Here is a 72089-nt window from a genome sequence, read left to right as displayed (position 1 = left end):
CTTCTAAATCGAGTAACGTTTCTATGGAAACGACAGGATTTTCCTTTGGGATACGACAATCTCATTTCCGATCCACTAATCCTTCTTTCTTGCATCCCTCACTCCCACACATTGACGAATTCACACGGAAATTCCGTCGCTGTGAAATACGAGTACTATGTGTTCTAAGACATTTCCTTCTAAATCGAGTAACGTTTCTATGGAAACGACAGGATTTTCTTTTGGGATACGACAATCACATTTCCGATCCACTAATCGTTCTCTACTGCATCCTTCACTCCCAAACATTGACGAATTCACACGGAAATTGCGTCGCTATGAAATACGAGTACTATGTGTTCTAAGACATTTCCTTCTAAATCGAGTAACGTTTCTATGGAAACGACAGGATTTTCATTTGGGATACGACAATCACATTTCCGATCCACTAATCCTTCTTTACTGCATCCCTCACTCTTAAACATTGACGAATTCACACGGAAATTCCGTCGCTATGAAATACGAGTGCTATGTGTTCTAAGACCTTTCATTCTAAATCGAGTAACATTTCTATGGAAACGACAGCATTTTCTTTTGGGATACGACAAACTCATTTCCGATCCACTAATCCTTCTTTACTGCATCCCTCACGCCCACACATTGACGAACTCACACGGAAATTGCGTCGCTGTGAAATACGAGTACTATGTGTTCTAAGACATTTCCTTCTAAATCGAGTAACGTTTCTATGGAAACGAAAGGATTTTCTTTTGGGATACGACAATCACATTTCCGATCCACTAATCCTTCTTTACTGCATCCCTCACTCCCAAACATTGACGAATTCACACGGAAATTGCGTCGCTATGAAATACGAGTACTATGTGTTCTAAGACATTTCCTTCTAAATCGAGTAACGTTTCTATGGAAACGACAGGTTGTATTTTGGGATACGACAATCTCATTTCCGATCCACTAATCCTTCTTTACTGCATCCCTCACTCCCACACATTGACGAATTCACACGGAAATTGCGTCCCTATGAAATACGAGTACTATGTGTTCTAAGACATTTCCTTCTAAATCGAGTAACGTTTCTATGGAAACGACAGGATTTTCTTTTGGGATACGACAATCACATTTCCGATCCACTAATCCTTCTTTACTGCATCCCTCACTCTTAAACATTGACGAATTCACACGGAAATTCCGTCGCTATGAAATACGAGTGCTATGTGTTCTAAGACATTTCCTTCTAAATCGAGTAACATTTCTATGGAAACGACAGCATTTTCTTTTGGATACGACAAACTCATTTCCGATCCACTAATCCTTCTTTACTGCATCCCTCACGCCCACACATTGACGAACTCACACGGAAATTGCGTCGCTATGAAATACGAGTACTATGTGTTCTAAGACATTTCCTTCTAAATCGAGTAACGTTTCTATGGAAACGAAAGGATTTTCTTTTGGGGATACGACAATCACATTTCCGATCCACTAATCCTTCTTTACTGCATCCCTCACTCCCAAACATTGACGAATTCACACGGAAATTGCGTCGCTATGAAATACGAGTACTATGTGTTCTAAGACATTTCCTTCTAAATCGAGTAACGTTTCTATGGAAACGACAGGATTGTATTTTGGGATACGACAATCTCATTTCCGATCCACTAATCCTTCTTTACTGCATCCCTCACTCCCACACATTGACGAATTCACACGGAAATTGCGTCCCTATGAAATACGAGTACTATGTGTTCTAAGACATTTCCTTCTAAATCGAGTAACGTTTCTATGGAAACGACAGGATTTTCTTTTGGGATACGACAATCACATTTCCGATCCACTAATCCTTCTTTACTGCATCCCTCACTCCCAAACATTGACGAATTCACACGGAAATTGCGTCGCTATGAAATACGAGTACTATGTGTTCTAAGACATTTCCTTCTTAATCGAGTAACGTTTCTATGGAAACGACAGGATTTTCTTTTGGGATACGACAATCACATTTTCTGATCCACTAATCCTTCTTTACTGCTTCCCTCACTCCCACACATTGACGAATTCACACGGAAATTGCGTCGCTATGAAATACGAGTCCTATGTGTTTTAAGACATTTCCTTCTAAATCGAGTAACGTTTCTATGGAAACGACAGGATTCTCTTTTGGGATACGACAATCTCATTTCCGATCCACTAATCCTTCTTTACTGCATCCCTCACTCCCAAACATTGACGAATTCACACGGAAATTACGTCGCTATGAAATACCAGTACTATGTGTTCTAAGACATTTCCTTCTAAATCGAGTAACGTTTCTAAGGAAACGACAGGATTTTCTTTTGGGATACGACAATCACATTTCCGATCCACTAATCCTTCTTTACTGCATCCCTCACTCCCAAACATTGACGAATTCACACGGAAATTGCGTCGCTATGAAATACGAGTACTATGTGTTCTAAGACATTTCCTTCCAAATCGAGTAACGTTTCTATGGAAACGACAGGATTTTCTTTTGGGATACGACAATCACATTTCCGATCCACTAATCCTTCTTTACTGCATCCCTCACTCCCAAACATTGACGAATTCACACGGAAATTCCGTCGCTATGAAATACGAGTACTATGTGTTCTAAGACATTTCCTTCTAAATCGAGTAACGTTTCTATGGAAACGACAGGATTTTCTTTTGGGATACGACAATCACATTTCCGATCCACTAATCCTTCTTTACTGCATCCCTCACTCCCAAACATTGACGAATTCACACGGAAATTGCGTCGCTATGAAATACGAGTACTATGTGTTCTAAGACATTTCCTTCTTAATCGAGTAACGTTTCTATGGAAACGACAGGATTTTCTTTTGGGATACGACAATCACATTTTCTGATCCACTAATCCTTCTTTACTGCTTCCCTCACTGCCACACATTGACGAATTCACACGGAAATTGCGTCGCTATGAAATACGAGTACTATGTGTTTTAAGACATTTCCTTCTAAATCGAGTAACGTTTCTGTGGAAGCGACAGGATTTTGTTTTGGGATACGACAATCTCATTTCCGATGCACTAATCCTTCTTTACTGCATCCCTCACTCCCACACATTGACGAATTCACACGGAAATTCCGTCGCTGTGAAATACGAGTACTATGTGTTCTAAGACATTTCCTTCTAAATCGAGTAACGTTTCTATGGAAACGACAGGATTTTCTTTTGGGATACGACAATCACATTTCCGATGCACTAATCGTTCTTTACTGCATCCCTCACTCCCAAACATTGACGAATTCACACGGAAATTGCGTCGCTATGAAATACGAGTACTATGTGTTCTAAGACATTTCCTTCTAAATCGAGTAACGTTTCTATGGAAACGACAGGATTTTCTTTTGGGATACGACAATCACATTTCCGATCCACTAATCCTTCTTTACTGCATCCCTCACTCCCAAACATTTTAGAATTCACACGGAAATTCCGTCGCTATGAAATACGAGTACTATGTGTTCCAAGACATTTCCTTCTAAATCGAGTAACGTTTCTATGGAAACGACAGGATTTTCTTTTGGGATACGACAATCTCATTTCCGATCCACTAATCCTTCTTTACTGCATCCCTCACGCCCACACATTGACGAACTCACACGAAAATTGCGTCGCTATGAAATACGAGTACTATGTGTTCTAAGACATTTCCTTCTAAATCGAGTAACGTTTCTATGGAAACGAAAGGATTTCCTTTTGGGATACGACAATCACACTTCCGATCCACTAATCCTTCTTTACTGCATCCCTCACTCCCAAACATTGACAAATTCACACGGAAATTCCGTCGCTATGAAGTACAAGTACTATGTGTTCTAAGACATTTCGTTCTAAATCGAGTAACGTTTCTATGGAAACGACAGGATTTTCTTTTGGGATACGACAATCACATTTCCGATCCACTAATCCTTTTTTACTGCATCCCTCACTAACACACATTGACGAATTCACACGGAAATTGCGTCGCTATGAGATACGAGTACTATGTGTTCTAAGACATATCCTTCTACATCGAGTAACGTTTCTATGGAAACGACAGGATTTTCCTTTGGGATACGACAATCTCATTTCCGATCCACTAATCCTTCTTTACTGCATCCCTCACTCCCACACATTGACGAATTCAGACGGAAATTGCGTCCCTATGAAATACGAGTACTATGTGTTCTAAGACATTTCCTTCTAAATCGAGTAACGTTTCTATGGAAACGACAGGATTTTCTTTTGGGATACGACAATCACATTTCCGATCCACTAATCCTTCTTTACTGCATCCCTCACTCCCAAACATTGACGAATTCACACGGAAATTGCGTCGCTATGAAATACGAGTACTATGTGTTCTAAGACATTTCTTTCTAAATCGAGTAACGTTTCTATGGAAACGACAGGATTTTCTTTTGGGATACGGCAATCACATTTCCGATCCACTAATCCTTCTTTACTGCATCCCTCACTCCCACACATTGACGAATTCACACGGAAATTGCGTCGCTATGAAATACGAGAGCTATGTGTTCTAAGACATTTTCTTCTAAATCGAGTAACGTTTCTATGGAAACGACAGGATTTTCTTTTGGGATACGACAATCACATTTCCGATCCACTAATCCTTCTTTACTGCATCCCTCACTCCCACACATTGACGAATTCACACGGAAATTGCGTCGCTATGAAATACGAGTACTATGTGTTTTAAGACATTTCCTTCTAAATCGAGTAACGTTTCTATGGAAGCGACAGGATTTTCTTTTGGGATACGACAATCCCATTTCCGATGCACTAATCCTTCCTTACTGCATCCCTCACTCCCACACATTGACGAATTCACACGGAAATTCCGTCGCTGTGAAATACGAGTACTATGTGTTCTATGACATTTCCTTCTAAATCGAGTAACGTTTCTATGGAAACGACAGGATTTTCTTTTGGGATACGACAATCACACTTCCGATGCACTAATCGTTCTTTACTGCATCCCTCACTGACAAACATTGACGAATTCACACGGAAATTGCGTCGCTATGAAATACGAGTACTATGTGTTCTAAGACATTTCCTTCTAAATCGAGTAACGTTTCTATGGAAACGACAGGATTTTCTTTTGGGATACGACAATCACATTTCCGATCCACTAATCCTTCTTTACTGCATCCCTCACTCCCAAACATTTTAGAATTCACACGGAAATTCCGTCGCTATGAAATACGAGTACTATGTGTTCCAAGACATTTCCTTCTAAATCGAGTAACGTTTCTATGGAAACGACAGGATTTTCTTTTGGGATACGACAATCTCATTTCCGATCCACTAATCCTTCTTTACTGCATCCCTCACGCCCACACATTGACGAACTCACACGAAAATTGCGTCGCTATGAAATACGAGTACTATGTGTTCTAAGACATTTCCTTCTAAATCGAGTAACGTTTCTATGGAAACGAAAGGATTTCCTTTTGGGATACGACAATCACATTTCCGATCCACTAATCCTTCTTTACTGCATCCCTCACTCCCAAACATTGACAAATTCACACGGAAATTCCGTCGCTATGAAGTACAAGTACTATGTGTTCTAAGACATTTCGTTCTAAATCGAGTAGCGTTTCTATGGAAACGACAGGATTTTCTTTTGGGATACGACAATCACATTTCCGATCCACCAATCCTTTTTTACTGCATCCCTCACTAACACACATTGACCAATTCACACGGAAATTGCGTCGCTATGAAATACGAGTACTATGTGTTCTAAGACATATCCCTCTACATCGAGTAACGTTTCTATGGAAACGACAGGATTTTCCTTTGGGATACGACAATCTCATTTCCGATCCACTAATCCTTCTTTACTGCATCCCTCACTCCCACACATTGACGAATTCACACGGAAATTGCGTCCCTATGAAATACGAGTACTATGTGTTCTAAGACATTTCCTTCTAAATCGAGTAACGTTTCTATGGAAACGACAGGATTTTCTTTTGGGATACGACAATCACATTTCCGATCCACTAATCCTTCTTTACTGCATCCCTCACTCCCAAACATTGACGAATTCACACGGAAATTGCGTCGCTATGAAATACGAGTACTATGTGTTCTAAGACATTTCCTTCTAAATCGAGTAACGTTTCTATGGAAACGACAGGATTTTCTTTTGGGGTACGACAATCACATTTCCGATCCACTAATCCTTCTTTACTGCATCCCTCACTCCCACACATTGACGAATTCACACGGAAATTGCGTCGCTATGAAATACGAGTACTATGTGTTCTAAGACATTTCCTTCTAAATCGAGTAACGGTTCTATGGAAACGACAGGATTTTCTTTTGGGATACGACAATCTCATTTCCGATCCACTAATCCTTCTTTCCTGCATCCCTCACTCCCACACATTGACGAATTCACACGGAAATTGCGTCCCTATGAGATACGAGTACTATGTGTTCTAAGACATATCCTTCTACATCGAGTAACGTTTCTATGGAAACGACAGGATTTTCCTTTGGGATACGACAATCTCATTTCCGATCCACTAATCCTTCTTTACTGCATCCCTCACTCCCACACATTGACGAATTCACACGGAAATTGCGTCCCTATGAAATACGAGTACTATGTGTTCTAAGACATTTCCTTCTAAATCGAGTAACGTTTCTATGGAAACGACAGGATTTTCTTTTGGGATACGACAATCACATTTCCGATCCACTAATCCTTCTTTACTGCATCCCTCACTCCCAAACATTGACGAATTCACACGGAAATTGCGTCGCTATGAAATACGAGTACTATGTGTTCTAAGACATTTCTTTCTAAATCGAGTAACGTTTCTATGGAAACGACAGGATTTTCTTTTGGGATACGGCAATCACATTTCCGATCCACTAATCCTTCTTTACTGCATCCCTCACTCCCACACATTGACGAATTCACACGGAAATTGCGTCGCTATGAAATACGAGAGCTATGTGTTCTAAGACATTTTCTTCTAAATCGAGTAACGTTTCTATGGAAACGACAGGATTTTCTTTTGGGATACGACAATCACATTTCCGATCCACTAATCCTTCTTTACTGCATCCCTCACTCCCACACATTGACGAATTCACACGGAAATTGCGTCGCTATGAAATACGAGTACTATGTGTTTTAAGACATTTCCTTCTAAATCGAGTAACGTTTCTATGGAAGCGACAGGATTTTCTTTTGGGATACGACAATCCCATTTCCGATGCACTAATCCTTCCTTACTGCATCCCTCACTCCCACACATTGACGAATTCACACGGAAATTCCGTCGCTGTGAAATACGAGTACTATGTGTTCTATGACATTTCCTTCTAAATCGAGTAACGTTTCTATGGAAACGACAGGATTTTCTTTTGGGATACGACAATCACATTTCCGATGCACTAATCGTTCTTTACTGCATCCCTCACTGACAAACATTGGCGAATTCACACGGAAATTGCGTCGCTATGAAATACGAGTACTATGTGTTCTAAGACATTTCCTTCTAAATCGAGTAACGTTTCTATGGAAACGACAGGATTTTCTTTTGGGATACGACAATCACATTTCCGATCCCCTAATCCTTCTTTACTGCATCCCTCACTCCCACACATTGACGAATTCACACGGAAATTGCGTCGCTATGAAATACGAGTACTATGTGTTTTAAGACATTTCCTTCTAAATCGAGTAACGTTTCTATGGAAGCGACAGGATTTTCTTTTGGGATACGACAATCCCATTTCCGATGCACTAATCCTTCCTTACTGCATCCCTCACTCCCACACATTGACGAATTCACACGGAAATTCCGTCGCTGTGAAATACGAGTACTATGTGTTCTATGACATTTCCTTCTAAATCGAGTAACGTTTCTATGGAAACGACAGGATTTTCTTTTGGGATACGACAATCACACTTCCGATGCACTAATCGTTCTTTACTGCATCCCTCACTGACAAACATTGACGAATTCACACGGAAATTGCGTCGCTATGAAATACGAGTACTATGTGTTCTAAGACATTTCCTTCTAAATCGAGTAACGTTTCTATGGAAACGACAGGATTTTCTTTTGGGATACGACAATCACATTTCCGATCCACTAATCCTTCTTTACTGCATCCCTCACTCCCAAACATTTTAGAATTCACACGGAAATTCCGTCGCTATGAAATACGAGTACTATGTGTTCCAAGACATTTCCTTCTAAATCGAGTAACGTTTCTATGGAAACGACAGGATTTTCTTTTGGGATACGACAATCTCATTTCCGATCCACTAATCCTTCTTTACTGCATCCCTCACGCCCACACATTGACGAACTCACACGAAAATTGCGTCGCTATGAAATACGAGTACTATGTGTTCTAAGACATTTCCTTCTAAATCGAGTAACGTTTCTATGGAAACGAAAGGATTTCCTTTTGGGATACGACAATCACATTTCCGATCCACTAATCCTTCTTTACTGCATCCCTCACTCCCAAACATTGACAAATTCACACGGAAATTCCGTCGCTATGAAGTACAAGTACTATGTGTTCTAAGACATTTCGTTCTAAATCGAGTAGCGTTTCTATGGAAACGACAGGATTTTCTTTTGGGATACGACAATCACATTTCCGATCCACCAATCCTTTTTTACTGCATCCCTCACTAACACACATTGACCAATTCACACGGAAATTGCGTCGCTATGAAATACGAGTACTATGTGTTCTAAGACATATCCCTCTACATCGAGTAACGTTTCTATGGAAACGACAGGATTTTCCTTTGGGATACGACAATCTCATTTCCGATCCACTAATCCTTCTTTACTGCATCCCTCACTCCCACACATTGACGAATTCACACGGAAATTGCGTCCCTATGAAATACGAGTACTATGTGTTCTAAGACATTTCCTTCTAAATCGAGTAACGTTTCTATGGAAACGACAGGATTTTCTTTTGGGATACGACAATCACATTTCCGATCCACTAATCCTTCTTTACTGCATCCCTCACTCCCAAACATTGACGAATTCACACGGAAATTGCGTCGCTATGAAATACGAGTACTATGTGTTCTAAGACATTTCCTTCTAAATCGAGTAACGTTTCTATGGAAACGACAGGATTTTCTTTTGGGGTACGACAATCACATTTCCGATCCACTAATCCTTCTTTACTGCATCCCTCACTCCCACACATTGACGAATTCACACGGAAATTGCGTCGCTATGAAATACGAGTACTATGTGTTCTAAGACATTTCCTTCTAAATCGAGTAACGGTTCTATGGAAACGACAGGATTTTCTTTTGGGATACGACAATCTCATTTCCGATCCACTAATCCTTCTTTCCTGCATCCCTCACTCCCACACATTGACGAATTCACACGGAAATTGCGTCGCTATGAGATACGAGTACTATGTGTTCTAAGACATATCCTTCTACATCGAGTAACGTTTCTATGGAAACGACAGGATTTTCCTTTGGGATACGACAATCTCATTTCCGATCCACTAATCCTTCTTTACTGCATCCCTCACTCCCACACATTGACGAATTCACACGGAAATTGCGTCCCTATGAAATACGAGTACTATGTGTTCTAAGACATTTCCTTCTAAATCGAGTAACGTTTCTATGGAAACGACAGGATTTTCTTTTGGGATACGACAATCACATTTCCGATCCACTAATCCTTCTTTACTGCATCCCTCACTCCCAAACATTGACGAATTCACACGGAAATTGCGTCGCTATGAAATACGAGTACTATGTGTTCTAAGACATTTCTTTCTAAATCGAGTAACGTTTCTATGGAAACGACAGGATTTTCTTTTGGGATACGGCAATCACATTTCCGATCCACTAATCCTTCTTTACTGCATCCCTCACTCCCACACATTGACGAATTCACACGGAAATTGCGTCGCTATGAAATACGAGAGCTATGTGTTCTAAGACATTTTCTTCTAAATCGAGTAACGTTTCTATGGAAACGACAGGATTTTCTTTTGGGATACGACAATCACATTTCCGATCCACTAATCCTTCTTTACTGCATCCCTCACTCCCACACATTGACGAATTCACACGGAAATTGCGTCGCTATGAAATACGAGTACTATGTGTTTTAAGACATTTCCTTCTAAATCGAGTAACGTTTCTATGGAAGCGACAGGATTTTCTTTTGGGATACGACAATCCCATTTCCGATGCACTAATCCTTCCTTACTGCATCCCTCACTCCCACACATTGACGAATTCACACGGAAATTCCGTCGCTGTGAAATACGAGTACTATGTGTTCTATGACATTTCCTTCTAAATCGAGTAACGTTTCTATGGAAACGACAGGATTTTCTTTTGGGATACGACAATCACATTTCCGATGCACTAATCGTTCTTTACTGCATCCCTCACTGACAAACATTGGCGAATTCACACGGAAATTGCGTCGCTATGAAATACGAGTACTATGTGTTCTAAGACATTTCCTTCTAAATCGAGTAACGTTTCTATGGAAACGACAGGATTTTCTTTTGGGATACGACAATCACATTTCCGATCCACTAATCCTTCTTTACTGCATCCCTCACTCCCAAACATTTTAGAATTCACACGGAAATTCCGTCGCTATGAAATACGAGTACTATGTGTTCCAAGACATTTCCTTCTAAATCGAGTAACGTTTCTATGGAAACGACAGGATTTTCTTTTGGGATACGACAATCTCATTTCCGATCCACTAATCCTTCTTTACTGCATCCCTCACGCCCACACATTGACGAACTCACACGAAAATTGCGTCGCTATGAAATACGAGTACTATGTGTTCTAAGACATTTCCTTCTAAATCGAGTAACGTTTCTATGGAAACGAAAGGATTTCCTTTTGGGATACGACAATCACATTTCCGATCCACTAATCCTTCTTTACTGCATCCCTCACTCCCAAACATTGACAAATTCACACGGAAATTCCGTCGCTATGAAGTACAAGTACTATGTGTTCTAAGACATTTCGTTCTAAATCGAGTAGCGTTTCTATGGAAACGACAGGATTTTCTTTTGGGATACGACAATCACATTTCCGATCCACTAATCCTTTTTTACTGCATCCCTCACTAACACACATTGACCAATTCACACGGAAATTGCGTCGCTATGAAATACGAGTACTATGTGTTCTAAGACATATCCTTCTACATCGAGTAACGTTTCTATGGAAACGACAGGATTTTCCTTTGGGATACGACAATCTCATTTCCGATCCACTAATCCTTCTTTACTGCATCCCTCACTCCCACACATTGACGAATTCACACGGAAATTGCGTCCCTATGAAATACGAGTACTATGTGTTCTAAGACATTTCCTTCTAAATCGAGTAACGTTTCTATGGAAACGACAGGATTTTCTTTTGGGATACGACAATCACATTTCCGATCCACTAATCCTTCTTTACTGCATCCCTCACTCCCAAACATTGACGAATTCACACGGAAATTGCGTCGCTATGAAATACGAGTACTATGTGTTCTAAGACATTTCTTTCTAAATCGAGTAACGTTTCTATGGAAACGACAGGATTTTCTTTTGGGATACGGCAATCACATTTCCGATCCACTAATCCTTCTTTACTGCATCCCTCACTGCCAAACATTGACGAATTCACACGGAAATTCCGTCGCTATGAACTACGAGTACTATGTGTTCTAAGACATTTCCTTCTAAATCGAGTAACGTTTCTATGGAAACGACAGGATTTTCTTTTGGGATACGACAATCTCATTTCCGATCCACTAATCCTTCTTTACTGCATCCCTCACTCCCACACATTGACGAATTCACACGGAAATTGCGTCGCTATGAAATACGAGTACTATGTGTTCTAAGACATTTCCTTCTAAATTGAGTAACGTTTCTATGGAAACGACAGGATTTATTTTTGGGATACGACAATCACATTTCCGATCCACTAAACCTTCTTTACTGCATCCCTCACTCCCAAACATTTTAGAATTCACACGGAAATTCCGTCGCTATGAAATACGAGTACTATGTGTTCTAAGACATTTCCTTCTAAATCGAGTAACGTTTCTATGGAAACGACAGGATTTTCTTTTGGGATACGACAATCACATTTCCGATCCACTAATCCTTCTTTACTGCATCCCTCACTCCCAAACATTGACGATTTCACACGGAAATTCCGTCGCTATGAAATACGAGTACTATGTGTTCTAAGACATTTCCTTCTAAATCGAGTAACGTTTCTATGGAAACGACAGTATTTTCTTTTGGGATACGACAATCTCATTTCCGATCCACTAATCCTTCTTTACTGCATCCCTCACGCCCACACATTGACGAACTCACACGGAAATTGCGTCGCTATGAAATACGAGTACTATGTGTTCTAAGACATTTCCTTCTAAATCGAGTAACGTTTCTATGGAAACGACAGGATTTTCTTTTGGGATACAACAATCACATTTCCGATCCACTAAACCTTCTTTACTGCATCCCTCACTCCCAAACATTGACGAATTCACACGGAAATTCCGTCGCTATGAAATACGAGTACTATGTGTTCTAAGACATTTCCTTCTAAATCGAGTAACGTTTCTATGGAAACGACAGGATTTTCTTTTGGGATACGACAATCACATTTCCGATCCACTAATCCTTCTTTACTGCATCCCTCACTCCCAAACATTGACGAATTCACACGGAAATTGCGTCGCTATGAAATACGAGTACTATGTGTTCTAAGACATTTCCTTCTAAATCGAGTAACGTTTCTATGGAAACGACAGGATTTTCTTTTGGGGTACGACAATCACATTTCCGATCCACTAATCCTTCTTTACTGCATCCCTCACTCCCACACATTGACGAATTCACACGGAAATTGCGTCGCTATGAAATACGAGTACTATGTGTTCTAAGACATTTCCTTCTAAATCGAGTAACGGTTCTATGGAAACGACAGGATTTTCTTTTGGGATACGACAATCTCATTTCCGATCCACTAATCCTTCTTTCCTGCATCCCTCACTCCCACACATTGACGAATTCACACGGAAATTGCGTCGCTATGAAAAACGAGTACTATGTGTTCTAAGACATTTCCTTCTAAATCGCGTGACGTTTCTATGGAAACGACAATATTTTCTTTTGGGATACGACAATCACATTTCCGATCCACTAATCCTTCTTTGCTGCATCCCTCACTCCCACACATTGACGAATTCACACGGAAATTCCGTCGCTGTGAAATACGAGTACTATGTGTTCTAAGACATTTCCTTCTACATCGAGTAACGTTTCTATGGAAACGACAGGATTTTCTTTTGGGATACGACAATCACATTTCCGATCCACTAATCCTTCTTTACTGCATCCCTCACTCCCACACATTGACGAATTCACACAGAATTTCAGTCGCTATGAAATACGAGTACTATGTGTTCGAAGACATTTCCTTCTAAATCGAGCAACGTTTCTATGGAAACGACAGGATTTTCTTTTGGGATACGACAATCTCATTTCCGATCCACTAATCCTTCTTTACTGCATCCCTCACTCCCAAACATTGACGAATTCACACGGAAATTGCGTCGCTATGAAATAAGAGTACTATGTGTTCTAAGACATTTCTTTCTAAATCGAGTAACGTTTCTATGGAAACGACAGGATTTTCTTTTGGGATACGACAATCTCATTTCCGAACCACTAATCCTTCTTTACTGCATCCCTCACGCCCACACATTGACGAACTCACACGGAAATTGCGTCGCTATGAAATACGAGTACAATGTGTTCTAAGACATTTCCTTCTAAATCGAGTAACGTTTCTATGGAAACGACAGGATTTTCTTTTGGGATACGACAATAACATTTCCGATCCACTAAACCTTCTTTACTGCATCCCTCACTCCCAAACATTGACGAATTCACACAGAATTTCAGTCGCTATGAAATACGAGTACTATGTGTTCTAAGACATTTCCTTCTAAATCGAGCAACGTTTCTATGGAAACTACAGGATTTTCTTTTGGGATACGACAATCTCATTTCCGATCCACTAATCCTTCTTTACTGCATCCCTCACTCCCACACATTGACGAATTCACACGGAAATTGCGTCGCTATGAAATACGAGTACTATGTGTTCTAAGACATTTCCTTCTAAATCGAGTAACGTTTCTATGGAAACGACAGGATTTTCTTTTGGGATACGACAATCTCATTTACGATCCACCAATCCTTCTTTACTGCATCCCTCACTCCCACACATTGACGAATTCACACGGAAATTCCGTCGCTGTGAAATCCGAGTACTATGTGTTCTAAGACATTTCCTTCTAAATCGAGTAACGTTTCTATGGAAACGACAGGATTTTCTTTTGGGATACGACAATCATTTTTCCGATCCACTAATCCTTCTTTACTGCATCCCTCACTCCCACACATTGACGAATTCACACAGAATTTCAGTCGCTCTGAAATACGAGTACTATGTGTTCTAAGACATTTCCTTCTAAATCGAGCAACGATTCTATGGAAACGACAGGATTTTCTTTTGGGATACGACAATCTCATTTCCGATCCACTAATCCTTCTTTACTGCATCCCTCACTCCCAAACATTGACGAATTCACACGGAAATTGCGTCGCTATGAAATACGAGTACTATGTGTTCTAACACATTTCCTTCTAAATCGAGTGACGTTTCTATGGAAACGACAGGATTTTCTTTTGGGATACGACAATCACATTTCCGATCCACTAATCCTTCTTTACTGCATCCCTCACTCCCACACATTGACGAATTCACACGGGAAATGCGTCGCTATGAAATACGAGTACTATGTGTTCTAAGACATTTCCTTCTAAATCGAGTAACGTTTCTATGGAAACGACAGGACTTTCTTTTGGGATACGACAATCTCATTTCCAATTCACTAATCCTTCTTTACTGCATCCCTCACTCCCACACACTGACGAATTCACACGGAAAGTCCGTCGCTATGAAATACGAGTACTATGTGTTCTAAGACATTTCCTTCTAAATCGAGTAACGTTTCTATGGAAACGACAGGATTTTCTTTTGGGATACGACAATCTCATTTCCGAACCACTAATCCTTCTTTACTGCATCCCTCACACCCCCCCATTGACGAATTCACACGGTAATTGCGTCGCTATGAAATGCGAGTACTATGGGTTCTATGACTTCTCCTTCTAAATCGAGTAACGTTTCTATGGAAACGACAGGATTTTCTTTTGGGATACGACAATCACTTTTCCGATCCACTAATCCTTCTTAACTGCATCCCTCACTCCCAAACATTGACGAATTCACCCGGAAATTCCGTCGCTATGAAATACGAGTACTATGTGTTCTAAGACATTTCCTTTTAAATCGGGTAACGTTTCTATGGAAACGACAGGATTTTCTTTTGGGATACGACAATCTCATTTCCGATCCACTAATCCTTCTTTACTGCATCCCTCACTCCCAAACATTGACGAATTCACACGGAATTTGCGTCGCTATGAAATACGAGTACTATGTGTTCTAAGACGTTTCCTTCTAAATCGAGTAACGTTTCTATAGAAACGACAGGATTTTCTTTTGGGATACGACAATCTCATTTCCGATCCACTAATCCTTCTTTACTGCATCCCTCACACCCACACATTGACGAATTCACACGGAAATTGCGTCACTATGAAATACGAGTACTATGTGTTCTAAGACATTTCCTTCTAAATCGAGTAACGTTTCTATGGAAACGACAGGATTTTCTTTTGGGATACGAGAATCTCAATTCCGAACCACTAATCCTTCTTTACTGCATCCCTCACATCCCCCCCCCCCCCAATTGACGAATTCACACGGAAATTGCGTCGCTATGAAATGCGAGTACTATGGGTTCTATGACTTCTCCTTCTAAATCGAGTAACGTTTCTATGGAAACGACAGGATTTTCTTTTGGGATACGACAATCTCATTTCCGAACCACTAATCCTTCTTTACTGCATCCCTCACACCCCCCCATTGACGAATTCACACGGAAATTGCGTCGCTATTAAATGCGAGTACTATGGTTTCTATGACTTCTCCTTCTAAATCGAGTAACGTTTCTATGGAAACGACAGGATTTTCTTTTGGGATACGACAATCTTATTTCCGATCCACTAATCCTTCTTTACTGCATCCCTCACTCCCACACATTGACGAATTCACACGGAAATTGCGTCGCTATGAAAAACGAGTACTATGTGTTCTAAGACATTTCCTTCTAAATCGAGTAACGTTTCTATGGAAACGACAGGATTTTCTTTTGGGATACGACAATCACATTTCCGATCCACTAATCCTTCTTTACTGCATCCCTCACTCCCACACATTGACGAATTCACACGGAAATTGTGTCGCTATGAAATACGAGTACTATGTGTTCTAAGACATTTCCTTCTAAATCGAGTAACGTTTCTATGGAAACGACAGGATTTTCTTTTGGGATACGACAATCTCTTTTACGATCCACAAATCCTTCTTTACTGCATCCCTCACTCCCACAGATTGACGAATTCACACGGAAATTCCGTCGCTGTGAAATACGAGTGCTATGTGTTCTAAGACCTTTCCTTCTAAATCGAGTAACGTTTCTATGGAAACGACAGGATTTTCTTTTGGGATACGACAATCATTTTTCCGATCCACTAATCCTTCTTTACTGCATCCCTCACTCCCACACATTGACGAATTCACACAGAATTTCAGTCGCTATGAAATACGAGTACTATGTGTTCTAACATTTCCTTCTAAATCGAGCAACGTTTCTATGGAAACGACAGGATTTTCTTTTGGGATACGACAATCTCATTTCCGATCCACTAATCCTTCTTAACTGCATCCCTCACTCCCAAACATTGACGAATTCACACGGAAATTGCGTCGCTATGAAATACGAGTACTATGTGTTCTAAGACATTTCCTTCTAAATCGAGTGACGTTTCTATGGAAACGACAAGATTTTCTTTTGGGATACGACAATCACATTTCCGATCCACTAATCCTTCTTTACTGCATCCCGCACTCCCACACATTGACGAATTCACACGGGAAATGCGTCGCTGTGAAATACGAGTACTATGTGTTCTAAGACATTTCCTTCTAAATCGAGTAACGTTTCTATGGAAACGACAGGACTTTCTTTTGGGATACGACAATCTCATTTCCAATTCACTAATCCTTCTTTACTGCATCCCTCACTCCCACACACTGACGAATTCACACGGAAAGTCCGTCGCTATGAAATACGAGTACTATGTGTTCTAAGACATTTCCTTCTAAATCGAGTAACGTTTCTATGGAAACGACAGGATTTTCTTTTGGGATACGACAATCTAATTTCCGAACCACTAATCCTTCTTTACTGCATCCCTCACACCCCCCCATTGACGAATTCACACGGTAATTGCGTCGCTATGAAATGCGAGTACTATGGGTTCTATGACTTCTCCTTCTAAATCGAGTAACGTTTCTATGGAAACGACAGGATTTTCTTTTGGGATACGACAATCACTTTTCCGATCCACTAATCCTTCTTAACTGCATCCCTCACTCCCAAACATTGACGAATTCACCCGGAAATTCCGTCGCTATGAAATACGAGTACTATGTGTTCTAAGACATTTCCTTTTAAATCGGGTAACGTTTCTATGGAAACGACAGGATTTTCTTTTGGGATACGACAATCTCATTTCCGATCCACTAATCCTTCTTTACTGCATCCCTCACTCCCAAACATTGACGAATTCACACGGAATTTGCGTCGCTATGAAATACGAGTACTATGTGTTCTAAGACGTTTCCTTCTAAATCGAGTAACGTTTCTATAGAAACGACAGGATTTTCTTTTGGGATACGACAATCTCATTTCCGATCCACTAATCCTTCTTTACTGCATCCCTCACTCCCACACATTGACGAATTCACACGGAAATTGCGTCCCTATGAAATGCGAGTACTATGGGTTCTATGACTTCTCCTTCTAAATCGAGTAACGTTTCTATGGAAACGACAGGATTTTCTTTTGGGATACGACAATCACATTTCCGATCCACTAATCCTTCTTTACTGCATCCCGCACTCCCACACATTGACGAATTCACACGGGAAATGCGTCGCTGTGAAATACGAGTACTATGTGTTCTAAGACATTTCCTTCTAAATCGAGTAACGTTTCTATGGAAACGACAGGACTTTCTTTTGGGATACGACAATCTCATTTCCAATTCACTAATCCTTCTTTACTGCATCCCTCACTCCCACACACTGACGAATTCACACGGAAAGTCCGTCGCTATGAAATACGAGTACTATGTGTTCTAAGACATTTCCTTCTAAATCGAGTAACGTTTCTATGGAAACGACAGGATTTTCTTTTGGGATACGACAATCTCATTTCCGAACCACTAATCCTTCTTTACTGCATCCCTCACACCCCCCCATTGACGAATTCACACGGTAATTGCGTCGCTATGAAATGCGAGTACTATGGGTTCTATGACTTCTCCTTCTAAATCGAGTAACGTTTCTATGGAAACGACAGGATTTTCTTTTGGGATACGACAATCACTTTTCCGATCCACTAATCCTTCTTAACTGCATCCCTCACTCCCAAACATTGACGAATTCACCCGGAAATTCCGTCGCTATGAAATACGAGTACTATGTGTTCTAAGACATTTCCTTTTAAATCGGGTAACGTTTCTATGGAAACGACAGGATTTTCTTTTGGGATACGACAATCTCATTTCCGATCCACTAATCCTTCTTTACTGCATCCCTCACTCCCAAACATTGACGAATTCACACGGAATTTGCGTCGCTATGAAATACGAGTACTATGTGTTCTAAGACGTTTCCTTCTAAATCGAGTAACGTTTCTATAGAAACGACAGGATTTTCTTTTGGGATACGACAATCTCATTTCCGATCCACTAATCCTTCTTTACTGCATCCCTCACTCCCACACATTGACGAATTCACACGGAAATTGCGTCCCTATGAAATACGAGTACTATGTGTTCTAAGACATTTCCTTCTAAATCGAGTAACGTTTCTATGGAAACGACAGGATTTTCTTTTGGGATACGACAATCTCAATTCCGAACCACTAATCCTTCTTTACTGCATCCCTCACATCCCCCCCCCCCCCCCCCATTGACGAATTCACACGGAAATTGCGTCGCTATGAAATGCGAGTACTATGGGTTCTATGACTTCTCCTTCTAAATCGAGTAACGTTTCTATGGAAACGACAGGATTTTCTTTTGGGATACGACAATCTCATTTCCGAACCACTAATCCTTCTTTACTGCATCCCTCACACCCCCCCCATTGACGAATTCACACGGAAATTGCGTCGCTATTAAATGCGAGTACTATGGTTTCTATGACTTCTCCTTCTAAATCGAGTAACGTTTCTATGGAAACGACAGGATTTTCTTTTGGGATACGACAATCTCATTTCCGATCCACTAATCCTTCTTTACTGCATCCCTCACTCCCACACATTGACGAATTCACACGGAAATTGCGTCGCTATGAAAAACGAGTACTATGTGTTCTAAGACATTTCCTTCTAAATCGAGTAACGTTTCTATGGAAACGACAGGATTTTCTTTTGGGATACGACAATCACATTTCCGATCCACTAATCCTTCTTTACTGCATCCCTCACTCCCACACATTGACGAATTCACACGGAAATTGTGTCGCTATGAAATACGAGTACTATGTGTTCTAAGACATTTCCTTCTAAATCGAGTAACGTTTCTATGGAAACGACAGGATTTTCTTTTGGGATACGACAATCTCTTTTACGATCCACAAATCCTTCTTTACTGCATCCCTCACTCCCACAGATTGACGAATTCACACGGAAATTCCGTCGCTGTGAAATACGAGTGCTATGTGTTCTAAGACCTTTCCTTCTAAATCGAGTAACGTTTCTATGGAAACGACAGGATTTTCTTTTGGGATACGACAATCATTTTTCCGATCCACTAATCCTTCTTTACTGCATCCCTCACTCCCACACATTGACGAATTCACACAGAATTTCAGTCGCTATGAAATACGAGTACTATGTGTTCTAACATTTCCTTCTAAATCGAGCAACGTTTCTATGGAAACGACAGGATTTTCTTTTGGGATACGACAATCTCATTTCCGATCCACTAATCCTTCTTAACTGCATCCCTCACTCCCAAACATTGACGAATTCACACGGAAATTGCGTCGCTATGAAATACGAGTACTATGTGTTCTAAGACATTTCCTTCTAAATCGAGTGACGTTTCTATGGAAACGACAAGATTTTCATTTGGGATACGACAATCACATTTCCGATCCACTAATCCTTCTTTACTGCATCCCGCACTCCCACACATTGACGAATTCACACGGGAAATGCGTCGCTGTGAAATACGAGTACTATGTGTTCTAAGACATTTCCTTCTAAATCGAGTAACGTTTCTATGGAAACGACAGGACTTTCTTTTGGGATACGACAATCTCATTTCCGATTCACTAATCCTTCTTTACTGCATCCCTCACTCCCACACACTGACGAATTCACACGGAAAGTCCGTCGCTATGAAATACGAGTACTATGTGTTCTAAGACATTTCCTTCTAAATCGAGTAACGTTTCTATGGAAACGACAGGATTTTCTTTTGGTATACGACAATCTCATTTCCGAACCACTAATCCTTCTTTACTGCATCCCTCACACCCCCCCATTGACGAATTCACACGGTAATTGCGTCGCTATGAAATGCGAGTACTATGGGTTCTATGACTTCTCCTTCTAAATCGAGTAACGTTTCTATGGAAACGACAGGATTTTCTTTTGGGATACGACAATCACATTTCCGATCCACTAATCCTTCTTTACTGCATCCCTCACACCCACACATTGACGAATTCACACGGAATTTGCGTCGCTATGAAATACGAGTACTATGTGTTCTAAGACGTTTCCTTCTAAATCGAGTAACGTTTCTATGGAAACGACAGGATTTTCTTTTGGGATACGACAATCACATTTCCGATGCACTAATCCTTCTTTACTGCATCCCTCACTCCCAAACATTGACGAATTCACATGGAAATTCCGTCGCTATGAAATACGAGTACTATGTGTTCTAAGACATTTCCTTCTAAATCGAGTAATGTTTCTATGGAAACGACAGGATTTTCTTTTGGGATACGACAATCACATTTCCGATCCACTAATCCTTCTTTACTGCATCCCTCACTCCCAAACATTGACGAATTCACACGGAAATTCCGTTGCTATGAAATACGAGTACTATGTGTTCTAAGACATTTCCTTCTAAATCGAGTAACGTTTCTATGGAAACGACAGGATTTTCTTTTGGAATACGACAGTCTCATTTCCGATCCACTAATCCTTCTTTACTGCATCCCTCACTCCCACACATTGACGAATTCACACGGAAATTCCGTCGCTGTGAAATGCGAGTACTATGTGTTCTAAGACATTTCCTTCTAAATCGAGTAACGTTTCTATGGAAACGACAGGATTTTCTTTTGGGATACGACAATCACATTTCCGATCCACTAATCCTTCTTTACTGCATCCCTCACTCCCACACATTGACGAATTCACACGGAATTTCAGTCGCTATGAAATACGAGTACTATGTGTTCTAAGACGTTTCCTTCTAAATCAAGTAACGTTTCTATGGAAACGACAGGATTTTCTTTTGGGATACGACAATCTCATTTCCGATCCACTAATCCTTCTTTACTGCATCCCTCACTCCCAAACATTGACGGATTCACACGGAAATTGCGTCGCTATGAAATACGAGTACTATGTGTTCTAAGACATTTCCTTCTAAATCGAGTGACGTTTCTATGGAAACGACAGGATTTTCTTTTGGGATACGACAATCTCATTTCCGAACCACTAATCCCTCTTTACTGCATCCCTCACACACCCCCATTGACGAATTCACACGGAAATTGCGTCGCTATGAAATGCGAGTACTATGGGTTCTATGACTTGTCCTTCTAAATCGAGTAACGTTTCTATGGAAACGACAGGACTTTCTTTTGGGATACGACAATCTCATTTCCGATTCACTAATCCTTCTTTACTGCATCCCTCACTCCCACACACTGAAGAATTCACACGGAAAGTCCGTCGCTATGAAATATGAGTACTATGTGTTCTAAGACATTTCCTTCTAAATCGAGTAACGTTTCTATGGAAACGACAGGATTTTCTTTTGGGATACGACAATCTCAATTCCGAACCACTAATCCTTCTTTACTGCATCCCTCACATCCCCCCCCCCCCCCCCCATTGACGAATTCACACGGAAATTGCGTCGCTATGAAATGCGAGTACTATGGGTTCTATGACTTCTCCTTCTAAATCGAGTAACGTTTCTATGGAAACGACAGGATTTTCTTTTGGGATACGACAATCTCATTTCCGAACCACTAATCCTTCTTTACTGCATCCCTCACACCCCCCATTGACGTATTCACACGGAAATTGCGTCGCTATTAAATGCGAGTACTATGGTTTCTATGACTTCTCCTTCTAAATCGAGTAACGTTTCTATGGAAACGACAGGATTTTCTTTTGGGATACGACAATCTCATTTCCGATCCACTAATCCTTCTTTACTGCATCCCTCACTCCCACACATTGACGAATTCACACGGAAATTGCGTCGCTATGAAAAACGAGTACTATGTGTTCTAAGACATTTCCTTCTAAATCGAGTAACGTTTCTATGGAAACGACAGGATTTTCTTTTGGGATACGACAATCACATTTCCGATCCACTAATCCTTCTTTACTGCATCCCTCACTCCCACACATTGACGAATTCACACGGAAATTGTGTCGCTATGAAATACGAGTACTATGTGTTCTAAGACATTTCCTTCTAAATCGAGTAACGTTTCTATGGAAACGACAGGATTTTCTTTTGGGATACGACAATCTCTTTTACGATCCACAAATCCTTCTTTACTGCATCCCTCACTCCCACAGATTGACGAATTCACACGGAAATTCCGTCGCTGTGAAATACGAGTGCTATGTGTTCTAAGACCTTTCCTTCTAAATCGAGTAACGTTTCTATGGAAACGACAGGATTTTCTTTTGGGATACGACAATCATTTTTCCGATCCACTAATCCTTCTTTACTGCATCCCTCACTCCCACACATTGACGAATTCACACAGATATTCAGTCGCTATGAAATACGAGTACTATGTGTTCTAACATTTCCTTCTAAATCGAGCAACGTTTCTATGGAAACGACAGGATTTTCTTTTGGGATACGACAATCTCATTTCCGATCCACTAATCCTTCTTAACTGCATCCCTCACTCCCAAACATTGACGAATTCACACGGAAATTGCGTCGCTATGAAATACGAATACTATGTGTTCTAAGACATTTCCTTCTAATTCGAGTGACGTTTCTATGGAAACGACAAGATTTTCTTTTGGGATACGACAATCACATTTCCGATCCACTAATCCTTCTTTACTGCATCCCGCACTCCCACACATTGACGAATTCACACGGGAAATGCGTCGCTGTGAAATACGAGTACTATGTGTTCTAAGACATTTCCTTCTAAATCGAGTAACGTTTCTATGGAAACGACAGGACTTTCTTTTGGGATACGACAATCTCATTTCCGATTCACTAATCCTTCTTTACTGCATCCCTCACTCCCACACACTGACGAATTCACACGGAAAGTCCGTCGCTATGAAATACGAGTACTATGTGTTCTAAGACATTTCCTTCTAAATCGAGTAACGTTTCTATGGAAACGACAGGATTTTCTTTTGGTATACGACAATCTCATTTCCGAACCACTAATCCTTCTTTACTGCATCCCTCACACCCCCCCATTGACGAATTCACACGGTAATTGCGTCGCTATGAAATGCGAGTACTATGGGTTCTATGACTTCTCCTTCTAAATCGAGTAACGTTTCTATGGAAACGACAGGATTTTCTTTTGGGATACGACAATCTCATTTCCGATCCACTAATCCTTCTTTACTGCATCCCTCACACCCACACATTGACGAATTCACACGGAATTTGCGTCGCTATGAAATACGAGTACTATGTGTTCTAAGACGTTTCCTTCTAAATCGAGTAACGTTTCTATGGAAACGACAGGATTTTCTTTTGGGATACGACAATCACATTTCCGATCCACTAATCCTTCTTTACTGCATCCCTCACTCCCAAACATTGACGAATTCACATGGAAATTCCGTCGCTATGAAATACGAGTACTATGTGTTCTAAGACATTTCCTTCTAAATCGAGTAACGTTTCTATGGAAACGACAGGATTTTCTTTTGGGATACGACAATCACATTTCCGATCCACTAATCCTTCTTTACTGCATCCCTCACTCCCAAACATTGACGAATTCACACGGAAATTCCGTTGCTATGAAATACGAGTACTATGTGTTCTAAGACATTTCCTTCTAAATCGAGTAACGTTTCTATGGAAACGACAGGATTTTCTTTTGGAATACGACAGTCTCATTTCCGATCCACTAATCCTTCTTTACTGCATCCCTCACTCCCACACATTGACGAATTCACACGGAAATTCCGTCGCTGTGAAATGCGAGTACTATGTGTTCTAAGACATTTCCTTCTAAATCGAGTAACGTTTCTATGGAAACGACAGGATTTTCTTTTGGGATACGACAATCACATTTCCGATCCACTAATCCTTCTTTACTGCATCCCTCACTCCCACACATTGACGAATTCACACGGAATTTCAGTCGCTGTGAAATACGAGTACTATGTGTTCTAAGACGTTTCCTTCTAAATCAAGTAACGTTTCTATGGAAACGACAGGATTTTCTTTTGGGATACGACAATCTCATTTCCGATCCACTAATCCTTCTTTACTGCATCCCTCACTCCCAAACATTGACGGATTCACACGGAAATTGCGTCGCTATGAAATACGAGTACTATGTGTTCTAAGACATTTCCTTCTAAATCGAGTGACGTTTCTATGGAAACGACAGGATTTTCTTTTGGGATACGACAATCTCATTTCCGAACCACTAATCCCTCTTTACTGCATCCCTCACACACCCCCATTGACGAATTCACACGGAAATTGCGTCGCTATGAAATGCGAGTACTATGGGTTCTATGACTTCTCCTTCTAAATCGAGTAACGTTTCTATGGAAACGACAGGATTTTCTTTTGGGATACGACAATCTCATTTCCGATTCACTAATCCTTCTTTACTGCATCCCTCACTCCCACACACTGAAGAATTCACACGGAAAGTCCGTCGCTATGAAATACGAGTACTATGTGTTCTAAGACATTTCCTTCTAAATCGAGTAACGTTTCTATGGAAACGACAGGATTTTCTTTTGGGATAGGACAATCTCATTTCCGAACCACTAATCCTTCTTTACTGCATCCCTCACACCCCCCCATTGACGAATTCACACGGAAATTGCGTCGCTATGAAATGCGAGTACTATGGGTTCTATGACTTCTCCTTCTAAATCGAGTAACGTTTCTATGGAAACGACAGGATTTTCTTTTGGGATACGACTATCACTTTTCCGATCCACTAATCCTTCTTTACTGCATCCCTCACTCCCAAACATTGACGAATTCACCCAGAAATTCCGTCGCTATGAAATACGAGTACTATGTGTTCTAAGACATTTCCTTTTAAATCGAGTAACGTTTCTGTGGAAACGACAGGATTTTCTTTTGGGATACGACAATCTCATTTCCGATCCACTAATCCTTCTTTACTGCATCCCTCACTCCCACACATTGACGAATTCACACGGAAATTGCGTCGCTATGAAATACGAGTACTATGTGTTCTAAGACGTTTCTTTCTAAATCGAGTAACGTTTCTATGGAAACGACAGGATTTTCTTTTGGGATACGACAATCTCATTTCCGATTCACTAATCCTTCTTTACTGCATCCCTCACTCCCACACACTGACGAATTCACACGGAAAGTCCGTCGCTATGAAATACGAGTACTATGTGTTCTAAGACATTTCCTTCTAAATCGAGTGACGTTTCTGTGGAAACGACAGGATTTTCTTTTGGGATACGACAATCTCATTTCCGATCCACTAATCCTTCTTTACTGCATCCCACACTCCCAAACATTGACGGATTCACACGGAAATTGCGTCGCTATGAAATACGAGTACTATGTGTTCTAAGACATTTCCTTCTAAATCGAGTGACGTTTCTATGGAAACGACAGGATTTTCTTTTGGGATACGACAATCTCATTTCCGATCCACTAATCCTTCTTTACTGCATCCCTCACTTCCACACATTGAAGAATTCACACGGAAATTGCGTCGCTATGAAATACGAGTACTATGTGTTCTAAGACATTTCCTTCTAAATCGAGTAACGTTTCTATGGAAACGACAGGATTTTCTTTTGGGATACGACAATCACATTTCCGATCCACTAATCCTTCTTTACTGCATCCCTCACTCCCAAACATTGACGAATTCACATGCAAATTCCGTCGCTATGAAATACGAGTACTATGTGTTCTAAGACATTTCCCTCTAAATCGAGTAACGTTGCTATGGAAACGACAGGATTTTCTTTTGGGATACGACAATCACATTTCCGATCCACTAATTCTTCTTTACTGCATCCCTCACTCCCAAACATTGACGAATTCACACGGAAATTCCGTTGCTATGAAATACGAGTACTATGTGTTCTAAGACATTTCCTTCTAAATCGAGTAACGTTTCTATGGAAACGACAGGATTTTCTTTTGGAATACGACTATCACTTTTCCGATCCACTAATCCTTCTTTACTGCATCCCTCACTCCCAAACATTGACGAATTCACCCAGAAATTCCGTCGCTGTGAAATACGAGTACTATGTGTTCTAAGACATTTCCTTCTAAATCGAGTAACGTTTCTATGGAAACGACAGGATTTTCTTTTGGGATACGACAGTCACATTTCCGATCCACCAATCCTTCTTTACTGCATCCCTCACTCCCACACATTGACGAATTCAAACGGAATTTCAGTCGCTATGAAATACGAGTACTATGTGTTCTAAGAAGTTTCCTTCTAAATCAAGTAACGTTTCTATGGAAATGACAGGATTATCTTTTGGGATACGACAATCTCATTTCCGATCCCCTAATCCTTCTTTACTGCATCCCTCACTCCCTAACATTGACGGATTCACACGGAAATTGTGTCGCTATGAAATACGAGTACTATGTGTTCTAAGACATTTCCTTCTAAATCGAGTGACGTTTCTATGGAAACGACAGGATTTACTTTTGGGATACGACAATCTCATTTCCGATCCACTAATCCTTCTTTACTGCATCCCTCACTCCCACACATTGACGAATTCACACGGAAATTGCGTCCCTATGAAATACGAGTACTATGTGTTCTAAGACATTTCCTTCTAAATTGAGTAACGTTTCTAAGGAAACGACAGGATTTTCTTTTGGGATACGACAATCTCATTTCCGAACGACTAATCTTTCTTTACTGCATCCCTCACCCCCCCCCCCCCCCCCCCCATTGACGAATTCACACGGAAATTGCGTCGCTATTAAATGCGAGTACTGTGGGTTCTATGACTTCTCCTTCTAAATCGAGTAACGTTTCTATGGAAACGACAGGATTTTCTTTTTGGATACGACAATCTCATTTCCGAACCACTAATCCTTCTTTACTGCATCCCTCACACACCCCCATTGACGAATTCACACGGAAATTGCGTCGCTATGAAATGCGAGTACTATGGGTTCTATGACTTCTCCTTCTAAATCGAGTAACGTTTCTATGGAAACGACAGGATTTTCTTTTGGGATACGACAATCTCATTTCCGATCCACTAATCCTTCTTTACTGCATCCCTCACTCTCACACATTGACGAATTCACACGGAAATTCCGTCGCTATGAAATACGAGTACTATGTGTTCTAAGACGTTTCCTTCTAAATCGAGTAACGTTTCTATGGAAACGACAGGATTTTCTTTTGGGTTACGACAATCTCATTTCCGATCCACTAATCCTTCTTTACTGCATCCCTCACTTCCACACATTGACGAATTCACACGGAAATTGCGTCGCTATGAAATACGAGTACTATGTGTTCTAAGACATTTCCTTCTAAATCGAGTAACGTTTCTATGGAAACGACAGGATTTTCTTTTGGGATACGACAATCACATTTCCGATCCACTAATCCTTCTTTACTGCATCCCTCACTCCCAAACATTGACGAATTCACATGGAAATTCCGTCGCTATGAAATAAGAGTACTATGTGTTCTAAGACATTTCCTTCTTAATCGAGTAACGTTTCTATGGAAACGACAGGATTTTCTTTTGGGATACGACAATCACATTTCCGATCCACTAATCCTTCTTTACTGCATCCCTCACTCCCAAACATTGACGAATTCACACGGAAATTCCGTTGCTATGAAATACGAGTACCATGTGTTCTAAGACATTTCCTTCTAAATCGAGTAACGCGTCTATGAAAACGACAGGATTTTCTTTTGGAATACGACAGTCTCATTTCCGATCCACTAATCCTTCTTTACTGCATCCCTCACTCCCACACATTGACGAATTCACACGGAAATTCCGACGCTGTGAAATACGAGTACTATGTGTTCTAAGACATTTCCTTCTAAATCGAGTAACGTTTCTATGGAAACGACAGGATTTTCTTTTGGGATACGACAATCACATTTCCGATCCACTAATCCTTCTTTACTGCATCCCTCACTCCCACACATTGACGAATTCACACGGAATTTCAGTCGCTATGAAATACGAGTACTATGTGTTCTAAGACGTTTCCTTCTAAATCAAGTAACGTTTCTATGGAAACGACAGGATTTTCTTTTGGGATACGACAATCTCATTTCCGATCCACTAATCCTTCTTTACTGCATCCCTCACTCCCAAACATTGACGGATTCACACGGAAATGGCGCCGCCATGAAATACGAGTACTATGTGTTCTAAGACATTTCCTTCTAAATCGAGTGACGTTTCTATGGAAACGACAAGATTTTCTTTTGGGATACGACAATCACATTTCCGATCCACTAATCCTTCTTTACTGCATCCCTCACTCCCACACATTGACGAATTCACACGGGAAATGCGTCGTTATGAAATACGAGTACTATGTGTTCTAAGACATTTCCTTCTAAATCGAGTAACGTTTCTATGGAAACGACAGGATTTTCTTTAGGGATACGACAATCTCATTTCCGATTCACTAATCCTTCTTTACTGCATCCCTCACTCCCACACACTGACGAATTCACACGGAAAGTCCGTCGCTATGAAATACGAGTACTATGTGTACTAAGACATTTCCTTCTAAATCGAGTAACGTTTCGATCGAAACGACAGGATTTTCTTTTGGGATACGACAATCTCATTTCCGAACCACTAATCCTTCTTTACTGCATCCCTCACACCCCCACATTGACGAATTCACACGGAAATTGCGTCGCTATGAAATACGAGTACTATGGGTTCTATGACTTCTCCTTCTAAATCGAGTAACGTTTCTATGGAAACGACAGGATTTTCTTTTGCGATACGACTATCACTTTTCCGATCCACTAATCCTTCTTTACTGCATCCCTCACTCCCAAACATTGACGAATTCACCTAGAAATTCCGTCGCTATGAAATACGAGTACTATGTGTTCTAAGACATTTCCTTTTAAATCGAGTAACGTTTCTATGGAAACGACAGGATTTTCTTTTGGGATACGACAATCTCATTTCCGATCCACTAATCCTTCTTTACTGCATCCCTCACTCCCAAACATTGACGGATTCACACGGAAATTGCGTCGCTATGAAATACGAGTACTATGTGTTCTAAGACATTTCCTTCTAAATCGAGTGACGTTTCTATGGAAACGACAAGATTTTCTTTTGGGATACGACAATCACATTTCCGATCCACTAATCCTTCTTTACTGCATCCCTCACTCCCACACATTGACGAATTCACACGGGAAATGCGTCGTTATGAAATACGAGTACTATGTGTTCTAAGACATTTCCTTCTAAATCGAGTAACGTTTCTATGGAAACGACAGGATCTTCTTTTGGGATACGACAATCTCATTTCCGATTCACTAATCCTTCTTTACTGCATCCCTCACTCCCACACACTGACGAATTCACACGGAAAGTCCGTCGCTATGAAATACGAGTACTATGTGTTCTAAGACATTTCCTTCTAAATCGAGTAACGTTTCTTTCGAAACGACAGGATTTTCTTTTGGGATACGACAATCTCATTTCCGAACCACTAATCCTTCTTTACTGCATCCCTCACACACCCCCATTGACGAATTCACACGGAAATTGCGTCGCTATGAAATACGAGTACTATGGGTTATATGACTTTTCCTTCTAAATCGAGTAACGTTTCTATGGAAACGACAGGATTTTCTTTTGCGATACGACTATCACTTTTCCGATCCACTAATCCTTCTTTACTGCATCCCTCACTCCCAAACATTGACGAATTCACCTAGAAATTCCGTCGCTATGAAATACGAGTACTATGTGTTCTAAGACATTTCCTTTTAAATCGAGTAACGTTTCTATGGAAACGACAGGATTTTCTTTTGGGATACGACAATCTCATTTCCGATCCACTAATTCTTCTTTACTGCATCCCTCACTCCCACACATTGACGAATTCACACGGAAATTGCGTCGCTCTTAAATACGAGTACTATGTGTTCTAAGACGTTTCCCTCTAAATCGAGTAACGTTTCTATGGAAACGACAGGATTTTCTTTTGGGATACGACAATCTCATTTCCGATCCACTAATCCTTCTTTACTGCATCCCTCACTCCCACACATTGACGAATTCACACGGAAATTGCGTCGCTATGAAATACGAGTACTATGTGTTCTAAGACATTTCCTTCTAAATCGAGTAACGTTTCTATGGAAACGACAGGATTTTCTTTTGGGATACGACAAACACATTTCCGATCCATTAATCCTCCTTTACTGCAACCCTCACTCCCAAACATTGACGAATTCACACGGAAATTACGTCGCTATGAAATACGAGTACTATGTGTTCTAAGACATTTCCTTCTAAATCGAGTAACGTTTCTATGGAAACGACCGGATTTTCTTTTGGGATACGACAATCTCATTTCCGAACCACTAATCCTTCTTTACTGCATCCCTCACACCCCCCCCACCCCCCCCCCCCCCCCCATTGACGAATTCACACGGAAATTGCGTCGCTATGATATGCGAGTACTATGGGTTCTATGACTTCTCCTTCTAAATCGAGTAACGTTTCTATGGAAACGACAGGATTTTCCTTTGGGATACGACAATCACTTTTCCGATCCACTAATCCTTCTTTACTGCATCCCTCACTCCCAAACATTGACGAATTCACCCGGAAATTCCGTCGCTATGAAATACGAGTACTATGTGTTCTAAGACATTTCCTTTTAAATCGAGTAACGTTTCTATGGAAACGACAGGATTTTCTTTTGGGGTACGACAATCTCATTTCCGATCCACTAATCCTTCTATACTGAATCCCTCACTCCCACACATTGACGAATTCACACGGAAATTGCGTCGCTATGAAATACGAGTACTATGTGTTCTAAGACGTTTCCTTCTAAATCGAGTAACGTTTCTATGGAAACGACAGGATTTTCTTTTGGGATACGACAATCTCATTTCCGATCCACTAATCCTTCTTTACTGCATCCCTCACTCCCACACATTGACGAATTCACACGGAAATTGCGTCGCTATGAAATACGAGTACTATGTGTTCTAAGACATTTCCTTCTAAATCGAGTAACGTTTCTATGGAAACGACAGGATTTTCTTTTGGGATACGACAATCTCATCTCTGATCCACCAATCCTTCTTTACTGCATCCCCCACTCCCACACATTGACGAACTCAGACGGAAATTGCGTCGCTATGAAATACGAGTACTATGTGTTCTAAGACATTTCCTTCTAAATCGAGTAACGTTTCTATGGAAACGACAGGATTTTCTTTTGGGATACGACAATCACATTTCCGATCCACTAATCCTTCTTTACTGCATCCCTCACTCCCAAACATTGACGAATTCACACGGTAATTCCGTCGCTATGAAATACGAGTACTATGTGTTATAAGACATTTCCTGCTAAATCGAGTAACGTTTCTATGGAAACGACAAGATTTTCTTTTGGGATACGACAATCACATTTCCGATCCACTAATCCTTCTTTACTGCATCCCTCACTCCCAAACATTGACGAATTCACACGGAAATTCCGTCGCTATGAAATACGAGTACTATGTGTTCTAAGACATTTATTTCTAAATCGAGTAACGTTTCTATGGAATAGACAGGATTTTGTTTTGGGATACGACAATCACATTTCCGATCGACTAATCCTTCTTTACTGCATCCCTCACTCCCAAACATTGACGAATTCACACGGAAATTCCGTCGCTATGGAATACGAGTACTATGTGTTCTAAGACATTTCCTTCTAAATCGAGTAACGTTTCTATGGAAACGACAAGATTTTCTTTTGGGATACGACAATCTCATTTCTGATCCACTAATCCTTCTTTACTGCATCCCCCACTCCCACACATTGACGAACTCACACGGAAATTGCGTCGCCATGAAATACGAGTACCATGTGTTCTAAGACATTTCCTTCTAAATCGAGTAACGTTTCTATGGAAACGACAGGATTTTCTTTTGGGATACGAGAATCACATTTCCGATCCACTAATCCTTCTTTACTGCATCCCTCACTCCCAAACATTGACGAATTCGCACGGAAATTCCGTCGCTATGAAATACGAGTACTATGTGTTCTAAGACATTTCCTTCTAAATCGAGTAACGTTTCTATGGAAACGACAGGATTTTCTTTTGGGATACGACAATCTCATTTCTGATCCACCAATCCTTCTTTACTGCATCCCACACATTGACGAACTCAGACGGAAATTGCGTCGCTATGAAATACGAGTACTATGTGTTCTAAGACATTTCCTTCTAAATCGAGTAACGTTTCTATGGAAACGACAGGGTTTTCTTTTGGGATACGACAATCACATTTCCGATCCACTAATCCTTCTTTACTGCATCCCTCACTCCCAAACATTGACGAATTCACACGGAAATTCCGTCGCTATGAAATACGAGTACTATGTGTTATAAGACATTTCCTGCTAAATCGAGTAACGTTTCAATGGAAACGACAAGATTTTTTTTTGGGATACGACAATCACATTTCCGATCCACTAATCCTTCTTTACTGAATCCCTCACTCCCAAACATTGACGAATTCACACGGAAATTCCGTCGCTATGAAATACGAGTACTATGTGTTCTAAGACATTTATTTCTAAATCGAGTAACGTTTCTATGGAAACGACAGGATTTTCTTTTGGGATACGACAATCACATTTCCGATCGACTAATCCTTCTTTACTGCATCCCTCACTCCCAAACATTGACGAATTCACACGGAAATTCCGTCGCTATGAAATACGAGTACTATGTGTTCTAAGACATTTCCTTCTAAATCGAGTAACGTTTCTATGGAAACGACAGGATTTTCTTTTGGGATACGACAATCTCATTTCTGATCCACTAATCCTTCTTTACTGCATCCCCCACTCCCACACATTGACGAACTCACACGGAAATTGCGTCGCTATGAAATACGAGTACTATGTGTTCTAAGACATTTCCTTCTAAATCGAGTAACGTTTCTATGGAAACGACAGGATTTTCTTTTGGGATACGAGAATCACATTTCCGATCCACTAATCCTTCTTTACTGCATCCCTCACTCCCAAACATTGACGAATTCGCACGGAAATTCCGTCGCTATGAAATACGAGTACTATGTGTTCTAAGACATTTCCTTCTAAATCGAGTAACGTTTCTATGGAAACGACAGGATTTTCTTTTGGGATATGACAATCACATTTCCGATCCACTAATCCTTCTTTACTGCATCCCTCACTCCCACACATTGTCGAATTCACACGGAAATTGCGTCGCTATGAAATACGAGTACTATGTGTTCTAAGACATTTCCTTCTAAATCGAGTAACGTTTCTATGGAAACGACAGGATTTTCTTTTGGGATACGACAATCACATTTCCGATCCACTAATCCTTCTTTACTGCATCCCTCACTCCCAAACATTGACGAATTCACCCGGAAATTCCGTCGCTATGAAATACGAGTACTATGTGTTCTAAGACATTTCCTTCTAAATCGAGTAACGTTTTTATGGAAACGACAGGATTTTCTTTGGGGATACGACAATCACATTTCCGATCCACTAATCCTTCTTTACTGCATCCCTCACTCCCAAACATTGACGAATTCACACGGAACTTCCGTCGCTATGAAATACGAGTACTATGTGTTCTAAGACATTTCTTTCTAAATCGAGTAACGTTTCTATGGAAACGACAGGATTTTCTTCTGGGATACGACGATCACATTTCCGATCCACTAATCCTTCTTTACTGCATCCCTCACTCCCAAACATTGACGAATTCACACGGAAATTGCGTCGCTATGAAATACGAGGACTATGTGTTCTAAGACATTTCCTTCTAAATCGAGTAACGTTTCTATGGAAACGACAGGATTTTCTTTTGGGATACGGCAATCACATTTCCGATCCACTAATCCTTCTTTACTGCATCCCTCACCCCAAAACATTGACGAATTCACACGGAACTTCCGTCGCTATGAAATACGAGTACTATGTGTTCTAAGACATTTCCTTCTAAATCGAGTAACGTTTCAATGGAAACGACAGGATTTTCTTTTGGGATACGACAGTCTCATTTCCGATCCACTAATCCTTCTTTACTGCATTCCTCACTCCCACACATTGACGAATTCACACGGAAATTGCGTCGCTATGAAATACGAGTACTATGTGTTCTAAGACATTTCTTCTAAATCGAGTAACGTTTCTATGGAAACGACAGGATTTTTTTTGGGATACGACAATCACATTTCCGATCCACTAATCCTTCTTTACTGCATCCCTCACTCCCAAACATTTTAGAATTCGCACGGAAATTCCGTCGCTATGAAATACGAGTACTATGTGTTCTAAGACATTTCCTTCTAAATCGAGTAACGTTTCTATGGAAACGACAGGATTTTCTTTTGGGATACGACAATCTCATTTCCGATCCACTAATCCTTCTTTACTGCATCCCTCACTCCCACACATTGACGAATTCACACGGAAATTGCGTCGCTATGAAGTACGAGTACTATGTGTTCTAAGACATTTCCTTCTAAATCGAGTAACGTTTCTATGGAAACGACAGGATTTTCCTTTGGGATACGACAATCACATTTCCGATCCACTAATCCATCTTTACTGCATCCCTCACTCCCAAACATTGACGAATTCACACGGAAATTCCGTCGTGATGAAATACGAGTACTATGTGTTCTAAGACATTTCCGGCTAAATCGCGTAACGTTTCTATGGAAACGACAGGATTTTCTTTTGGGATACGACAATCACATTTCCGATCCACTAATCCTTCTTTACTGCATCCCTCACTCCCAAACATTGACGAATTCACACGGAAATTCCGTCGCTATGAAATACGAGTACTATGTGTTCTAAGACATTTATTTCTAAATCGAGTAACGTTTCTATGGAAACGACAGGATTTTCTTTTGGGATACGACAATCACATATCCTATCCACTAATCCTTCTTTACTGCATCCCTCACTCCCACACATTGTCGAATTCACACGGAAATTGCGTCGCTATGAAATACGAGTACTATGTGTTCTAAGATATTTCCTTCTAAATCGAGTACCGTTTCTATGGAAACGACAGGATTTTCTTTTGGGATACGACAATCACATTTCCGATCCACTAATCCTTCTTTACTGCATCCCTCACTCCCAAACATTGACGAATTCACACGGAAATTCCGTCGCTATGAAATACGAGTACTATGTGTTCTAAGACATTTCCTTCTAAATCGAGTAACGTTTTTATGGAAACGACAGGATTTTCTTTTGGGATACGACAATCACATTTCCGATCCACTAATCCTTCTTTACTGCATCCCTCACTCCCAAACATTGACGAATTCACACGGAACTTCCGTCGCTATGAAATACGAGTACTATGTGTTCTAAGACATTTCCTTCTAAATCGAGTAACGTTTCCATGGAAACGACAGGATTTTCTTCTGGGATACGACGATCACATTTCCGATCCACTAATCCTTCTTTACTGCATCCCTCACTCCCAAACATTGACGAATTCACACGGAAATTGCGTCGCTATGAAATACGAGGACTATGTGTTCTAAGACATTTCCTTCTAAATCGAGTAACGTTTCTATGGAAACGACAGGATTTTCTTTTGGAATACGGCAATCACATTTCCGATCCACTAATCCTTCTTTACTGCATCCCTCACTCCAAAACATTGACGAATTCACACGGAACTTCCGTCGCTATGAAATACGAGTACTATGTGTTCTAAGACATTTCCTTCTAAATCGAGTAACGTTTCAATGGAAACGACAGGATTTTCTTTTGGGATACGACAATCTCATTTCCGATCCACTAATCCTTCTTTACTGCATCTCTCACTCCCACACATTGACGAATTCACACGGAAATTGCGTCGCTATGAAATACGAGTACTATGTGTTCTAAGACATTTCTTCTAAATCGAGTAACGTTTCTATGGAAACGACAGGATTTTTTTTGGGATACGACAATCACATTTCCGATCCACTAATCCTTCTTTACTGCATCCCTCACTCCCAAACATTGACGAATTCACACGGAAATTCCGTCGCTATGAAATACGAGTACTATGTGTTCTAAGACATTTCCTGCTAAATCGAGTAACGTTTCTATGGAAACGACAGGATTTTCTTTTGGGATACGACAATCACATTTCCGATCCACTAATCCTTCTTTACTGCATCTCTCACTCCCACACATTGACGAATTCACACGGAAATTGCGTCGCTATGAAATACGAGTACTATGTGTTCTAAGACATTTCCTGCTAAATCGAGTAACGTTTCTATGGAAACGACAGGATTTTCTTTTGGGATACGACAATCACATTTCCGATCCACTAATCCTTCTTTACTGCATCTCTCACTCCCACACATTGACGAATTCACACGGAAATTGCGTCGCTATGAAATACGAGTACTATGTGTTCTAAGACATTTCCTTCTAAATCGAGTAACGTTTCTATGGAAACGACAGGATTTTCTTTTGGGATACGACAATCTCATTTCCGATCCACTAATCCTTCTTTACTGCATCTCTCACTCCCACACATTGACGAATTCACACGGAAATTCCGTCGCTATGAAATACGAGGACTATGTGTTCTAAGACATTTCTTCTAAATCGAGTAACGTTTCTATGGAAACGACAGGATTTTCCTTTGGGATACGACAATCACATTTCCGATCCACTAATCCATCTTTACTGCATCCCTCACTCCCAAACATTGACGAATTCACACGGAAATTCCGTCGCTATGAAATACGAGTACTATGTGTTCTAAGACATTTCCTGCTAAATCGAGTAACGTTTCTATGGAAACGACAGGTTTTCTTTTGGGATACGACACTCACATTTCCGATCCACTAATCCTTCTTTACTGCATCTCTCACTCCCACACATTGACGAATTCACACGGAAATTGCGTCGCTATGAAATACGAGTACTATGTGTTCTAAGACATTTCTTCTAAATCGAGTAACGTTTCTATGGAAACGACAGGATTTTTTTTGGGATACGACAATCACATTTCCGATCCACTAATCCTTCTTTACTGCATCCCTCACTCCCAAACATTTTAGAATTCACACGGAAATTTCGTCGCTATGAAATACGAGTACTATGTGTTCTAAGACATTTCCATCTAAATCGAGTAACGTTTCTATGGAAACGACAGGATTTTCTTTTGGGATACGACAATCTCATTTCCGATCCACTAATCCTTCTTTACTGCATCCCTCACTCCCACACATTGACGAATTCACACGGAAATTGCGTCGCTATGAAGTACGAGTACTATGTGTTCTACGACATTTGCTTCTAAATCGAGTAACGTTTCTATGGAAACGACAGGATTTTCCTTTGGGATACGACAATCACATTTCCGATCCACTAATCCATCTTTACTGCATCCCTCACTCCCAAACATTGACGAATTCACACGGAAATTCCGTCGCTATGAAATACGAGTACTATGTGTTCTAAGACATTCCCTGCTAAATCGAGTAACGTTTCTATGGAAACGACAGGATTTTCTTTTGGGATACGACAATCACATTTCCGATCCACTAATCCTTCTTTACTGCACCCCTCACTCCCAAACATTGACGAATTCACACGGAAATTCCGTCGCTATGAAATACGAGTACTATGTGTTCTAAGACATTTATTTCTAAATCGAGTAACGTTTCTATGGAAACGACAGGATTTTCTTTTAAGATACGACAATCACATTTCCGATCGACAAATCCTTCTTTACTGCATCCCTCACTCCCACACATTGACGAATTCACACGGAAATTCCGTCGCTATGAAATACGAGTACTATGTGTTCTAAGACATTTCCTTCTAAATCAAGAAACGTTTCTATGGAAACGACAGGATTTTATTTTGGGATACGACAATCTCATTTCTGATCCACTAATCCTTCTTTACTGCATCCCCCACTCCCACACATTGACGAACTCACACGGAAATTGCGTCGCTATGAAATACGAGTACTATGTGTTCTAAGACATTTCCTTCTAAATCGAGTAACGTTTCTATGGAAACGACAGGATTTTCTTTTGGGATACGACAACCACATTTCCGATCCACTAATCCTTCTTTACTGCATCCCTCACTCCCAAACATTGACGAATTCGCACGGAAATTCCGTCGCTATGAAATACGAGTACTATGTGTTCTAAGACATTTCCTTCTAAATCGAGTAACGTTTCTATGGAAACGACAGGATTTTCTTTTGGGATACGACAATCACATTTCCGATCCACTAACCCTTCTTTACTGCATCCCTCACTCCCACACATTGACGAATTCACACGGAAATTGCGTGGCTATGAAATACGAGTACTATGTGTTCTAAGACATTTCCTTCTAAATCGAGTAACGTTTCTATGGAAACGAAAGGATTTTCTTTTGGGATACGACGATCACATTTCCGATCCACTAATCCTTCTTTACTGCATCCCTCACTCCCAAACATTGACGAATTCACACGGAAATTTCGTCGCTATTATATACAAGGACTGTGTGTTCTAAGACATTTCCTTCTAAATCGAGTAACGTTTCTATGGAAACGACAGGATTTTCTTTTGGGATACGGCAATCACATTTCCGATCTACTAATCCTTCTTTACTGCATCCCTCACTCCAAAACATTGACGAATTCACACGGAAATTCCGTCGCTATGAAATACGAGTACTATGTGTTCTAAGACATTTCCTTCTAAATCGAGTAACGTTTCTATGGAAACGACAGGATTTTCTTTTGGGATACGACAATCTCATTTCCGACCCACTAATCCTTCTTTACTGCATCCCTCACTCCCACACATTGACGAATTCACACGGAAATTGCGTCGCTCTGAAATACGAGAACAATGTGTTCTAAGACATTTCCTTCTAAATCGAGTAACGTTTCTATGGAAACGACAGGATTTTCTTTTGGGATACGACAATCTCATTTCCGATCCACTAATCCTTGTTTACTGCATCCCTCACTCCCTCACATTGACGAATTCACACGGAAATTGCGTCGCTATGAAATACGAGTACTATGTGTTCTAAGACATTTCCTTCTAAATCGAGTAACGTTTCTATGGAAACGACAAGATTTTTTTTTTGGGATACGACAATCACATTTCCGATCCACAAATCCTACTTTACTGCATCCCTCACTCCCAAACATTTTAGAATTCACACGGAAATTCCGTCGCTATGAAATACGAGTACTATGTGTTCTATGACATTTTCTTCTAAAGAGAGTAACGTTTCTATGGAAACGACAGGATTCTCTTTTGGGATACGACAATCTCATTTCCGATCCACTAATCCTTCTTTACTGCATCCCTCACTCCCAAACATTGACGAATTCACACGGAAATTACGTCGCTATGAAATACGAGTACTATGTGTTCTAAGACATTTCCTTCTAAATCGAGTAACGTTTCTGTGGAAACGACAGGATTTTCTTTTGGGATACGACAATCACATTTCCGATCCACTAATCCTTCTTTACTGCATCCCTCACTCCCAAACATTGACGAATTCACACGGAAATTGCGTCGCTATGAAATACGAGTACTATGTGTTCTAAGACATTTCCTTCTAAATCGAGTAACGTTTCTATGGAAACGACAGGATTTTCTTTTGGGATACGACAATCACATTTCCGATCGACTAATCCTTCTTTACTGCATCCCTCACTCCCAAACATTGACGAATTCACACGGAAATTCCGTCGCTATGAAATACGAGTACTATGTGTTCTAAGACATTTCCTTCTAAATCGAGTAACGTTTCTATGGAAACGACAGGATTTTCTTTTGGGATACGACAATCTCATTTCTGATCCACTAATCCTTCTTTACTGCATCCCCCACTCCCACACATTGACGAACTCACACGGAAATTGCGTCGCTATGAAATACGAGTACTATGTGTTCTAAGACATTTCCTTCTAAATCGAGTAACGTTTCTATGGAAACGACAGGATTTTCTTTTGGGATACGACAATCACATTTCCGATCCACTAATCCTTCTTTACTGCATCCCTCACTCCCAAACATTGACGAATTCGCACGGAAATTCCGTCGCTATGAAATACGAGTACTATGTGTTCTAAGACATTTCCTTCTAAATCGAGTAACGTTTCTATGGAAACGACAGGATTTTCTTTTGGGATACGACAATCACATTTCCGATCCACTAATCCTTCTTTACTGCATTCCTCACTCCCACACATTGTCGAATTCACACGGAAATTGCGTCGCTATGAAATACGAGTACTATGTGTTCTAAGACATTTCCTTCTAAATCGAGTAACGTTTCTATGGAAACGACAGGATTTTCTTTTGGGATACGACAATCACATTTCCGATCCACTAATCCTTCTTTACTGCATCCCTCACTCCCAAACATAGACGAATTCACACGGAAATTCCGTCGCTATGAAATACGAGTACTATGTGTTCTAAGACATTTCCTTCTAAATCGAGTAACGTTTTTGTGGAAACGACAGGATTTTCTTTTGGGATACGACAATCACATTTCCGATCCACTAATCCTTCTTTACTGCATCCCTCACTCCCAAACATTGACGAATTCACACGGAACTTCCGTCGCTATGAAATACGAGTACTATGTGTTCTAAGACATTTCCTTCTAAATCGAGTAACGTTTCTATGGAAACGACAGGATTTTCTTCTGGGATACGACGATCATATTTCCGATCCACTAATCCGTCTTTACTGCATCCCTCACTCCCAAACATTGACGAATTCACACGGAAATTGCGTCGCTATGAAATACGAGGACTATGTGTTCTAAGACATTTCCTTCTAAATCGAGTAACGTTTCTATGGAAACGACAGGATTTTCTTTTGGGATACGGCAATCACATTTCCGATCCACTAATCCTTCTTTACTGCATCCCTCACTCCAAAACATTGACGAATTCACACGGAAGTTCCGTCGCTATGAAATACGAGTACTATGTGTTCTAAGACATTTCCTTCTAAATCGAGTAACGTTTCAATGGAAACGACAGGATTTTCTTTTGGGATACGACAATCTCATTTCCGATCCACTAATCCTTCTTTACTGCATCCCTCACTCCCACACATTGACGAATTCACACGGAAATTCCGTCGCTATGACATACGAGTACTATGTGTTCTAAGACATTTCCTTCTAAATCGAGTAACGTTTCTATGGAAACGACAGGATTTTCTTTTGGGATACGACAATCTCATTTCCGATCCACTAATCCTTCTTTACTGCATCCCTCACTCCCACAAATTGACGAATTCACACGGAAATTGCGTCGCTATGAAGTACGAGTACTATGTGTTCTAAGACATTTCCTTCTAAATAGAGTAACGTTTCTATGGAAACGACAGGATTTTCCTTTGGGATACGACAATCACATTTCCGATCCACTAATCCATCTTTACTGCATCCCTCACTCCCAAACATTGACGAATTCACACGGAAATTCCGTCGCTATGAAATACGAGTACTATGAGTTCTAAGACATTTCCTGCTAAATCGAGTAACGTTTCTATGGAAACGACAGGATTTTCTTTTGGGATACGACAATCACATTTCCGATCCACTAATCCTTCTTTACTGCATCCCTCACTCCCAAACATTGACGAATTCACACGGAAATTCCGTCGCTATGAAATACGAGTACTATGTGTTCTAAGACATTTATTTCTAAATCGAGTAACGTTTCTATGGAAACGACAGGATTTTCTTTTGGGATACGACAATCACATTTCCGATCGACTAATCCTTCTTTACTGCATCCCTCACTCCCACACATTGACGAATTCACACGGAAATTCCGTCGCTATGAAATACGAGTACTATGTGTTCTAAGACATTTCCTTCTAAATCGAGTAACGTTTCTATGGAAACGACAGGATTTTCTTTTGGGATACGACAATCTCATTTCTGATCCACTAATCCTTCTTTACTGCATCCCCCACTCCCACACATTGACGAACTCACACGGAAATTGCGTCGCTATGAAATACGAGTACTATGTGTTCTAAGACATTTCCTTCTAAATCGAGTAACGTTTCTATGGAAACGACCGGATTTTCTTTTGGGATACGACAACCACATTTCCGATCCACTAATCCTTCTTTACTGCATCCCTCACTCCCAAACATTGACGAATTCGCACGGAAATTCCGTCGCTATGAAATACGAGTACTATGTGTTCTAAGACATTTCCTTCTAAATCGAGTAACGTTTCTATGGAAACGACAGGATTTTCTTTTGGGATACGACAATCACATTTCCGATCCACTAACCCTTCTTTACTGCATCCCTCACTCCCACACATTGACGAATTCACACGGAAATTGCGTGGCTATGAAATACGAGTACTATGTGTTCTAAGACATTTCCTTCTAAATCGAGTAACGTTTCTATGGAAACGACAGGATTTTCTTTTGGGATACGACGATCACATTTCCGATCCACTAATCCTTCTTTACTGCATCCCTCACTCCCAAACATTGACGAATTCACACGGAAATTGCGTCGCTATGATATACGAGGACTATGTGTTCTAAGACATTTCCTTCTAAATCGAGTAACGTTTCTATGGAAACGACAGGATTTTCTTTTGGGATACGGCAATCACATTTCCGATCCACTAATCCTTCTTTAGTGCATCCCTCACTCCAAAACATTGACGAATTCACACGGAAATTCCGTCGCTATGAAATACTAGTACTATGTGTTCTAAGACATTTCCTTCTAAATCGAGTAACGTTTCTATGAAAACGACAGGATTTTCTTTTGGGATACGACAATCTCATTTCCGACCCACTAATCCTTCTTTACTGCATCCCTCACTCCCACACATTGACGAATTCACACGGAAATTGCGTCGCTCTGAAATACGAGAACAATGTGTTCTAAGACATTTCCTTCTAAATCGAGTAACGTTTCTATGGAAACGACAGGATTTTCTTTTGGGATACGACAATCTCATTTCCGATCCACTAATCCTTCTTTACTGCATCCCTCACTCCGACACATTGACGAATTCACACGGAAATTGCGTCGCTATGAAATACGAGTACTATGTGTTCTAAGACATTTCCTTCTAAATCGAGTAACGTTTCTATGGAAACGACAGGATTTTCTTTTGGGATACGACAATCAAATTTCCGATCCCCTAATCCTTCTTTACTGCATCCCTTACTCCCAAACATTGACGAATTCACACAGAAATTCCGTCGCTATGAAATACGAGTACTATGTGTTCTAAGACATTTCCTTCTAAATCGAGTAACGTTTCTATGGAAACGACAGGATTTTCCTTTGGGATACGGCAATCACATTTCCGATCCACTAATCCTTCTTTACTGCATCCCTCACTAGCACACATTGACGAATTCACACGGAAATTGCGTCGCTATGAAATACGAGTACCATGTGTTCTAAGACATTTCCTTCTAAATCGAGTAACGTTTCTATGGAAGCGACAGGATTTTCCTTTGGGATACGACAATCACATTTCCGATCCACTAATCCTTCTTTACTGCATCCCTCACTAACACACATTGACGAATTCACACGGAAATTGCGTCGCTATGAAATACGAGTACTATGTGTTCTAAGACATTTCCTTCTAAATCGAGTAACGTTTCTATGGAAACGACAGGATTTTCTTTTGGGATACGACAATCACATTTCCGATCCACTAATCCTTCTTTACTGCATCCCTCACTCCCAAACATTGACGAATTCACACGGAAATTTCGTCGCTATGAAATACGAGTACTATGCGTTCTAAGACATTTCCTTCTAAATCGAGTAACGTTTCTATGGAAACGACAGGATTTTCTTTTGGGATACGGCAATCACATTTCCGATCCACTAATCCTTCTTTACTGCATCCCTCACTCCCAAACTTTGACGAATTCACACGGAATTTCCGTCGCTATGAAATACGAGTACTATGTGTTCTAAGACATTTCCTTCTAAATCGAGTAACGTTTCTATAGAAACGACAGGATTTTCTTTTGGGATACGACAATCTCATTTTCGATCCACTAATCCTTCTTTACTGCATCCCTCACTCCCTCACATTGACGAATTCACACGGAAATTGCGTCGCTATGAAATACGAGAACTATGTGTTCTAAGACATTTCCTTCTAAATCGAGTAACGTTTCTATGGAAACGACAGGATTTTCTTTTGGGATACGACAATCTCATTTCCGATCCACTAATCCTTCTTTACTGCATCCCTCACTCCACACATTGACGAATTCACACGGAAATTGCGTCGCTATGAAATACGAGTACTATGTGTTCTAAGACATTTCCTTCTTAATCGAGTAACGTTTCTATGGAAACGACGTGATTGTTTTTTGGGATACGACAATCACATTTCCGATCCACTAATCCTTCTTTACTGCATCCCTCACTAACACACATTGACGAATTCACACGGAAATTCCGTCGCTATGAAATACGAGTACTATGTGTTCTAAGACATTTCCTTCTAAATCGAGTAACGTTTCTATGGAAACGACAGGATTTTCCTTTGGGATACGACAATCTCATTTCCGATCCACTAATCCTTCTTTACTGCATCCCTCACTCCCACACATTGACGAATTCACACGGAAATTGCGTCGCTATGAAATAGGAGTACTATGTGTTCTAAGACATTTCCTTCTAAATCGAGTAACGTTTCTATGGAAACGACAGGATTTTCTTTTGGGATACGACAATCACATTTCCGATCCACTAATCCTTCTTTACTGCATCCCTCACTCCCACACATTGACGAATTCACACGGAAATTGCGTCGCTATGAAATACGAGAACTATGTGTTCTAAGACATTTCCTTCCAAATCGAGTAACGTTTCTATGGAAACGACAGGATTTTCTTTTGGGATACGACAATCTCATTTCCGATCCACTAATCCTTCTTTACTGCATCCCTCACTCCCACACATTGACGAATTCACACGGAAATTGCGTCGCTATGAAATACGAGTACTATGTGTTCTAAGACATTTCCTTCTTAATCGAGTAACGTTTCTATGGAAACGACGGGAATTTTTTTTGGGATACGACAATCACATTTCCGATCCACTAATCCTTCTTTACTGCATCCCTCACTAACACACATTGACGAATTCACACGGAAATTCCGTCGCTATGAAATACGAGTACTATGTGTTCTAAGACATTTCCTTCTAAATCGAGTAACGTTTCTATGGAAACGACAGGATTTTTCTTTGGGATACGACAATCACATTTCCGATCCACTAATCCTTCTTTACTGCATCCCTCACTCCCACACATTGACGAATTCACACGGAAATTGCGTCGCTATGAAATACGAGTACTATGTGTTCTAAGACATTTCCTTCTAAATCGAGTTACGTCTCTATGGAAACGACAGGATTTTCTTTTGGGATGCGGCAATCACATTTCCGATCCACTAATCCTTCTTTACTGCGTCCCTCACTCCCAAACATTGACGAATTCACACGGAAATTGCGTCGCTATGAAATACGAGTACTATGTGTTCTAAGACATTTCCTTCTAAATCGAGTAACGTTTCTATGGAAACGACAGGATTTTCTTTTGGGATACGACAATCTCATTTCCGATCCACTAATCCTTCTTTACTGCATCCCTCACTCCCACACATTGACGAATTCACACGGAAATTGCGCCGCTATGAAATACGAGTACTATGTGTTCTAAGACATTTCCTTCTTAATCGAGTAACGTTTCTATGGAAACGACAGGTTTTTTTTTTGGGATACGACAATCACATTTCCGATCCACTAATCCTTGTTTACTGCATCCCTCACTCCCAAACATTTTAGAATTCACACGGAAATTCCGTCGCTATGAAATACGAGTACTATGTGTTCTAAGACATTTCCTTCTAAATCGAGTAACGTTTCTATGGAAACGACAGGATTTTCTTTTGGGATACGACAATCACATTTCCGATCCACTAATCCTTCTTTACTGCATCCCTCACTCCCACACATTGACGAATTCACACGGAAATTCGTCGCTATGTAATACGAGAACTATGTGGTCTAAGACATTTCCTTCTAAATCGAGTAACGTTTCTACGGAAACGACAGGATTTTCTTTTGGGATACGACAATCTCATTTCCGATCCACTAATCCTTCTTTACTGCATCCCTCACTCCCACACATTGACGAATTCACACGGAAATTGCGTCGCTATGAAATACGAGTACTATGTGTTGAAAGACATTTCCTTCTTAATCGAGTAACGTTTCTATGGAAACGACGGGATTTTTTTTTGGGATACGACAATCACATTTCCGATCCACTAATCCTTCTTTACTGCATCCCTCACTAACACACATTGTCGAATTCACACGGAAATTCGGTCGCTATGAAATACGAGTACTATGTGTTCTAAGATATTTCCTTCTAAATCGAGTAACGTTTCTATGGAAACGACAGGATTTTCCTTTGGGATACGACAATCTCATTTCCGATCCACTAATCCTTCTTTACTGCATCCCTCACTCCCACACATTGACGAATTCACACGGAAATTGCGTCGCTATGAAATACGAGTACTATGTGTTCTAAGACATTTCCTTCTAAATCGAGTAACGTTTCTATGGAAACGACAGGATTTTCTTTTGGGATACGACAATCACATTTCCGATCCACTAATCCTTCTTTACTGCATATCTCACTACCAAACATTGACGAATTCACACGGAAATTCCGTCGCTATGAAATACGAGTACTATGTGTTCTAAGACATTTCCTTCTAAATCGAGTAACGTTTCTATGGAAACGACAGGATTTTCGTTTGGGATACGGCAATCACATTTCCGATCCACTAATCCTTCTTTACTGCGTCCCTCACTCCCAAACATTGACGAATTCACACGGAAATTGCGTCGCTATGAAATACGAGTACTATGTGTTCTAAGACATTTCCTTCTAAATCGAGTAACGTTTCTATGGAAACGACAGGATTTTCTTTTGGGATACGACAATCTCATTTCCGATCCACTAATCCTTCTTTACTGCATCCCTCACTCCCACACATTGACGAATTCACACGGAAATTGCGTCGCTATGAAATACGAGAACTATGTGTTCTAAGACACTTCCTTCTAAATCTAGTAACGTTTCTATGGAAACGACAGGATTTTCTTTTGGGATACGACAATCTCATTTCCGATCCACTAATCCTTCTTTACTGCATCCCTCACTCCCACACATTGACGAATTCACACGGAAATTGCGTCGCTATGAAATACGAGTACTATGTGTTCTAAAACATTTCCTTCTTAATCGAGTAACGTTTCTATGGAAACGACAGGATTTTTTTTTTGGGATACGACAATCACATTTCCGATCCACTAATCCTTGTTTACTGCATCCCTCACTCCCAAACATTTTAGAATTCACACGGAAATTCCGTCGCTATGAAATACGAGTACTATGTGTTCTAAGACATTTCCTTCTAAATCGAGTAACGTTTCTATGGAAACGACAGGATTCTCTTTTGGGATACGACAATCACATTTCCGATCCACTAATCCTTCTTTACTGCATCCCTCACTCCCAAACATTGACGAATTCACACGGAAATTTCGTCGCTATGAAATACGAGTACTATGTGTTCTAAGACATTTCCTTCTAAATCGAGTAACGTTTCTATGGAAACGACAGGATTTTCTTTTGGGATACGACAATCTCATTTCCGATCCACTAGTCCTTCTTTACTGCATCCCTCACGCCCACACATTGCTGAACTCACACGGAAATTGCGTCGCTGTAAAATACGAGTACTATGTGTTCTAAGACATTTCCTTCTAAATCGAGTAACGTCTCTATGGAAACGACAGGATTTTCTTTTGGGATGCGGCAATCACATTTCCGATCCACTAATCCTTCTTTACTGTGTCCCTCACTTCCAAACATTGACGAATTCACACGGAAATTGCGTCGCTATGAAATACGAGTACTATGTGTTCTAAGACATTTCCTTCTAAATCGAGTAACGTTTCTATGGAAACGACAGGATTTTCTTTTGGGATACGACAATCACATTTCCAATCCACTAATCCTTCTTTACTGCATCCCTCACTCCCACACATTGACGAATTCACACGGAAATTCGTCGCTATGAAATACGAGAACTATGTGTTCTAAGACATTTCCTTCTAAATCGAGTAACGTTTCTATGGAAACGACAGGATTTTCTTTTGGGATACGACAATCTCATTTCCGATCCACTAATCCTTCTTTACTGCATCCCTCACTCCCACACATTGACGAATTCACACGGAAATTGCGTCGCTATGAAATACGAGTACTATGTGTTGAAAGACATTTCCTTCTTAATCGAGTAACGTTTCTATGGAAACGAATGGATTTTTTTTTGGGATACGACAATCACATTTCCGATTTACTAATCCTTCTTTACTGCATCCCTCACTAACATTCATTGACGAATTCACACGGAAATTCCGTCGCTATGAAATACGAGTACTATGTGTTCTAAGACATTTCCTTCTAAATCGAGTAACGTTTCAATGGAAACGACAGGATTTTCTTTTGGGATACGACAATCTCATTTCCGATCCACTAATCCTTCTTTACTGCATCCCTCACTCCCACTCATTGACGAATTCACACGGAAATTGCGTCGCTATGAAATACGAGTACTATGTGTTCTAATACATTTCCTTCTAAATCGAGTAACGTTTCTATGGAAACGACAGGATTTTCTTTTGGGATACGACAATCACATTTCCGATCCACTAATCCTTCTTTACTGCATCCCTCACTCCCAAACATTGACGAATTCACACGGAAATTGCGTCGCTATGAAATACGAGTACTATGTGTTCTAAGACATTTCCTTCTAAATCGAGTAACGTTTCTATGGAAACGACAGGATTTTCGTTTGGGATACGGCAATCACATTTCCGAACCACTAATCCTTCTTTACTGCGTCCCTCACTCCCATACATTGACGAATTCACACGGAAATTGCGTCGCTATGAAATACGAGTACTATGTGTTCTAAGACATTTCCTTCTAAATCGAGTAACGTTTCTATGGAAACGACAGGATTTTCTTTTGGGATACGACAATCTCATTTCCGATCCACTAATCCTTCTTTACTGCATCCCTCACTCCCACACATTGACGAATTCACACGGAAATTGCGTCGCTATGAAATACGAGAACTATGTGTTCTAAGACACTTCCTTCTAAATCGAGTAACGTTTCTATGGAAACGACAGGATTTTCTTTTGGGATACGACAATCTTATTTCCGATCCACTAATCCTTCTTTACTGCATCCCTCACTCCCACACATTGACGAATTCACACGGAAATTGCGTCGCTATGAAATACGAGTACTATGTGTTATAAGACATTTCCTTCTTAATCGAGTAACGTTTCTATGGAAACGACAGGATTTTTTTTTGGGATACGACAATCACATTTCCGATCCACTAATCCTTGTTTACAGCATCCCTCACTCCCAAACATTTTAGAATTCACACGGAAATTCCGTCGCTATGAAATACGAGTACTATGTGTTCTAAGACATTTCCTTCTAAATCGAGTAACGTTTCTATGGAAACGACAGGATTCTCTTTTGGGATACGACAATCACATTTCCGATCCACTAATCCTTCTTTACTGCATCCCTCACTCCCAAACATTGACGAATTCACACGGAAATTTCGTCGCTATGAAATACGAGTACTATGTGTTCTAAGACATTTCCTTCTAAATCGAGTAACGTTTCTATGGAAACGACAGGATTTTCTTTTGGGATACGACAATCTCATTTCCGATCCACTAGTCCTTCTTTACTGCATCCCTCACGCCCACACATTGCTGAACTCACACGGAAATTGCGTCGCTATGAAATACGAGTACTATGTGTTCTAAGACATATCCTTCTAAATCGAGTAACGTTTCTATGGAAACGACAGGATTTTCATTTGGGATACGACAATCACATTTCTGATCCACTAATCCTTCTTTACTGCATCCCTCACTCCCAAACATTGACGAATTCACACGGAAATTCCGTCGCTATGAAATACGAGTACTATGTGTTCTAAGACATTTCCTTCTAAATCGAGTAACGTTTCTATGGAAACGACAGGATTTTCTTTTGGGATACGACAATCACATTTCCGATCCACTAATCCTTCTTTACTGCATCCCTCACTAACACACATTGACGAATTCACACGGAAATTGCGTCGCTATGAAATACGAGAACTATGTGTTCTGAGACACTTCCTTCTAAATCGAGTAACGTTTCTATGGAAACGACAGGATTTTCTTTTGGGATACGACAATCTCATTTCCGATCCACTAATCCTTCTTTACTGCATCCCTCACTCCCACACATTGACGAATTCACACGGAAATTGCGTCGCTATGAAATACGAGTACTATGTGTTCTAAGACATTTCCTTCTTAATCGAGTAACGTTTCTATGGAAACGACAGGATTTTTTTTTTGGGATACGACAATCACATTTCCGATCCACTAATCCTTGTTTACTGCATCCCTCACTCCCAAACATTTTAGAATTCACACGGAAATTCCGTCGCTATGAAATACGAGTACTATGTGTTCTAAGACATTTCCTTCTAAATCGAGTAACGTTTCTATGGAAACGACAGGATTCTCTTTTGGGATACGACAATCTCATTTCCGATCCACTAATCCTTCTTTACTGGATCCCTCACTACCAAACATTGACGAATTCACACGGAAATTACGTCGCTATGAAATACGAGTACTATGTGTTCTAAGACATTTCCTTCTAAATCGAGTAACGTTTCTATGGAAACGACAGGATTTTCTTTTGGGATACGACAATCTCATTTCCGATCCACTAATCCTTCTTTACTGCATCCCTCACTCCCACACATTGACGAATTCACACGGAAATTACGTCGCTATGAAATACGAGAACTATGTGTTCTAAGACACTTCCTTCTAAATCGAGTAACGTTTCTATGGAAACGACAGGATTTTCTTTTGGGATACGACAATCTCATTTCCGATCCACTAATCCTTCTTTACTGCATCCCTCACTCCCACACATTGACGAATTCACTCGGAAATTGCGTCGCTATGAAATACGAGTACTATGTGTTCTAAGACATTTCCTTATTAATCGAGTAACGTTTCTATGGAAACGACATGATTTTTTTTTGGGATACGACAATCACATTTCCGATCCACTAATCCTTGTTTACTGCATCCCTCACTCCCAAACATTTTAGAATTCACATGGAAATTCCGTCGCTATGAAATACGAGTACTATGGCTTCTAAGACATTTCCTACAAAATCGAGTAACGTTTCTATGGAAACGACAGGATTCTCTTTTGGGATACGACAATCTCATTTCCGATCCACTAATCCTTCTTTACTGGATCCCTCACTATCAAACATTGACGAATTCACACGGAAATTATGTCGCTATGAAATACGAGTACTATGTGTTCTAAGACATTTCCTTCTAAATCGAGTAACGTTTCTATGGAAACGACAGGATTTTCTTTTGGGATACGACAAACACATTTCCGATCCACTAATCGTTCTTTACTGCATCCCTCACTCCCAAACTTTGACGAATTCACACGGAAATTGCGTCGGTATGAAATACGAGTACTATGTGTTCTAAAACATTTCCTTCTAAATCGAGTAACGTTTCTATGGAAACGACAGGATTTTCTTTTGGGATACGACAATCACATTTCCGATCCACTAATCCTTCTTTACTGCATCCCTCACTCCCAAACATTGACGAATTCACACGGAAATTTCGTCGCTATGAAATACGAGTACTATGTGTTCTAAGACATTTCCTTCTAAATCGAGTAACGTTTCTATGGAAACGACAGGATTTTCTTTTGGGATACGACAATCTCATTTCCGATCCACTAGTCCATCTTTACTGCATCCCTCACGCACACACATTGCTGAACTCACACGGAAATTGCGTCGCTATGAAATACGAGTACTATGTGTTCTAAGACATATCCTTCTAAATCGAGTAACGTTTCTATGGAAACGACAGGATTTTCTTTTGGGATACGACAATCACATTTCTGATCCACTAATCCTTCTTTACTGCATCCCTCACTCCCAAACATTGACGAATTCACACGGAAATTCCGTCGCTATGAAATACGAGTACTATGTGTTCTAAGACATTTCCTTCTAAATCGAGTAACGTTTCTATGGTAACGACAGGATTTTCTTTTGGGATACGACAATCACATTTCCGATCCACTAATCCTTCTTTACTGCATCCCCCACTAACACACATTGACGAATTCACACGGAAATTGCGTCGCTATGAAATACGAGTACTATGTGTTCTAAGACATTTCCTTCTAAATCGAGTAACGTTTCTATGGAAACGACAGGATTTTCCTTTGGGATACGACAATCTCATTTCCGATCCACTAATCCTTCTTTACTGCATCCCCCACTCCCACACATTGACGAATTCACACGGAAATTGCGTCCCTATGAAATACGAGTACTATGTGTTCTAGGACATTTCGTTCTAAATCCAGTAATGATTCTATGGAAACGACAGGCTTTTCTTTTGGGATACGACAATCACATTTCCGATCCACTGATCCTTCTTTACTGCATCCCTCACTCCCAAACATTGACGAATTCACACGGAAATTGCGTCGCTATGAAATACGAGTACTATGTGTTCTAAGACATTTCCTTCTAAATCGAGTAACGTTTCTATGGAAACGACAGGATTTTCTTTTGGGATACGACAATCACATTTTCTGATCCACTAATCCTTCTTTACTGCATCCCTCACTCCCACACACTGACGAATTCACACGGAAAGTCCGTCGCTATGAAATACGAGTACTATGTGTTCTAAGACATTTCCTTCTAAATCGAGTAACGTTTCTATGGAAACGACAGGATTTTCTTTTGGGATACGACAATCTCATTTCCGATCCACTAATCCTTCTTTACTGCATCCCTCACTCACAAACATTAACGAATTCACACGGAAATTCCGTCTCTATGAAATACGAGTACTATATGTTCTAAGACATTTCCTTCTAAATCGAGTAACGTTTCTATGGAAACGACAGGATTTTCTTTGGGATACGACAATCACATTTCCGATCCACTAATCCTTCTTTACTGCATCCCTCACTCCCACACATTGACGAATTCACACGGAAATTGCGTCGCTATGAAATACGAGTACTATGTGTTCTAAGACATTTTCTTCTAAATCGAGTAACGTTTCTATGGAAACGACAGGATTTTCTTTTGGGATACGACAATCTTATTTCCGATCCACTAATCCTTGTTTACTTCATCCCTCACTCCCACACATTGACGAATTCACACGGAAATTGCGTCGCTATGAAATACGAGTACTATGTGCTCTAAGACATTTCCTTCTAAATCTAGTAAAGTTTCTATGGAAACGACAGGATTTTCTTTTGGGATACGACAATCACATTTCCGATCCACTAATCCTTGTTTACTGCATCCCTCACTACCACACATTGACGAATTCACACGGAAATTCCGTCGCTATGATATACGAGTACTATGTGTTGTAAGACATTTCCTTCTAAATCGAGTAACGTTTCTATGGAAACGACAGGAATTTCTTTTGGGATACGACAATCTCATTTCCGATCCACTAATCCTTCTTTACTGCATCCCTCACTCCCACACATTCACGAATTCACTCGTAAATTGCGTCGCTATGAAATACGAGTACTATGTGTTCTAAGACATTTCCTTCTAAATCGAGTAACGTTTCTATGGAAACGACAGGATTATCTTTTGGGATACGACAATCTCATTTCCGATCCACTAATCCTTCTTTATTGCATCCCTCACTCCCTAACATTGACGAAATCACACGGAAATTGCGTCGCTATGAAATACGAGTACTATGTGTTCTAAGACATTTCCTTCTAAATCGAGTAACGTTTCTATGGAAACGACAGGAATTTATTTTGGGATACGACAATCGCATTTCCGATCCACTAATCCTTCTTTACTGCATCCCTCACTCCCACACATTGACGAATTCACACGGAAATTCCGTCGCTATGAAATACGAGTACTATGTGTTCTAAGACATTTCCTTCTAAATCGAGTAACGTTTCTATGGAAACGACAGGATTTTCTTTTGGGATACGACAATCTCATTTCCGATCCACTAATCCTTCTTTACTGCATCCCTCACTCAAAAACATTGACGAATGCACATGGAAATTGCGTCGCTATGAAATACGAGTACTATGTGTTCTAAGACATTTCCTTCTAAATCGAGTAACGTTTCTATGGAAACGACAGGATTTTCTTTTGGGATACGACAATCACATTTCCGATCCACTAATCCTTGTTTACTGCATCCCTCACTACCACACATTGACGAATTCACACTGAAATTCCGTCGCTATGATATACGAGTACTATGTGTTGTAAGACATTTCCTTCTAAATCGAGTAACGTTTCTATGGAAACGACAGGAATTTCTTTTGGGATACGACAATCTCATTTCCGATCCACTAATCCTTCTTTACTGCATCCCTCACTCCCACACATTCACGAATTCACTCGTAAATTGCGTCGCTATGAAATACGAGTACTATGTGTTCTAAGACATTTCCTTCTAAATCGAGTAACGTTTCTATGGAAACGACAGGATTATCTTTTGGGATACGACAATCTCATTTCCGATCCACTAATCCTTCTTTATTGCATCCCTCACTCCCTAACATTGACGAAATCACACGGAAATTGCGTCGCTATGAAATACGAGTACTATGTGTTCTAAGACATTTCCTTCTAAATCGAGTAACGTTTCTATGGAAACGACAGGAATTTATTTTGGGATACGACAATCGCATTTCCGATCCACTAATCCTTCTTTACTGCATCCCTCACTCCCACACATTGACGAATTCACACGGAAATTCCGTCGCTATGAAATACGAGTACTATGTGTTCTAAGACATTTCCTTCTAAATCGAGTAACGTTTCTATGGAAACGACAGGATTTTCTTTTGGGATACGACAATCTCATTTCCGATCCACTAATCCTTCTTTACTGCATCCCTCACTCAAAAACATTGACGAATGCACATGGAAATTGCGTCGCTATGAAATACGAGTACTATGTGTTCTAAGACATTTCCTTCTAAATCGAGTAACGTTTCTATGGAAACGACAGGATTTTCTTTTGGGATACGACAATCGCATTTCCGATCCACTAATCCTTCTTTACTGCATCCCTCACTCCCACACATTGACGAATGCACACGGAAATTGCGTCGCTATGAAATACGAGTACTATGTGTTCTAAGACATTTCCTTCTAAATCGAGTAACGTTTCTATGGAAACGACAGGATTTTCTTTTGGGATACGGCAATCACATTTCCGATCCACTAATCCTTCTTTACTGCATCCCTCACTCCCAAACATTGACGAATTCACACGGAAATTCCGTCGCTATGAAATACGAGTACTATGTGTTGTAAGACATTTCCTTCTAAATCGAGTAACGTTTCTATGGAAACGACACTATTTTCTTTTGGGATACGACAATCCCATTTCCGATCCACTAATCCTTCTTTACTGCATGCCTCACTCCCACACATTGACGAATTCACACGTAAATTACGTCGCTATGAAATACGAGAACTATGTGTTCTAAGACATTTCCTTCTAATTCGAGTAACGTTTCTATGGAAACGACAGGATTATCTTTTGGGATACGACAATCTCATTTCCGATCCACTAATCCTTCTTTATTGCATCCCTCACTCCCTAACATTGACGAACTCACACGGAAATTGCGTCGCAATGAAATACGAGTACTATGTGTTCTAAGACATTTCCTTCTAAATCGAGTAACGTTTCTATGGAAACGACAGGAATTTCTTTTGGGATACGACAATCGCATTTCCGATCCACTAATCCTTCTTTACTGCATCCCTCACTCCCACACATTGACGAATTCACACGGAAATTCCGTCGCTATGAAATACGAGTACTATGTGTTCTAAGACATTTCCTTCTAAATGGAGTAACGTTTCAATGGAAACGACAGGATTTTCTTTTGGGATACGACAATCTCATTTCCGATCCACTAATCCTTCTTGACTGCATCCCTCACTCCCAAATATTGACGAATTCACACGGAAATTGCGTCGCTATGAAATACGAGTACTATGTGTTCTAAGACATTTCCTTCTAAATCGAGTAACGTTTCTATGGAAACGACAGGGTTTTCTTTTGGGATACGGCAATCACATTTCCGATCCACTGATCCTTCTTTACTGCATCCCTCACTCCCAAACATTGACGAATTCACACGGAAATTCCGTCGCTATGAAATACGAGTACTATGTGTTCTAAGGCATTTCCTTCTAAATCGAGTAACGTTTCTATGGAAACGACAGGATTTTCTTTTGGGATACGACAATCTCATTTCCGATCCACTAATCCTTCTTTACTGCATCCCTCACTCCCACACATTCACGAATTCACACGTAAATTGCGTCGCTATGAAATACGAGTACTATGTGTTCTAAGACATTTCCTTCTAAATCGAGTAACGGTTCTATGGAAACGACAGGATTATCTTTTGGGATACGACAATCTCATTTCCGATCCACTAATCCTTCTTTATTGCATCCCTCACTCCCTAACATTGACGAAATCACACGGAAATTGCGTCGCTATGAAATACGAGTACTATGTGTTCTAAGACATTTCCTTCTAAATCGAGTAACGTTTCTATGGAAACGACAGGAATTTATTTTGGGATACGACAATCGCATTTCCGATCCACTAATCCTTCTTTACTGCATCCCTCACTCCCACACATTGACGAATTCACACGGAAATTCCGTCGCTATGAAATACGAGTACTATGTGTTCTAAGACATTTCCTTCTAAATCGAGTAACGTTTCTATGGAAACGACAGGATTTTCTTTTGGGATACGACAATCTCATTTCCGATCCACTAATCCTACTTTACTGCATCCCTCACTCAAAAACATTGACGAATGCACATGGAAATTGCGTCGCTATGAAATACGAGTACTATGTGTTCTAAGACATTTCCTTCTAAATCGAGTAACGTTTCTATGGAAACGACAGGGTTTTCTTTTGGGATACGGCAATCACATTTCCGATCCACTGATCCTTCTTTACTGCATCCCTCACTCCCAAACATTGACGAATTCACACGGAAATTCCGTCGCTATGATATACGAGTACTATGTGTTGTAAGACATTTCCTTCTAAATCGAGTAACGTTTCTATGGAAACGACAGGAATTTCTTTTGGGATACGACAATCTCATTTCCGATCCACTAATCCTTCTTTACTGCATCCCTCACTCCCACACATTCACGAATTCACACGTAAATTGCGTCGCTATGAAATACGAGTACTATGTGTTCTAAGACATTTCCTTCTAAATCGAGTAACGTTTCTATGGAAACGACAGGATTATCTTTTGGGATACGACAATCTCATTTCCGATCCACTAATCCTTCTTTATTGCATCCCTCACTCCCTAACATTGACGAAATCACGCGGAAATTGCGTCGCTATGAAATACGAGTACTATGTGTTCTAAGACATTTCCTTCTAAATCGAGTAACGTTTCTATGGAAACGACAGGAATTTATTTTGGGATACGACAATCGCATTTCCGATCCACTAATCCTTCTTTACTGCATCCCTCTCTCCCACACATTGACGAATTCACACGGAAATTCCGTCGCTATGAAATACGAGTACTATGTGTTCTAAGACATTTCCTTCTAAATCGAGTAACGTTTCTATGGAAACGACAGGATTTTCTTTTGGGATACGACAATCTCATTTGCGATCCACTAATCCTTCTTTACTGCATCCCTCACTCAAAAACATTGACGAATGCACACGGAAATTGCGTCGCTATGAAATACGAGTACTATGTGTTCTAAGACATTTCCTTCTAAATCGAGTAACGTTTCTATGGAAACGACAGGAATTTCTTTTGGGATACGACAATCGCATTTCCGATCCACTAATCCTTCTTTACTGCATTCCTCACTCCCACACATTGACGAATGCACACGGAAATTGCGTCGCTATGAAATACGAGTACTATGTGTTCTAAGACATTTCCTTCTAAATCGAGTAACGTTTCTATGGAAACGACAGGATTTTCTTTTGGGATACGGCAATCACATTTCCGATCCACTAATCCTTCTTTACTGCATCCCTCACTCCCAAACATTGACGAATTCACACGGAAATTCCGTCGCTATGAAAAACGAGTACTATGTGTTGTAAGACATTTCCTTCTAAATCGAGTAACGTTTCTATGGAAACGACACTATTTTCTTTTGGGATACGACAATCCCATTTCCGATCCACTAATCCTTCTTTACTGCATGCCTCACTCCCACACATTGACGAATTCACACGGAAATTACGTCGCTATGAAATACGAGAACTATGTGTTCTAAGACATTTCCTTCTAATTCGAGTAACGTTTCTATGGAAACGACAGGATTATCTTTTGGGATACGACAATCTCATTTCCGATCCACTAATCCTTCTTTATTGCATCCCTCACTCCCTAACATTGACGAACTCACACGGAAATTGCGTCGCTATGAAATACGAGTACTATGTGTTCTAAGACATTTCCTTCTAAATCGAGTAACGTTTCTATGGAAACGACAGGAATTTCTTTTGGGATACGACAATCGCATTTCCGATCCACTAATCCTTCTTTACTGCATCCCTCACTCCCACACATTGACGAATTCACACGGAAATTCCGTCGCTATGAAATACGAGTACTATGTGTTCTAAGACATTTCCTTCTAAATGGAGTAACGTTTCAATGGAAACGACAGGATTTTCTTTTGGGATACGACAATCTCATTTCCGATCCACTAATCCTTCTTGACTGCATCCCTCACTCCCAAATATTGACGAATTCACACGGAAATTGCGTCGCTATGAAATACGAGTACTATGTGTTCTAAGACATTTCCTTCTAAATCGAGTAACGTTTCTATGGAAACGACAGGGTTTTCTTTTGGGATACGGCAATCACATTTCCGATCCACTGATCCTTCTTTACTGCATCCCTCACTCCCAAACATTGACGAATTCACACGGAAATTCCGTCGCTATGAAATACGAGTACTATGTGTTCTAAGGCATTTCCTTCTAAATCGAGTAACGTTTCTATGGAAACGACAGGATTTTCTTTTGGGATACGACAATCTCATTTCCGATCCACTAATCCTACTTTACTGCATCCCTCACTCAAAAACATTGACGAATGCACATGGAAATTGCGTCGCTATGAAATACGAGTACTATGTGTTCTAAGACATTTCCTTCTAAATCGAGTAACGTTCCTATGGAAACGACAGGGTTTTCTTTTGGGATACGGCAATCACATTTCCGATCCACTGATCCTTCTTTACTGCATCCCTCACTCCCAAACATTGACGAATTCACACGGAAATTCCGTCGCTATGATATACGAGTACTATGTGTTGTAAGACATTTCCTTCTAAATCGAGTAACGTTTCTATGGAAACGACAGGAATTTCTTTTGGGATACGACAATCTCATTTCCGATCCACTAATCCTTCTTTACTGCATCCCTCACTCCCACACATTCACGAATTCACACGTAAATTGCGTCGCTATGAAATACGAGTACTATGTGTTCTAAGACATTTCTTTCTAAATCGAGTAACGTTTCTATGGAAACGACAGGATTATCTTTTGGGATACGACAATCTCATTTCCGATCCACTAATCCTTCTTTATTGCATCCCTCACTCCCTAACATTGACGAAATCACGCGGAAATTGCGTCGCTATGAAATACGAGTACTATGTGTTCTAAGACATTTCCTTCTAAATCGAGTAACGTTTCTATGGAAACGACAGGAATTTATTTTGGGATACGACAATCGCATTTCCGATCCACTAATCCTTCTTTACTGCATCCCTCTCTCCCACACATTGACGAATTCACACGGAAATTCCGTCGCTATGAAATACGAGTACTATGTGTTCGAAGACATTTCCTTCTAAATCGAGTAACGTTTCTATGGAAACGACAGGATTTTCTTTTGGGATACGACAATCTCATTTGCGATCCACTAATCCTTCTTTACTGCGTCCCTCACTCAAAAACATTGACGAATGCACATGGAAATTGCGTCGCTATGAAATACGAGTACTATGTGTTCTAAGACATTTCCTTCTAAATCGAGTAACGTTTCTATGGAAACGACAGGATTTTCTTTTGGGATACGACAATCACATTTCCGATCCACTAATCCTTGTTTACTGCATCCCTCACTACCACATATTGACGAATTCACACGGAAATTCCGTCGCTATGATATACGAGTACTATGTGTTGTAAGACATTTCCTTCTAAATCGAGTAACGTTTCCATGGAAACGACAGGATTTTCTTTTGGGATACGACAATCTCATTTCCGATCCACTAATCCTTCTTTACTGCATCCTTCACTCCCACACATTCACGAATTCACACGTAAATTGCGTCGCTATGAAATACGAGTACTATGTGTTCTAAGACATTTCCTTCTAAATCGAGTAACGTTTCTATGGAAACGACAGGATTATCTTTTGGGATACGACAATCTCATTTCCGATCCACTAATCCTTCTTTATTGCATCCCTCACTCCCTAACATTGACGAAATCACACGGAAATTGCGTCGCTATGAAATACGAGTACTATGTGTTCTAAGACATTTCCTTCTAAATCGAGTAACGTTTCTATGGAAAAGACAGGAATTTCTTTTGGGATACGACAATCGCATTTCCGATCCACTAATCATTCTTTACTGCATCCCTCACTCCCACACATTGACGAATTCACACGGAAATTCCGTCGCTATGAAATACGAGTACTATGTGTTCTAAGACATTTCCTTCTAAATCGAGTAACGTTTCTATGGAAACGACAGGATTTTCTTTTGGGATACGACAATCTCATTTCCGATCCACTAATCCTTCTTTACTGCATCCCTCACTCCCAAACATTGACGAATGCACACGGAAATTGCGTCGCTATGAAATACGAGTACTATGTGTTCTAAGACATTTCCTTCTAAAACGAGTAACGTTTCTATGGAAACGACAGGATTTTCTTTTGGGATACGGCAATCACATTTCCGATCCACTAATCCTTCTTTACTGCATCCCTCACTCCCAAACATTGACGAATTCACACGGAAATTCCGTCGCTATGAAATACGAGTACTATGTGTTGTAAGACATTTCCTTCTAAATCGAGTAACGTTTCTATGGAAACGACACTATTTTCTTTTGGGATACGACAATCCCATTTCCGATCCACTAATCCTTCTTTACTGCATGCCTCACTCCCACACATTGACGAATTCACACGGAAATTACGTCGCTATGAAATACGAGAACTATGTGTTCTAAGACATTTCCTTCTAATTCGAGTAACGTTTCTATGGAAACGACAGGATTATCTTTTGGGATACGACAATCTCATTTCCGATCCACTAATCCTTCTTTATTGCATCCCTCACTCCCTAACATTGACGAACTCACACGGAAATTGCGTCGCTATGAAATACGAGTACTATGTGTTCTAAGACATTTCCTTCTAAATTGAGTAACGTTTCTATGGAAACGACAGGAATTTCTTTTGGGATACGACAATCGCATTTCCGATCCACTAATCCTTCTTTACTGCATCCCTCTCTCCCACACATTGACGAATTCACACGGAAATTCCGTCGCTATGAAATACGAGTACTATGTGTTCTAAGACATTTCCTTCTAAATGGAGTAACGTTTCAATGGAAACGACAGGATTTTTTTTTGGGATACGACAATCTCATTTCCGATCCACTAATCCTTCTTTACTGCATCCCTCACTCCCAAATATTGACGAATTCACACGGAAATTGCGTCGCTATGAAATACGAGTACTATGTGTTCTAAGACATTTCCTTCTAAATCGAGTAACGTTTCTATGGAAACGACAGTTTTTTCTTTTGGGATACGGCAATCACATTTCCGATCCACTGATCCTTCTTTACTGCATCCCTCACTCCCAAACATTGACGAATTCACACGGAAATTCCGTTCGTATGAAATACGAGTACTATGTGTTCTAAGACATTTCCTTCTAAATCGAGTAACGTTTCTATGGAAACGACAGGATTTTCTTTTGGGATACGACAATCACATTTCCGATAGACTAATCCTTCTTTACTGCATCCCTCACTCCCACACACTGACGAATTCACACGGAAATTCCGTCGCTATGAAATACGAGTACTATGTGTTCTAAGACATTACCTTCTAAATCGAGTAACGTTTCTATGGAAACGACAGGATTTTCTTTTGGGATACGTCAATCTCATTTCCGATCCACTAATCCTCCTTTACTGCATCCCTCACTCCCAAACATTGACTAATTCACACGGAAATTCCGTCTCTATGAAATACGAGTACTATATGTTCTAAGACATTTCCTTCTAAATCGAGTAACGTTTCTATGGAAACGACAGGATTTTCTTTGGGATACGACAATCACATTTCCGATCCACTAATCCTTCTTTACTGCATCCCTCACTCCCTCACATTGACGAATTCACACGGAAATTGCGTCGCTACGAAATACGCGAATTATGTGTTCTAAGACATTTCCTTCTAAATCGAGTAACGCTTCTATGGAAACGACAGGATTTTCTTTTGGGATACGACAATCTCATTACCGAACCACTAATCCTTCTTTACTGCATCCCTCACTCCCACACATTGAAGAATTCACACGGAAATTGCGTCGCTATGAAATACGAGTACTATGTGTTCTAAGACATTTTCTTCTAAATCGAGTAACGTTTCTATGGAAACGACAGGATTTTCTATTGGGATACGACAATCACATTTCCGATCCACTAATCCTTGTTTACGGCATCCCTCACTCTCACACATTGACGAATTCACACGGAAATTGCGTCGCTATTAAATACGAGTACTATGCGTTCTAAGACATTTCCTTCTAAATCTAGTAACGTTTCTATGGAAACGACAGGATTTTCTTTTGGGATACGACAATCACATTTCCGATCCACTAATCCTTGTTTACTGCATCCCTCACTACCACACATTGACGAATTCACACGGAAATTCCGTCGCTATGATATACGAGTACTATGTGTTGTAAGACATTTCCTTCTAAATCGAGTAACGTTCCTATGGAAACGGCAGGATTTTCTTTTGGGATACGACAATCTCATTTCCGATCCACTAATCCTTCTTTACTGCATCCCTCACTCCCACACATTGACGAATTCACACGGAAATTCCGTCGCTATGAAATACGAGTACTATGTGTTCTAAGACATTTCCTTCTAAATCGAGTAACGTTTCTATGGAAACGTCAGGATTTTCTTTTGGGATACGACAACCTCATTTCCGATTCACTAATCCTTCTTTACTGCATCCCTCACTCCCACACATTGACGAATGCACACGGAAATTCCGTCGCTATGAAATACGAGTACTATGTGTTCTAAGACATTTCCTTCTAAATCGAGTAACGTTTCTATGGAAACGACAGGATTTTCTTTTGGGATACGACAATCACATTTCCGATCCACTAATCCTTCTTTACTGCATCCCTCACTCCCACACAATGACGAATTCACACGGAAATTCCGTCGCTATGAAATACGAGTACCATGTGTTCTAAGACATTTCCTTCTAAATCGAGTAACGTTTCTATGGAAACGACAGGATTTTCTTTTATGATACGACAATCTCATTTCCGATCCACTAATCCTTCTTTACTGCATCCCTCACTCCCAAACATTGACGAATTCACACGGAAATTGCGTCGCTATGAAATACGAGTACTATGTGTTCTAAGACATTTCCTTCTCAATCGAGTAACGTTTCTATGGAAACGACAGGATTTTCTTTTGGGATACGACAATCACATTTCTGATCCACTAATCCTTCTTTACTGCATCCCTCACTCCCACACATTGACGAATTCACACGGAAATTGCGTCGCTATGAAATACTATGTGTTCTAAGACATTTCCTTCAAAATCGAGTAACGTTTCTATGGATATTTTCTTTTGGGATACGACAATCACATTTCCGATCCACTAATCCTTGTTTACTGCATCCCTCACTACCACACATTGACGAATTCACACGGAAATTCCGTCGCTATGATATACGAGTACTATGTGTTGTAAGACATTTCCTTCTAAATCGAGTGACGTTTCTATGGAAACGTTAGGATTTTCTTTTGGGATACGACAATCTCATTTCCGATCCACTAATCCTTCTTTACTGCATCCCTCACTCCCACACATTCACGAATTCACACGTAAATTGCGTCGCTATGAAATACGAGTACTATGTGTTCTAAGACATTTCCTTCTAAATCGAGTAACGTTTCTATGGAAACGACAGGATTTTCTTTTGGGATACGACAATCACATTTCCGATCCACTAATCATTCTTTACTGCATCCCTCACTCCCACACACGGACGAATTCACACGGAAATTCCGTCGCTATGAAATACGAGTACCATGTGTTCTAAGACATTTCCTTCTAAATCGAGTAACGTTTCTATGGAAACGACAGGAATTTCTTTTGGGACACGACAATCGCATTTCCGATCCACTAATCCTTCTTTACTGCATCCCTCACTCCCACACATTGACGAATTCACACGGAAATTCCGTCGCTATGAAATACGAGTACTATGTGTTCTAAGACATTTCCTTCTAAATCGAGTAACGTTTCTATGGTAACGACAGGATTTTCTTTTGGGATACGACAATCTCATTTCCGATCCACTAATCCTTCTTTACTGCATCCCTCACTCCCAAACATTGACGAATGCACACGGAAATTGCGTCGCTTTTAAATACTATGTGTTCTAAGACATTTCCTTCAAAATCGAGTAACGTTTCTATGGATATTTTCTTTTGGGATACGACAATCACATTTCCGATCCACTAATCCTTGTTTACTGCATCCCTCACTACCACACATTGACGAATTCACACGGAAATTCCGTCGCTATGATATACGAGTACTATGTGTTGTAAGACATTTCCTTCTAAATCGAGTGACGTTTCTATGGAAACTACAGGATTTTCTTTTGGGATACGACAATCTCATTTCCGATTAACTAATCCTTCTTTACTGCATCCCTCACTCCCACACATTCACGAATTCACACGTAAATTGCGTCGCTATGAAATACGAGTACTATGTGTTCTAAGACATTTCCTTCTATATCGAGTAACGTTTCTATAGAAACGACAGGATTATCTTTTGGGATACGACAATCTCATTTCCGATCCACTAATCCTTCTTTATTGCATCCCTCACTCCCACACATTGACGAAATCACACGGAAATTGCGTCGCTATGAAATACGAGTACTATGTGTTCTAAGACATTTCCTTCTAAATCGAGTAACGTTTCTATATAAACGACAGGAATTTCTTTTGGGATACGACAATCGCATTTCCGATCCACTAATCGTTCTTTACTGCATCCCTCTCTCCCACACATTGACGAATTCACACGGAAATTCCGTCGCTATGAAATACGAGTACTATGTGTTCTAAGACATTTCCTTCTAAATCGAGTAACGTTTCTATGGAAACGACAGGATTATCTTTTTGGGATACGACAATCTCATTTCCGATCCACTAATCCTTCTTTACTGCATCCCTCACTCCCAAACATTGACGAATGCACACGGAAATTGCGTCGCTATGAAATACGAGTGCTATGTGTTCTAAGACATTTCCTTCTAAATCGAGTAACGTTTCTATGGAAACGACAGGATTTTCTTTTGGGATACATCAATCACATTTCCGATCCACTAATCCTTCTTTACTGCATCCCTCACTCCCAAACATTGACGAATTCACACGGAAATTCCGACGCTATGAAATACGAGTACTATGTGTTCTAAGACATTTCCTTCTAAATCGAGTAACGTTTCTATGGAAACGACAGGATTTTCTTTTGGGATACGACAATCTCATTTCCGATCCACTAATCCTTCTTTACTGCATCCCTCACTCCCACACATTGACGAATTCACACGGAAATTGCGTCGCTATGAAATACGAGAACTATGTGTTCTAACACATTTCCTTCAAAATCGAGTAACGTTTCTATGGAAACGACAGGATTATCTTTTGGGATACGACAATCTCATTTCCGATCCACTAATCCTTCTTTATTGCATTACTCACTCCCAAACATTGACGAATTCACACGGAAATTGCGTCGCTATGAAATACGAGTACTACGTGTTCTAAGACATTTCCTTCTAAATCGAGTAACGTTTCTATGGTAACGACAGGAATTTCTTTTGGGATACGACAATCGCATTTCCGATCCACTAATCCTTCTTAACTGCATCCCTCACTCCCACACATTGACGAATTCACACGGAAATTCCGTCGCTATGAATTACGAGTACTATGTGTTCTAAGACATTTCCTTCTAAATGGAGTAACGTTTCTATGGAAACGACAGGATTTTCTTTTGGGATACGACAATCTCATTTCCGATCCACTAATCCTTCTTTACTGCATCCCTCACTCCCACACATTCACGAATTCACACGTAAATTGCGTCGCTATGAAATACGTGTACTATGTGTTCTAAGACATTTCCTTCTAAATCGAGTAACGTTTCTATGGAAACGACAGGATTATCTTTTGGGATACGACAATCTCATTTCCGATCCACTAATCCTTCTTTATTGCATCCCTCACTCCCTAACATTGACGAAATCACACGGAAATTGCGTCGCTATGAAATACGAGTACTATGTGTTCTAAGACATTTCCTTCTAAATCGAGTAACGTTTCTACGGAAACGACAGGAATTTCTTTTGGGATACGACAATCGCATTTCCGATCCACTAATCCTTCTTTACTGCATCCCTCACTCCCAAACATTGACGAATGCAAACGGAAATTGCGTCGCTATGAAATACTATGTGTTCTAAGACATTTCCTTCAAAATCGAGTAACGTTTCTATGGATATTTTCTTTTGGGATACGACAATCACATTTCCGATCCACTAATCGTTCTTTACTGCATCCCTCACTCCCAAACATTGACGAATTCACATGGAAGTTGCGTCGCTATGAAATGCGAGTACTATGTGTTCTATGACATTTCCTTCTAAATCGAGTGACGTTTCTATGGAAACGACAGGATTTTCTTTTGGGATACGACAATCTCATTTCCGATCCACTAATCCTTCTTTACTGCATCCCTCACTCCCACACATTCACGAATTCACACGTAAATTGCGTCGCTATGAAATACGAGTACTATGTGTTCTAAGACATTTCCTTCTATATCGAGTAACGTTTCTATGGAAACGACAGGATTTTCTTTTGGGATACGACAATCTCATTTCCGATCCACTAATCCTTCTTTATTGCATCCCTCACTCCCTAACATTGACGAAATCACACGGAAATTGAGTCGCTATGAAATACGAGTACTATGTGTTCTAAGACATTTCCTTCTAAATCGAGTAACTTCTCTATATAAACGACAGGAATTTCTTTTGGGATACGACAATCGCATTTCCGATCCACTAATCCTTCTTTACTGCATCCCTCTCTCCCACACATTGACGAATTCACACGGAAATTCCGTCGCTATGAAATACGAGTACTATGTGTTCTAAGACATTTCCTTCTAAATCGAGTAACGTTTCTATGGAAACGACAGGATTATCTTTTGGGATACGACAATCTCATTTCCGATCCACTAATCCTTCTTTACTGCATCCCTCACTCCCAAACATTGACGAATGCACACGGAAATTGCGTCGCTATGAAATACGAGTACTATGTGTTCTAAGACATTTCCTTCTAAATCGAGTAACGTTTCTATGGAAACGACAGGATTTTCTTTTGGGATACGGCAATCACATTTCCGATCCACTAATCCTTCTTTACTGCATCCCTCACTCCCAAACATTGACGAATTTACACGGAAATTCCGTCGCTATGAAATACGAGTACTATGTGTTCTAAGACATTTCCTTCTAAATCGAGTAACGTTTCTATGGAAACGACAGGATTTTCTTTTGGGATACGACAATCTCATTTCCGATCCACTAATCCATCTTTACTGCATCCCTCACTCCCACACATTGACGAATTCACACGGAAATTGCGTCGCTATGAAATACGAGAACTATGTGTTCTAAGACATTTCCTTCAAAATCGAGTAACGTTTCTATGGAAACGACAGGATTATCTTTTGGGATACGACAATCTCATTTCCGATCCACTAATCCTTCTTTATTGCATCCCTCACTCCCAAACATTGACGAATTCACACGGAAATTGCGTCGCTATGAAATACGAGTACTATGTGTTCTAAGACATTTCCTTCTAAATCGAGTAACATTTCTATGGAAACGACAGGAATTTCTTTTGGGATACGACAATCGCATTTCCGATCCACTAATCCTTCTTAACTGCATCCCTCACTCCCACATATTGACGGATTCACACGGAAATTCCGTCGCTATGAAATACGAGTACTATGTGTTCTAAGACATTTCCTTCTAAATGGAGTAACGTTTCTATGGAAACGACAGGATTTTCTTTTGGGATACGAAAATCTCATTTCCGATCCACTAATCCTTCTTTACTGCATCCTTCACTCCCAAATATTGACGAATTCACACGGAAATTGCGTCGCTATGAAATACGAGTACTATGTGTTCTAAGACATTTCCTTCTACATCGAGTGACGTTTCTATGGAAACGACAGGGTTTTCTTTTGGGATACGGCAATCACATTTCCTATCCACTAATCCTTCTTTACTGCATCCCTCACTCCCAAACATTGACGAATTCACACGGAAATTCCGTCGCTATGAAATACGAGTACTATGTGTTCTAAGACATTTCCTTCTAAATCGAGTAACGCTTCTATGGAAACGACAGGATTTTCTTTTGGGATACGACAGTCTCATTTCCGATCCACTAATCCTTCTTTACTGCATCCCTCACTCCCACACATTGACGAATTCACACGGAAATTCCGTCGCTATGAAATACGAGTACTATGTGTTCTAAGACATTTCCTTCTAAATCGAGTAACGTTTCTATGGAAACGACAGGATTTTCTTTTGGGATACGACAATCGCATTTCCGATTCACTAATCCTTCTTTACTGCATCCCTCACTCCCACACATTGACGAATTCACACGGAAGTTGCGTCGCTATGAAATACGAGTACTATGTGTTCTAAGACATTTCCTTCTAAATCGAGTAACGTTTCTATGGAAACGACAGTATTTTCTTTTGGGATACGACAATCACATTTCCGATCCACTAATCCTTCTTTACTGCATCCCTCACTCCCAAACATTGACGAATTCACACGGAAATTCCGTCGCTATGAAATACGAGTACTATGTGTTCTAAGACATTTCCTTCTAAATCGAGTAACGTTTCTATGGAAACGACAGGATTTTCTTTTGGGATACGACAAACACATTTCCGATCCACTAATCCTTCTTTACTGCATCCCTCACTCCCAAACATTGACGAATTCACACGGAACTTCCGTCGCTATGAAATACGAGTACTATGTGTTCTAAGACATTTCCTTCTAAATCGAGTAACGTTTCTATGGAAACGACAGGATTTTCTTTTGGGATACGAATATCTCATTTCCTATCCACTAATCCTTCTTTACTGCATCCCTCACTCCCACACATTGACGAATTCACACGGAAATTGCGTCGCTATGAAATACGAGTACTATGTGTTCTAAGACATATCCTTCTAAATCGAGTAACGTTTCTATGGAAACGACAGGATTTTTTTTGGGATACGACAATCACATTTCCGATCCACTAATCCTTCTTTACTGCAACCCTCACTCCCAAATATTTTAGAATTCACACGGAAATTCCGTCGCTATGAAATACGAGTACTATGTGTTCTAAGACATTTCCTTCTAAATCGAGTAACGTTTCTATGGAAACGACAGGATTTTCTTTTGGGATACGACAATCTCATTTCCGATCCACTAATCCTTCTTTACTGCATCCTTCACTCCCAAATATTGACGAATTCACACGGAAATTGCGTCGCTATGAAATACGAGTACTATGTGTCCTAAGACATTTCCTTCTACATCGAGTGACGTTTCTATGGAAACGACAGGGTTTTCTTTTGGGATACGGCAATCACATTTCCTATCCACTAATCCTTCTTTACTGCATCCCTCACTCCCAAACATTGACGAATTCACACGGAAATTCCGTCGCTATGAAATACGAGTACTATGTGTTCTAAGACATTTCCTTCTAAATCGAGTAACGCTTCTATGGAAACGACAGGATTTTCTTTTGGGATACGACAGTCTCATTTCCGATCCACTAATCCTTCTTTACTGCATCCCTCACTCCCACACATTGACGAATTCACACGGAAATTCCGTCGCTATGAAATACGAGTACTATGTGTTCTAAGACATTTCCTTCTAAATCGAGTAACGTTTCTATGGAAACGACAGGATTTTCTTTTGGGATACGACAATCGCATTTCCGATTCAATAATCCTTCTTTACTGCATCCCTCACTCCCACACATTGACGAATTCACACGGAAGTTGCGTCGCTATGAAATACGAGTACTATGTGTTCTAAGACATTTCCTTCTAAATCGAGTAACGTTTCTATGGAAACGACAGTATTTTCTTTTGGGATACGACAATCACATTTCCGATCCACTAATCCTTCTTTACTGCATCCCTCACTCCCAAA

This window comes from Schistocerca serialis, chromosome 6 (genome assembly GCF_023864345.2).
Source record: "Schistocerca serialis cubense isolate TAMUIC-IGC-003099 chromosome 6, iqSchSeri2.2, whole genome shotgun sequence".
Classification (NCBI taxonomy): Eukaryota; Metazoa; Arthropoda; class Insecta; order Orthoptera; family Acrididae; genus Schistocerca; species Schistocerca serialis.
The sequence above is the reverse complement of the archived record's forward strand: the minus strand, read 5'-3'. Positions refer to the sequence as shown.